This window comes from Erythrolamprus reginae, chromosome 6 (genome assembly GCF_031021105.1).
Source record: "Erythrolamprus reginae isolate rEryReg1 chromosome 6, rEryReg1.hap1, whole genome shotgun sequence".
NCBI classification, from domain to species: Eukaryota; Metazoa; Chordata; class Lepidosauria; order Squamata; family Dipsadidae; genus Erythrolamprus; species Erythrolamprus reginae.
In genome coordinates, this window is record NC_091955.1 from 93810616 (window position 1) to 93882704 (window position 72089).

Sequence of the window (72089 nt, forward strand, 5' to 3'; positions counted from 1 at the left end):
TAGGCTAACAATCCTGGGCCTAGAAAGCCTGGAACTACGGCGCCTAAAACGTGATTTGAGTATTGCCCACAAGATCATATGCTGCAACGTCCTACCGGTCAATGACTACTTCAGCTTCAACCGCAACAACACAAGAGCACACAACAGATTCAAACTTAATACGAACCGCTCCAAACTTGACTGTAAAAAATATGATTTCAACAATCGAGTTATCGAAGCGTGGAACTCATTACCGGACTCAATAGTGTCAACCCCTAACCCCCAACATGTCTCCCTTAGACTCTCCACGATTGACCTCTCCAGGTTCCTAAGAGGCCAGTAAGGGGCATACATGTGCACCAATGTGCCTTTTGTCCCCTGTCCAATTGGCTTTCCTTTCTCTCACTTATCATACATATTTTCTTCCTTTCATATATCTTCTCCTCTAAGTTCACTTTACCCTTATATATATCAAAGCGTGGAACTCATTACCTGACTCAGTAGTGTCAACCCCTACCCCCCAACATTTTCCCCTTAGACTATCCACGATTGACCTCTCCATGTTCCTTAGAGGTCAGTAAGGGGCGTGCATAAGTGCACCAGTGTGCCTTCCGTCCCCTGTCCAATTGTCTCTCCTTATCTCATTTATCTTTTCTTCCTTTCTAATATGTTCACCTATACTTTTATGTCTTTTCTTCTATTCTTTTCTTTACTTATATTATTACATATCTTTCTCTTCAATGTGTATTACGTATTGGACAAAATAAATAAAATAAATAAATAAATAAATAAAATATTACTACATGTCTATTTTTCTTCCTATGTATTTGTGTATTGGACAAAATGAATAAATAAATAAAATAAAATAAATAAAAAATAAAATGTCAATGCTGTAAATTGTAGATCAAGCACAGTTGTGAATTGGGGATATTTGACATTTCCATCTTCATCAAGGAGGCTGCTGTCAAGAGCCAGCTCAAGTTCTTCATCAGTAATCTGCACACCACATGGGAACAAACAGTGGTTAGCTTTAGGCACTCACCAAGTTCACATTTGGGTCATTGCAATCCACAATACTGCAAACATATGGCTGCCATTAGCTCTTTGTTCCTGCTTTGGTCCCTAAACCAAGAGCACCACGTGACTATCAGAGGTTAATCAGGTTTTTGATGGCTTTCTCCAAGAAAGCAATTCTGCCACTAAAATCCCTCTATTGGTGGCATACAGGAAAAAAAAAATAGCGTCCCACCGAGTGATGCGGAATTGTCCTCCATGAAAAGTTATTCATTTATACTAAAACACTGCTATTGCAGAAACTAGTTAACTTTCAAAGGCCTTTCATTTAGACTATTTAGCATGAAAGAGAAATGTAGAGGAGGGGAAAAGTGGCTTTTTGGAGGTTGCAAAGGGCTTCTTGCTGCCTTTTTATACAAAGCATCTTCATAATGGCCATGAGGATATTTAGCATACAGATATTTTAAAACTGTTTAAAACTTAATTCACAGAATGCCGGCATAAGGAGAAATAAACAATACTGAATTAAGCTTTCGTTTACCATTTTTCAGGGTTGGTAAGGGCAGATGACTGGGGGAAATGGGGACTGGTCTTTTGGGGCGGGGATTTGACAAATTCTGACCTGCTAAATTGGGACCTTAAGGAGGTCATCTAGAATCATAGAGACCATCTAGTCCAACCCCCTTCTCAAGCAGATTTCTACAGAATCAGAGAGATGGAAGGGACCACAGAGGTCATCTAGTCCAACCCCCTTCTCAAGTCAGTGACATCTACACATTCCCAAACAAATTAACAAGTGTTGGAAGGGACCCTGGAGAGAGAGAGAGAGAGAGAGAGAGAGAGAGAGAGAGAGAAAAATGCAAAGGGAGTTTGAGAGAGGATCATGTTGCAGTGTGTTCCCCCGGCCAATTTAGCAGGTCAGAATTTGTCAAATGTGTATGGGTGGAGGGACAGGGTGGGACTGGTCCCTTCCAACTCTTGTTAAATGGTGGAGGGCAGGGGTGGCCCCCTACACCCACATCTGGGCCCCCCAAGATTTTGCCTCTTTCGACACTTTATTTTGTCATAAATGCTCCATGCATCGTAAAAATTCCAAAGATTACCATGAGGAACAGGTCATAAAGGGGCCCCAGACAGTAACAGTAACTTCACATCTGTCCTTTGCTAAGAGAATGCTACCTAGCACTCTCTCCCAACCCTCTTTTGAGAGGACTGCTCTGATTGGGTTCCCAAATTAGCTTTTAAAGGATTAGCTTGTTGTGAGGCAAGGAGTTCCACCAGCCAATTTAGCAGCCCAAGAATTTGACCGGAAGACCAATTCTCCTGCTTGTGAAGAGGGTTGGACTAGATGGTCTCTGAGGTCTCCTCCCTCTCTATCATTCTGTTTCATTCTCCTGCTTGAGCTGGGGGTCAGACTAGATGGCCTCCGAGGTCCCCTCCTCTATCATTCTATTTCATTCTCCTTTTTGAGCTGGGGATCACACTAGATGGCCTCTGAGGTCCCCTCCATTCTCCTGCTTGAGCTGGGGGTCAGACTAGATGGCCACCGAGGTCCCTTCCCTCTCTATCATTCTATAAGTCTCCTGAATGAGAAGGGGGGTCAGGTCAGACTAGATGGCCACCGAGGCCCCTTCCATCTCTATCATTCAACTGGTGTGTGTGTGTATGAAAGAGCAAACTGTCCCATTCTTTCCTTCCAAAAGTAGCATTTTGTAACAACTGTTCTGATTGGATGGCGGCGAAGTGTCACATGTGGCCAAAAGGCTGTGGCTGAATGTGGATTTTTGTGACGAAAGGGTTGGGGTCAAGAGCAAAGAGCCTTTGGGCGGGGGAGAGAATGCAGCGGCCGATCAGCTGCTGCGGAGGAAAGAGCTTCATCCAACTGGCGGAGGCAAAAAGTCCCATCCTCCATGCTGAATCAGGCCAAAGCCCATCGAGTCCAGCATTCTGTGTCCCACCATGGCCCACCAATTGTCCAAGGGGATCTTGAGCAGAAAGAGAAGGCAAAACCCTCCCTTTCCCTTGACCCCCAACAAGTGGGACCCAAAGGAATCCTGTCTGCCTCAACCAACATAGAGGCAGCACATAGACATCCGTTCCAATAACCACCGATACACTTGGCATCCATGAATCTGTCTAATCCTGCCTTGAAGCTCTCCAGGCTGACAGCTGTCACGACCTCTTCTTGAAGTGAATTCCATAAACCAACCACCCTCTGGGTGAAGAAATATTTCCCTTGATTTGTCCTCACTTTCTTACCTATGAGCTTTAGGGAGGGTCCCCTCGTCCTAGTATTGTGTGATAGAAAAAAAAAAGTTCTCTATTCACCTTTTCTATCCCCTGTATGATTTTATACGCTTCGATCAAGTCACCCCTTAAACGCCGTCTTTCAAGTGGAAGAGGCCAAGGCATTGCAACCTGGTTTCATAAGCATTCAGTGTAATTAAAACCAGTGTGAAAATATCACATAGTAATAAAGATACCTTTCTCAAGATTCAGAAGACTCAGAGGCCAACACATAGAGGCCCCTGATGTGTTCAGAATGAATGAAACAAGAACCATTTAAGAAACACAAACATTTTGTTCAGGTTAAGTAAGGATGAATCTGGTGGGGGGAAAAAATCACAATTTTTTAAAATGAAATGAAGTGACACAAAGAACAGAGATGTAATGCAACTTTTGGTTTATTTTTTAATCATTCGTTTAAAAGCATTTGGCAGAGAGATTATTGCTGGTTTATATAAAGTTTAGGATATTCAAAGTTTTGGTTCTTTTGCTGGCTGAAGGTTAAATTGGGGGGGGGGAGAAAGCACGGGAAATATCAAGAAAGGTTACAAGGGCATAACTTTGAGTGCAGATTATGAAAAAGAGTTCAGGAAATGAGTCACGGGATCAGCAGGAAATGAGATTATTATTTTTCCCATAGAAGAGAAGCCATCTTGCGGGAAACTCCATCCAATCAATTCATAATATGACCTTCCTCGTAGTGCACAGGCCTTCCATCCTCACAATCAATGAGAATGTGTCTGCGTGAAGTGTTTTCCCTGTATTCTCATGGTGCAGGTGGTGACCTGGAACTGTGCCTTGCTACGCCGGAATATTTTGACACGGCCGTCTGGCAACCTTTTTGGATAATCTTCTCCACCATCCCCCCCACACACAGCTTTGATGTTGTTAGTTGTGTCATGGATGAAGGTGTTCACTTCCTTACAATTGGGCCTGGTCATTCCTTGTCTTTGCATCATTCCATTACAGTAATGTCTTTTCACCTGGCTTCTGGGGTTATCGTAGTGCTTCATCAGGAAGGTGCCATAGTCAGCAGCGAAGCTGCCCAGAATCAGGACAGCATCAGGACTACGAAGAGCCCAAGGCCAAATCCCTTGAACAGCATGATCCGCTCTGCCACAGAAGAAAGGGAGAAAATGCATGAGTTTCCATTTGAAACCAGTGGTTGAAATTCCCAGCACTGAAAGGGACCCTTCTATATTATCTATTACAAAAAATCCTTGACTTTCCATGTTGTCAAAATTAGGGAATTTTCCTCATAAGCTGCTCCAGGGAATATCTAAGGAGGCTACACCCCTTCCAGTGGAAGCAAACAATTGAAAGCTTCCCAAACTATCATATTCAGATAGGAACTACATTAGTTTCTGAACTGACATTATTATTATTATTATTATTATTATTATTACTATTACTATTATTTATTGGATTTGTATGCCGCCCTTCTCCGTAGACTCGGGGCGGCTAACAACAATAATATAAAACATCATGTAAATCCAATACTAAAACTAATACTAAAACAATTAAAAAACCCTTATTTGTAAAACCAAACATACATACAAACAAACATACCATGCATAAATTGTAAAGGCCTAGGGGGAAAGAATATCTCAGTTCCCCCATGCCTGATGGCAGAGGTGGGTTTTAAGGAGCTTACGAAAGGCGAGGAGGGTGGGGGCAATTCTAATCTCTGGGGGGAGTTGGTTCCCGAGGGCTGGGGCCGCCACAGAGTAGGCTCTTCCCCTGGGGCCCACCAAACAACATTGTTTTGTTGACAGGACCCGGAGAAGGCCCACTCTGTGGGACCTAACCGGTCGCTGGGATTCGTGCGGCAGAAGGCGGTCTCGTAGACTTCCCTTGGTGGTCAGCAGAAGGGCTCTATGCACATCTTCGAGTTGGGAGATTTCCAGTTGACGTCATGCTGGAGTGAGCGAGATAATGGGGCACTGCTTGGTTCTCCTGGCTTTTTGCATTGTTGTGGCCATTTATTTATTTATTTATTTATTTATTTATTTATTTATTTATTTATTTATTTATTTATTTATTTATTTATTTATTTATAAGACACACATAAAAAGAAAAACAAGAATTTTTTTTTAAACAAGGTTGGCTCTTTGACCAAAAGATGAGTTATAGTAATCAAAATGTGGCAGCCCCTAAGAGCACATCTTATCAATTCAGGACTATTTAGATGCTTCTATTGGTTCTGAAATCATAGAGGTCAACTTTAGATTCGGCTTTTTCAATCGGCTATTCAAAATTTGGATTTCTGCACCACGCAGAGGATTGGATTTGTATGACATCAATAGGCTTTCAAGGACTTTCTTTGCTAAGGAGCTGTCCACTATGTTGGTACTGAAAGGAACAGCTAAAGCACAACAAGCAAGTCTAATTGCTTCAGAATAGAATAGAGTGGAATGGAATGGAATGGAATGGAATAGAATAGAATAGAATAATGGAATGGAGTGGAATGGAATGGAGTAGACTTGGAAGGGCAAGGGCAAGGGGGAGGCAAAGCAAGGCAAGGCAAGGCAAGGGATGGAGTGGAGTGCATTAGAATGGAATGGAATGGAAGGGAATGGAACACAATGGAGCGGAACGGAACCGAACAGAATGGAATAGAATACTCATGAGAAAGGAGCAAAAAATTAATTTGACAAAACCTATACATTTTTAATCAACTATGAAACAAAGGAGGTGATAGTGAAGAACAACATGATAAGTTGGGCAAAAAAGTTAGGATACCCAATAGAATTAGGCAAATGGGAAAGATTATGGTCTTTCAATTGGCAAATGATAAGGTCAAATGCATTCAAGGAAAACCAATGCAAGATGTTCCATCCCTGGCATGTATCACCGGAAAGAATATAAAAAATGTTCCCGAACTCATCCCCCTAGTGTTGGAAATGTAAAAAAGAAAAGAAAACATTTTATCACCTATGGTGGACTTGTTCAGAAGCAAGAACCTATTGGAACATGGTAGGGATAGGCTGAAAGAAATGATGAAAGAGGAAATTGAAGAAAAACCAGAATTATTTTTATTAGGGATTCTCAATAAAACATATAAAAAGGAAATTAAATATCTGATTATTCATATTCTGACAGCAGTGAGGATAACTTATGCTCTGCTATGGATAAATGAAGACAAATTAAAAGAAGGAATAATAATTTTAAAAACCATGGATTGTGAAGAAATGAACATGCTGGCAAGGAAATTAGAAATTAAATTTTACAATTAGTTAAAAGAAAGAAAGAACAGAGAAAGTGAAATTAGATAGAAAGATAGAAAGGTGGCCAAAATAAAAAGATAAGCCAAAAAGATTAATAACAGACAAAAGTGCCTTTGTTTGAAATTTAAATAAAGGTTAAGAAAATAATTTTTAAAATGTGCATATCTTCATTAGAACTTCTGATAGAAATGGGGATGTAAGTATCCCAAATGTATGTTTTGGGGTTTATTTTTCATGTGTGTATGTTTTAATTTAAAAAAATAAAGAAGAGAAGAGAAGAGAATATAGGAGAAGGAAAACAGAAGATAATAGGGGAGAAGAAGAGAAGAGAAGAGAATATAGGAGAAGGAGAAGAGAAGATAGTAGGGGAGAAGAAGAGAAGAGAAGAGAAGAAAAGAGAAGAGAAGAGAAGAGAACAGAAGAGAAGTTTTATTGGCCAAAAGTGATTTATTGGCCAAAAGTGATTGGACACATAAGCAATTTGTCTTGGTGCTTATGCTCTCAGTGTACATAAAAGAAAAAAATAAGTTTGTCAAGAGTCATATGGTACAACACTTAATGATATTCTGGGTACAAATAAGCAATCAAATCATATAAGATGCAAACAAACAAACTCGTATATCCAGGGCTGAAAGAGTGTAATTCAAGCATTTCCACAAGATGGCTACATTGCATAGTAACTTACCCCACAGAATACTCACAACAGCAATCAGTCTCCTGCTTGTAGACCAGAAGAGGACAGGTAGAGAGAAAAGAGTCACAATACAGATTGAGGCCCCTGCTCCAAGATTTATATTCTGGCTATTTCCTGTTACGTTTCTGGAGAAATGACTTGATTGTTCTTGTGATGGCTTGATAACCCAACAGGATCGACACAGACTTCAGAGGATAATCAGAACTGCAGAAAAGAACAATGGCTGCCAACCTGCCTTCCATTGAAGACCTACTGCACGAGTCAAAAAGAGGGCGTGGAAAATATTTACTGACCCCTCACATCCTGGACACAAATTGTTTCAACTCCTACCCTCAAAACGTCACTACAGAGCACTGCACACCAAGACAACTAGACACAAGAACAGGTTTTTTTTGAATGCCATCACTCTACTAAACAAATAATTCCCTCAACACTGTCAGACTTTCTATTAAATCTGCACTTCTATTCTACTAGTTTTTCTCATCATTCCTATCACCCATTTCCTCCCATGTTGACTGTATGACTGTAACTTGTTGCTTATATCCTAAGATTTTTATTAATATTGCTTCTTCATTGCTTATTTGACCCCTATGACAGTCGTTAAGTGTCGTACCACATGATTCTTGACAAATGTATATTTTTTTTTTTATGTACGCTGAGAGCATATGCACCAAGACAAATTCCTTGTGTGTTCAATCACACTTGGCCAATAAAATTCTATTCTATTCTATTCTATTCTATTCCATTCTAAAGATTTGAGCCATTTCTGTGGAAATGCCTCTGTGTGTAAATAGAAGAAGCCACCAACCCAAAACTAAAAAGTAGTGCACCGATTCTCGACAATTGGCTACTGTTCTGTTCCATTCCAGAGAACCTGGGTAAATGGCCTGGATAAATGTGCCACAGTGGCACTGAAAAAGGGGGAAATCACTGAAAATGAGGGCATTGAAATGCTAAATGGTCAAACCATTAAGTGCCACCAGCCAGAAGCCTACAGATACTTGGGCCTCTTGCAACTGGATAATATCAAATACAGTGGTACCTCGAGATACGAGTTTAATTCGTTCCGGACCTGGGCTCTTAAGTCGAGCAGCTCTTATCTCGAACGACTTTTCCCCATAGGAATTAATGTAAATAATTTTAATTGGTTCCAGCCCTCAAAAAACTCACAAAGTTAGTCTAAATTATGCAGAAAGACATGTTTTTAATGAAGAAATGTACATGTACATATAAATGAATAATGAAGTTTCTTTCACTTAACTTGTAAACTTTCTTAAACTTTTAAATGTACATATGTTCAACTTCTCTGCCACCCAATCCTGTAGGACAGAGGTCCCCAACCCTTTTTGCACCAGGGACCGGCTTTAAGCGATCAAGAGAGGAATGGGTGAATGAATGGACGGAGGGTGGGAAGGAAGGAAGGAAAGAGGGAAGGGACAGGAACAGAGGAAGGAAGCAAGGAAACTTATCAAAGGGGAGAGTAAGAGAGGAATGAGTGAAGGGAGGGAGGGAGGGAAGAAGGTGAGAAGGAGAAAGAAAAGAAGAAATAGAGGAAGGGAAGGTAAAAGAGAGAAAGAAAAAGAGCAAGAAAGAAAGAAAGAAAGAAAGAAAGAAAGAAAGAAAGAAAGAAAGAAAGAAAGAAAGGGGGAAGGGACAGGAACAGAGGAAGGAAGCAAGGAAACTTATGAAAGGGGAGAGTAAGAGAGGAATGAGTGAAGGGAGGGAGGGAGGGAAGAAGGTGGGAAGGAGAAAGAAAAGAAGAAATAGAGGAAGGGAAGGTAAAAGAGAGAAAGAAAAAGAGCAAGAAAGAAAGCTGCAAGCACCCCCCGGAGCCCCCCAGGCCGGCTGCAACCTTTTAAAACACGCGCGCCGCTTCGCAGCTGTCTCCTGAAGCCGAACGCGGAAGTTAGCGTTTGGCTTCAGGAGACAGCTCCTTGGCGCTTGTATCTCGAATTTGGGCTTGTAAGTAGAACAAAAATATCTCTCCCCTCCCAGCTCTTATCTCGAGTTGCTCTTAAGTAGAGCAGCTCTTATGTCGGGGTTCCACTGTATCAGCAAGGCATGTTGCAAGTAGCAAAACTAAGGAAGGCTGACCTTTTCGAGGAACTGGTTCTGGGGCCAAGAGCATGTTAAATGTACGGAATTCAAGACCACAAAGCTAAAAGGCAGCGCATAGATTATCTTAATTTGACACTTGTGCCTTTAAATTTATATTCTGGCTATTTCCTGTTACCTTTCTGGAGAAATGACTTGATTGTTCTTTTGATAGGTTGACTAATGTTTGACCTACAGTGCCATTTCTGTGGCAATGCCACTGTGTGTAAATAGAAGAAGCCACCAACCCAAAGCTAAAAAGTAGCGCATTGATTCTCTACATTTGGCTACTGTTTCATTCCATTCCAGAGAACGGGATAGCAAATATCAGCAAGGCGTGGTGGGAACCAGATCATGTTCAAGGAGCAAACTAAAGAAAAGATGATTGATTATGATAATATATGACTTTAGCAATCGAGTTGTTGAAGCGTGGAACTCATTACCAGACTCCGTGGTGTCAACCCCCAACCTCCAACATTTTTCCCTTAGACTTTCCACGGTTGACTTCTCCAGATACCTTAGAGGTCAGTAAGGGGCGAGCATAAGTGCACTAGTGTGCCTTCCGTCCCCTGTCCAATTGTCTCTCCTATATTTTATATATCTTTTCTCCCATCCATATATCCTTCCTCTGCTCTTCATTGACGTATTCTATTCTCATATCTCTTCTTCTATCCCTTCCCTGAAATTTACTACTACACGTTTTTATTCTCTTTAACTTTCAATTTGTATTGGACAAAATAAATAAATAAATAAATAATAATAATAATAACAACAACAACAACAACAACTGCTGTCACTCATCCTACAGAAAACAAACCTAAGCTACCAAACTGCTAGGAATTCACCAAAAATTTCAAACCTGCTGTATATGGATGACCTGAAGTTGTACGGAAAATCAGAAACTGAGATACAGTCACTAACCAACACTGTGCGAATCTTCAGCAATGACATCAGCATGGAGTTTGGCCTGGATAAATGTGCCACAGTGGCACTGAATAAGGGGGAAATCACTGAAAATGAGGGCATTGAAATGCTAAATGGTCAAACCATCAAGTGCCACCAGCCAGAAGCCTACAGATACTTGGCCATCTTGCAACTGGATAATATCAAGCATGGTCATATGAAAACTGTGATCAGCAAAGTGTACATCCAAGGACCAGAAAAATTTTGAAGAGCAAACTGAATGATGGCAACACTATTAAGGTTATAAATACTTGGGCCATACCTGTCATTAGATACACAGCTGGCATAGTGAACTGGACTCAAGCAGAGCTGGACAACTTGGACAGGAAAACCAGAAAATTAATGACAATCCATCATGCACTACACCCCCGCAATGATGTTGACAGGCTATATTTACCAAGGAAAATAGGTGGCAGAAGACTTTTGCAAGTGAAACAGACAGTGGAAGAAGAGAAGCATGCATTAGCTGACTATGTGAAGGAGAGCAAAGAGTCAGTGTTGACTGAGGTCAACAGTAGGAAGCTTCTCAAGGTGAAGCAAACTAAGGACCAGTACAGAAAAACTGTAACTCAATGTTGTATGGACAGTTGGCGGAACAAAGCATTGTATGACCAGTTCTTGGAAAAGATTGAAGGCAAAGTGGATAAAGAAAAGACCTGGTCATGGCTTACAAGTGGAACACTCAAAAAGGAGACAGAAGGACTGATACTGGCGGCACAAGAACAGGCCATTAGAATGAATGTTGTCAAAGCCAGAATTGAAAAATCAACAGATGATCCAAAGTGCAGAATCTGTAAAGAAACAGATGAAACAATCAATCACATACTCAGCTGCTGCAAAAAGATCGCACAGACTGACTACAAGCATAGACATGATGCTGTGTCACAGATGATCCACTGGAACGTGTGCCAGAACTACCATCTACCAGTGGCAAAGAACTGGTGGGATCATAAGCCCCAAAAAGTGGTCAAAAATGAGGCAGCAAAACTACTGTGGGGCCTCTGACTTCAGACTGACCAAATTTTGAAACATAACACACCAGACATCCTGATTGTGGAGAAAAAGAAAGTATGGATCATCGACATCGCAATCCCAGGAGACAGCAGAATTGAGGAGAAGCAGCTAGAGAAATTAGTGAAATACGAAGATCTAAAAATCGAGCTGCAACGACTCTGGCAAACGATCTCTGTGCCAAAGGATCTCAGCAGACATTTGAAAACCATTGGAATTGACAAAATCTCCATCTGTCAATTGCAAAAGGCCGCTTTGCTGGGATTGGCACACATAATTTGCCGCTACATTATGCAGTCCTAGGTGTCCTATCCTCTCCTAACTTCCTATCCTATCCTATCCTATCCTGTCCTGTCTATGCAGATTCTCATCGTCCAGAACTGAAGAAGCTTCTTGGATTAGAAGCGAAATACCTTAAAAAGGGGGTAACCTTAAAGAAAATATGTCAAGATGGTGATTTTTTTTTAAAAAAAAAATCTATATAACTAACCTCAGAGTTCACCAGAAGCTGAGCTGTAAGAATTCTGTTCACCTACCTGTTTGATTACACCTTGTATATTATATTTCCCATACTGTACTTGGATTGTCAGTCCTATCTTGGAAATGGTTTTTTCCTTGATTTTTTCTCTTTGCAACTTGGCCTGAGATTCACCACACTGGTTTTATTTTTTTAATAGGTCCTTCTCTGGAATTTACAGGATAGATAGCAAATATACATAATCTGTGGGCTGCTTTTCAGATATCGGTTATTGACTTCTACATCTTATCTTGCCATAGAATCAGTTTTAGAGAAATGTCAGCCCACGTCAAATATCTCACAGACTGTTAAATGTTCAAATCAGTTCCTCATAAAGGTCAGCCTTGGTCAGCTATTGCAAAAATGCTTCTGTGTTCATTTCTTTGGAAAGATTACAGGAAATAGCCAGAAGTTCAACTTCAAAAGCTTCTTCAGCTCTGACTGGATGGTGAGGAATGGAAGGTTTTATATTCCTTGCAGGCAGATGGTCAATTGCATCCTTTTAGTGAGCTGTTAAGCCCACCTGGAGGTTTATCTGTGTCCTCATGGTCACCTGAGGGGTGCAAATGGGTATGGAGCCTTCTTGGCACTGTTGAAACTCTACAACACAGTCGTTTCAAGTGTGCCACGAAGGCTCCTCATCTTTTTGCACCACTCAAGTGACCTTGACCTTGAGTATAAATTCCCCACCATCTACCTCTGGTAGCTAGAGGACTACATGCTTAAACCTCTTCGTCTACAGAGACGGGCGGCATACAAATCTAACTAGACCAGTGATGGCTAACATTTTTCTCATTGTGTGCTGAAAGCACTGACCCGTGGGCCCCTGTCTGAAGCAAAGTAGGATTTCCTGCCTTTCTCTAAGTTTGCTCTTTGCAACATGATGGGATACATAGAAACATAGAAACATAGAAGACTGACGGCAGAAAAAGACCTCATGGTCCATCTAGTCTGCCCTTATACTATTTCCTGTATTTTATCTTAGGATGGATCTATGTTTATCCCAGGCATGTTTAAATTCAGTGACTGTGGATTTACCAACCACGTCTGCTGGAAGTTTGTTCCAAGGATCTACTACTCTTTCAGTAAAATAATATTTTCTCTATATAAGGGGATCAGCGCTCTATATAAGGGGATCACAATCTCCCTCTTCCTGCTTGTTATACCTCTAGCTATGCAGCCAAGCATCCTACTTGCTTTTCCTACCGCCCGACCACACTGTGCACCTTGCTAATATTTGCTATCCCATTCTCTGGAACGGAACAGGACAGGAATCAAATGTAGAGAATCAGTCGGCTACCTTTTAGTTTGGGGTTGGTGGCTTCTATTTACACACAGAGGCATTTTATAGTAATGGCACTCTAGGTCAAATCTTTATCAAGCCATCAAAGAATAGTCAAGTCATTTCTCCAGAAACCTAACAGGAAATAGTCAAAATATACAGGTGAAACTCGAAAAATTAGAATATCGAGCAAAAGTTCATGTATTTATTTATTTTATTTATTGTTAGAGTTGAAAGGGACCATGAAGGCCATCGAGTTCAACCCCCTGCCCAAGCAGGAACCCTATACCACACCAGTCAAGTGGCAGTTCAATCTTCCCTTAAAAATGTCCAGAGTGTTGGAGTTCACAACGTCCGCTGGTAGGTTGTTCCATTGGTTGATCGCTCTGACCATCAGGAAGTTATCTCCATGTTGAATCTCTCCTTGGTCAGCTTCCAGCCGTTGTTCCTCGTCCGGCCCTCTGGTGCCCTGAAGAATAAAGTGATCCCCTCCTCTCTGTGACATCCCCTCGTATACTTGTAGACTGCTATTATATCCGCTCTGGCCCTCCTTTTCTCTAGCCTATCCATGCCCAGTTCCCTCAGTCTCTCTTCGTAAGTCTTGGTTTCCAATCCCTTAATCATCTTGGTTGCTCTTTTTTGCACCTTCTCCAGAGTTTCAATATCTCTTTTGAAGTGTGGTGACCAGAACTGAATACAGTACTCCAGGTGTGGTCAGACCAGGGCGTAGTAGAGTGGTATTAAAACTTCCCTGGTCTTGGAGTGTATTCCCCTGTTGATGCAGCTTAGGATTGTGTTGGCTTTTTTAGCTGCTGCTGCACATTGTTGGCTCATGTTTAGTTGATTATCCACCAAGACTCCGAGGTCTCTTTCGCAGTCGCTACTGCTAAGAGGGGTTTCTCCCAGGTTGCATGTGTGTCCAGTAATGCAACATAATTTCAGTAATGCAACATAAAAGGTGAAACATAATATATGAGAGAGACTCAATACATGCAAAGAAAGATAGTTCAAGCCGTGATTTGTCATAATGGTGATGATTACAGGGTACAGCTCATAAAAACCCCAACTCCCCCATCTCAGAAAATTAGAATATTACATGCAATCAATAAAATAAGGATTGTACATACAACAATATTGGACCTCTGAAAAGTATAAGCATGGATATGTACTCTATACCTGGTTTGGGACCCTTTTGCAGCAATTATGCCTCAATGCGGCGTGGCATGGATGCTATCAGCCTGTGGCGCTGCTGAGGTGTTATGGAAGACCAGGATGCTTCAATAATGGCCTTTAGCTCTTCTACATTGTTCGGTTTCATGTTTCTGATCTTTCTCTTGGCAATGCTCCATAGATTCACTATGGGGTTCAGGTCAAGTGAGTTTGCTTGCCAATCAAGCATAGTAATCCAATGGTCATTGAAGCAGGTTTTGATGCTTTGGGCAATGTGGGCATGTACCAAGTCCTGTTGGAAAATTGAAGTCAGCATCCCCACAAAGCTCATCAGCAGACAGACGCATGAAGTGCTCCAAAATCTCCTAGTAGATGGCTGCGTTGACCCTGGACTTATTGAAGCACAGTGGACGAATAACAGGCTGTGGAAACTTTTGCATCTCATTTGGAAACCAAGGACCCAGAGTATGGAGGAAGAATGGAGAGGCACACACTGCAAGATGCTTGAAGTCTAGTGTAAAGTTTCTCTACGCATTATTGCAATAAATGCACTTTTGCATGATTTTTTGAGTTTCACTTGTAAATCTTGGAGCAGGAGCCTCGATATGCATTGTGACTCTTCTCTATCTACCTGACTTCTTCTGGTCTACAAGCAAGAGATTGGTTGTAATAGTGAGTATTTTGCAGGATAAATTACTATGTGATGTTTTGTTATTCGCTGCAGCCATTGTAGAAGCCATCTTGTGGAAATGCTTGAATTACACTCTTTCAACCCTGAATATATGAGTCCCCTGTTGTTTGCATCTTATATGATTTGATTCCTTATTTGTACCCGGACTATCATTAAGTGTTGTACCTTATGATTCTTGACAAACTCATTTTATCTGAGAGCATAAGCACCAAGACAAATTCATTACATGCCCTCTTGCCCAATAAAACTCCTATTCTATTCTATTCTATTCTATTCTATTCTATTCTATTCTATCCTATCCTATCCTATCCTATCCTCTATTCTAGTTTTGGGCAGGTGGCTTCTTCTATTTACACACAGAGGCATTTCTACAAAATTTGGCAATCTAGCTGAAATATTGGTCAAGCCATCAAAAGAACACTTAAGTAATTTCTCCAGAAATGAAACCGGAAATAGCCTGTTACATTTAGAATATAAATCTTGGAGCAGGGGCCTTGATCTGCATTGTGACTCTTCTCTGTCTACCTGACCTCTTCTGGTCTACAAGCAAGAGACTGGTTAAAATTGTGAGTATTCTGCGGGTAAGTTACTTTGTGATGTTTTGTTATTGACTCTGGCTATTGTAGGATACATCTCGTGCAAGTCCTCGGAGAGGGGTGGCATAAAATTCCTATTAATAAAAAATAAATAAATGCTTGAATTACACTCTTTCAAACCTGGATATTTGATTTGCTTGATTATTTGTACTCGGACTATCATTACATGTTGTAGCTTATGATTCTTGATGAACTTATTATTTATTTTATGTACACTGAGAGCAAATGCAGCAAGACAAATTCCTTGTGTGTCCAATAACAATTGGCCAATAAAACTCCTATTCTGTTCTGTTCTGTTCTATTCCTATTCCTATCCTATATCCTATCCTATTATTTTCTGTTCTACTTTACTCTACCCTATCCCATCCAATTCTTCTCTTCTCTTCTCTTCTCTTCTCTTCTTGTCTCTTCTCATCTCTTCTCGTCTATTCTATTCTTGTCTCTTCTCATCTCTTCTATTCTATTCTATTTTATTCTATTCTCATCTCTTCTCGTCTCATCTCTTCTCTTCTCTTCTATTCTATACTATTCTAGTCTCTTCTCATCTCTTCTATTCTCATCTCTTCTATTCTATTCTATTCTATTCTATTCTTCTCTTCTATTCACTACAACTTGACCTTTGGTCAAAAGTAAAAGGATTGTTAAATTAATGATGGTTAATGTAGGCAAATGTTGGCATCGGACAGCATGAAGCCAAATGAATTAAGGCATCCCTTAAACACATTACACCCCAATCATGCTGATAAGCTGCTTGAGTTTTTTTCAAACTTTCAAACTTTGAAAGTGTGCCAAATATTGCAAACAATTGTCCTGGCAGAGAGTTTGGTGCGTGTGCGTTTGTGTGTGTGTAAAAAATGTTTACTTCTTCCCGGGGAGGGGATGTAACAGAAAATAATTGAAACGCACTGCTGGGGAATGCTGGATGGAGAATGTCACCTGGAGATATATTGAGACAATTATCCAGTTTGTCTTGAATGAATACCTTGAAAGACACAACCCACCCACCCATTCCCTGAATGAACCCATCCTCACATTGGCTCTGCTTCTTATTTTCTGTGCCTCTTCACAAACAGCAAACTTCCTTTTTTAAATTTATTTTTTAATTAATTTTAATTACAATATAAGACTCACACAACATAAAACAAGTATTTTCTGAATTGTGCCCACCACCAGACAAACATTCATACCCCACCACCAATCGGGGCTGTTTCTTGTATAAACCATTTTAACCCAAGAGCAAAATATCTATTTACATATTATAAAATGATTCCAATCTGTTTCTTGTAGCTTGGTCTCGGATCCTACTCACCATATATCGTCTTACCTTGTTTCATCGTCCTATCAGTTGTCACAAGTCAGTTTCGTTAACCAAATTCATCCTTTTGTCCATAATCTCAAATTGAATGTGGTCCACCATGTACCGGTACCAATTTTGCATTGTCCATTTTGTCGCATCCTTCCAACCCAAGACTATTACCGCCTGAGCACTTTCTATCGTTGCTTGTTTTATTTCTCTAAATTCTCCCATCTCATTACTTTTGACTAATACTGCCATTTCCTTAGTAATTATCCATCGTATATTTAACATCCTATTAATATCCTCTTGCACTTTTTGCCAAAAATTCTGCACTACCAGGCATTCCCAAAACATATGCATAAACAGTCCTTTATCTTGGCACCCATGCCAACAAATACCCTTAACATTCTGCTGAAAGTATGCGAGTTGAACGGGAGTGTAATACCACTTATGTAATATTTTCCTTCTCATTTCCCTAACTCTTGTATTCTTAGTTTTACTTATATTCTCTACTATATTTTTCATCTCTTGCGCCTCTACCTGTATCTCATTTTGCCACCATTTAGTCAATCCTTGGATCACATCCAAGTCTGACTGCAATAACAACTTATATATATTGCTTGCTTGCGCCTTGGTACCCTCACTTTTTTTAAAAATTATTTTCTCTAACTCTATCTCCTCCCTAAATAGTGCTAAAGAATAATGAATAAAACAGCAACCTTCCCTGACAGCTGTTGGCTTCCCTGTTTGAAGCAGTAAATGGAGCCCCCCCCCTCCCTATTCTCCCTCCTGCTTCTATTCGCCCCTTCCTTCCCCTCAACTTTAAATTTGATCAATATCTTTTTGTAGGTGAGGTGTACAGAATTGAACACAATATTCCAAATGTGGTCTCACCAGCATTCTGTACAGCTGGATCGCAATCTCCCTCTTCCTGCTTGTTATACCTCTAGCTATGCAGCCAAGCCTTCTACTTGCTTTCCCAACTGCCTGACTGAACTGTTCACCCATTTTGAGACTGTCAGAAATTACTACCCCTGAATCCTTCTCTTCTGAAGTTTTTGCTAACACAGAACTGCCAATACAATACTCAGATTGAGGATTCCTTTTCCCCAAGTGCATTATTTTACATTTGGAAACATTAAACTGCAGTTTCCATTGCTAATTCCATTAAAGGTCCCTTCTCCAAATTCTTCTATGAGGTAGCCTGCTCTGACTTTACACCATCCATACATCTTAGATCACACCTGCTGAGACTCAGATCTTCATGGTCACAATGGGTGGAACCAACTATGAGGGCCAGAAGTTCACAATCCACATTTTGAGACTTACAGGCGGTGATTCCTGGCAGACCAGGGTCTCTACCAATTACTCAGTGTAGTACTAGGGAGAGGAGGGGGCTGCAATCCAGAGATGAACAGGTGGGTTTCAAGGATGCGCTGAGTGCTAGGTTCTTCCTTCAGGGGAGGGAAACCCAAAAAGGGGGTGGCCGGGCATTGTTGGAGGACATTCAAAGTTCTTCTCAACTTCTGCTTCTCTCCTCAGGTTTGAAGATGTTTCTCATCACTTGCTTCATCTTTGGTCTCTTGGGCAGCCTTACCTGGGCAGGTAAGTTGTTGACAGCACTCCAATGTTGATGTATCCCACCTCTATCCTGTTTCCCCTATTTGTTTGTTGGTTGCTTGGTTGACTTTTATCCTGCCCCTCTCTGAGAGGCAGAACAAAGTATTCAATGAGAATATTTCATTCATTCAGATCTAGGGTGTGTTCTTTGAGTGTTCCCTTTATTTTTTTTTGAGCAGTATACAGTGATACCTTGTCTTACAAACTTAATTGGTTCCGGGATGAGGTTCTTAAGGTGAAAAGTTTGTAAGACGAAACAATGTTTCCCATGGGAATCAATCGAAAAGCGATTAACGTGTGCAAGCCCAAAATTCACCCTTTTTACCAGCCGAAGCACCCGTTTTTGCGCTGCTGGGATTCCCCTGAGGCTCCCCTCCATGGGGAGCCCCACCTCCAGACTTCTGTGTTTTTGCGATGCTGCAGGGGAATCCCAGCGTCGCAAAAACGGGTGTTTCGTTGGCAATGGAAGTCCGGATGTGGGGTGTCCCAGCAAAGGGAGCATCAGTGAAATCGCAGCATTGCAAAAACACCAAAGTCCTTGAAACCCCACCTCCAGACTTCTGTGTTTTTGCGATGCTGCAATTTCACTGATGCTCCCTTTGCTGGGAAACCCCACCTTCAGACTTCCATTGCCAGCGAAGCGCCCATTTTTGCGCTGCTGGGATTCCCCTGCAGCATCACAAAAACACGAAAGTCCAGAGGTGGGGTTTCCCATGGTCGGGAGCCTTAGGGGAATCCCAGCAGCACAAAAACAGGTGCTTCGCTGGCAACGGAAGTCCAGAGGCGGGGCATCCCAACGGCGGCGGTGGGTTTGTAAGGTGAAAATAGTTTGTAAGAAGAGGCAAAAAAACCTTAAACCCCGGGGTTGTATCTCGAAAAGTTTGTATGATGAGGCGTTTGTAAGATCACTGTATTTTGAAACTCATTTTACATTATGACACTTTCAATGAGAAATATCACACCAATAAAAATCCATCCGAATTCTAGTTGACTCAATCCGTTTAAGTCACTCTTTCCAGCTTTCCTTAATAATAATAAAAACCTTTTTCTTCTCTGGAATCTTTATCAAAGTAACATAGTTATAAACAGCCAGCTCAGGAAGCGCAAACTGCCCAAGGAGCTGCTGATACAGTTCTACAGAGGAATCATTGAGTCTGTCATCTGCACCTCTATCACTGTCTAGTTTGGTGCTGCAACCCAACAAGACCAACACAGACTTCAGAGGATAATCGGAACTGCAGAAAAAACAATTGCTGCCAACCTGCTTTCCATTGAGGACCTGTATGCTGCACAAATCAAAAAGAGGGTGGTGAAAATATTTACTGACCCCTCACATCCTGGACACAAACTGTTCTTACTCCTACCCTCAAAACATCGCTACAGAGCACTGCACACCAAGACAACTAAACACAAGAACAGTTTTTTCCCGAACACCATCACTCTGCTAAACAAATAATTCCCTCAACACTGTCAGACTTTTTACTAAACCTGCACTTCTATTTCTACTAGTTTTTCTCATCCTTCCTATCATCCTTTTCCTCCCTCTTAGGACTGTATGACTGTGACTTGTTGCTTGTATCCTAAGATTTTTATTAATATCGATTGTTTCTTCATTGCTTATTTGACCCCTATGACAATCATTAAGTGTTGTACCCAATGATTCTTGACAAATGTATCTTTTCTTTTATGTACGTTGACAGCATCTGCACCAAAGACAAACTCTTTGTGTGTCCAATCACACTTGGCCAATAAAATTCTATTCTATTCTATTCTTTAGATAAGGATTTCTCAACCTTGTTAGTATCCATGAAGAAAAAGCCATTTTTATTCTGTTTCCTGAGCAGGTTCTCAAGGCCGGACCATTTGTCCTCCTGGCACCTTTGCCCACAAAGAAAGAAGCGAGTGGAATTGCTACAAGTTGTATGAAGAATGGTCCACCTTTGAAGAGGCTGAGGTAGGTCACCTGAAATACCTCACCTGAGGCTACTCACCTGAAATACCTCACCTGAGGAAACTCACCTGAGCAGAAAGAATTCTCTTAATCTGGCCCAGAGTTTCCCCAAACTTCACAACATCACAAAGTTCATGCCATTTTTTTAATTGAACAACACCTGCTGTATGATAAAAGTCTACAGGAAAGAGTAAAATAAAATATTTTAGTCCTTCTGTTGAATTCCCTTGAGTTTAACGGGATTAACATCACGGCTCAATATCAGTGAAATTTGTTAAAGGAAGTCAAACTGGAATGAGACATCCAACTGCTACATTTAAATGGGTTTGGATACTGAGTGGTTTAACAAACTAAGCAACTCGGCTCTTGTCTTTTCCAGCAATCATAGGCGTCTTCACTTTATTTCATTTACAGTTATGTTATGATTATGGCCAATCCTCACAGTCATAGTTCCCTCTAAGCTGAGCAGTGAGCAATCGCTCACTTAAAAATCATCAACTCAGAGTTTTCCAAACCTGCCCAGAAGCCGAGAGGGAAGGAGAGAGAGAGGAAGAGAGAAAGAGAGAGAAACAGATAGAAAAAAGAGAGGAAGGAAAAGAGAAAGAAAAAGAATGGGAGTAAGGAAGAGAGAAAGAAAATCAAAATCTAGTTTGAAACTAGCTCAACTATTTAAGTGGCGTTTTGATATTGATAGAGTTGCCCCATTATGAGCTCACTGTTATAGACCCACAGTACAGGATTTTATTTTGAAATTCTCTGAGGCCAAACAGGGTGGGTTTTTTATTTGTTTGTTTATTTATTTATTTGTTTGTTTGTTTATTTATTATTTCTGTGCCGCCCAGTCCCGAAGGGACTGCCGCTCAGACACTATACTTTTCCGCCCACCCCCCCAAAAAATTAGAGGGAACACTGCTCACAGTTATGACAGTTGCAACTTACCGTATGAGTCCCAGCGACCGGTCAGATCCCACAGAGTCGGCCTTCTCCATGTCCTGTCAACTAGACAATGTCACTTGGCGGGGCCTAGAGGAAGAGCCTTCTCTGTGGGGGCCCCAGCCTTCTGGAATCAGCTCCCTACAGAGGAGCCCCCCACCCCTACCCCCACCCTCTTCACATTCCGTAAGAATCTAAAGCAGTGTTTCTCAACCTGGTTGGGGAATTCTGGGGGTTGAAGTCCACAAATCTTCAAACAGCCCAGGTTGAGAAAACACTGGTCTAAAGACTCATTTATGAACACCCGGCTTGGGGCGATTGGACGTTAGCTCCCTGGCCGACAAATGTTATGTATGATTGTGGTCTGAGTGGGTATGATTTAATTTTAACATTGGGGATTTTAGACTAGTTATTTAGTTTTAATTTAATTGGATTGAAGCTACTGTACCTTATTGTTTCTTTTCATATGCTGTAAGCCTCCTCGAGTCCTCAGAGAGGGGCGGCATAAAAATTCAATTAAGAAATAATAAATAAAAATAAATTTGCTTAGCAATTGTTCACTAAATGACATAGAAACATAGAAACAGAAGATTGACTGCAGAAAAAGACCTCATGGTCCATCTAATCTGCCCTTATACTATTTCCTGTACTTGATCTTAGGATGGATCTATGTTTATCCCGGGCATGTTTAAATTCAGTGACTGTGGATTTACCAACCAAGGATCTACTACTCTTTCAGTCAAATAATATTTTCTCACGTTGCTTCTGATCGTTCCCCCAACTAAACTCAGATTGTGCCCCCTTCTTCTTGGGTTCACTTTCCTATTAAAAACACTTCCTTCCTGAACCTTATTGAACCCTTTAACATATTTAAATGTTTCGATCATGTCCCCCCTTTCCCTTCTGTCCTCCCTTCTAACTAACTTGCTAGTTAAACGAGGGAGCTCAAAAATTCAAGCTATTTTGTTTCCAAGTGACCTCTTGTCTCTAAGAGTGTTTCTTTATTTCCACACACAAATACATCCTTCCCTCTTCTCTCTCTCTCCTACACCTTGTTTGCATATCTCACTTTGTTATAGATATCCCACTGCTGATACCACCTTTATACCTTACTCCTAAGCGTGAGAGTTAACTCCCCCAAATGCTTTCCTCGCATTTGCAGCTCCTCTTAGGAGAACCTCTACTACAGGAACATAGCTGAGAGGACCTAGTCCATCGTTGGCAAACCTATGGCACGGATGCCACAGGTGGTACGTGGAGCCATATCTACAGGCACGCGAGCTGTTATTTTTATTTATTTTATTTATTTATTTTGTCTAATACATAATGTAGGTTTGTGAGGATATAATCATAGTAATATACATCAATAGAGGAACAGAAAAACATTAAGAATAATATGGAAGAAATAATCATTGGGAATAATAGAGTTCATATTCATGAAGTTAGTAAAAAGAAAAACCATAAAAGAGACATTAGGACAGGGGACAGAAGGCAGGCTGGTGCACTTATGCACACCCCTTACTGACCTCTTAGGAATCTGGAGAGGTCAACCGTGGACAGTCTAAGGGTAAAATTTTGGAGGTTAGTGGATGACACTACAAAGTCAGGTAATGTTCCATGCTTCGAGCAATCTATTAGTAAAGTCGTAGTGTTTGCAGTCAAGTATACACGGGGTGGGCAGCAGGCAGGACGGGGTGGAATGCAGTTCCACCGGCAGAAATTAAGGTGCAATCACAGATAGAGCTGATCGGCAGCTGTCACTTCCTGGATTACTGGTCTCGTCTTGGCTCTCCTTTTTTTCTCTGCTGCTGCTGCTGTGTCTGCGCTCTTTGCTTTTTTCCTCTTTCCTCCTTCCTGGCCTCGGACAAGCTTCCCTCTCTCCTGCCCGGCTCACCTCCAGCCTCACGCGGCCACCTCCCACCTGAGGTGCAAGCCGAAGGCGTGGGTGGAAGCGGCGCTGGCAGCATTTTTGCTTCTGGCAGCCCTCGTTCGCCTAGCTACCCAGCCTGATGCAGGGGGGCGACCCAGGAAGGAGAGCGCGGGGAACACAACGCAAATTGTCACCCCAGCGAGCGACACTGGTAAGGTTGTAAGTCGAGGACTTAACAGTTCATTTGAACGATGATGACCGTTCAAGCCACTTCCACCTGGTCACATGGCCAGCAAGCCACTCCTACCCAGTCACATGACCATTAATGCACACCCACAAAATAAGCCACAGCCGCAGTGTAGCAGTAAAACATTTGGCTGCCCATTACTGGGCATACAGTGGTCCCTCGATTTTTGCGGGTTCTAACTTCGCGAAATGGCTATACCACGGTTTTTCAAAAATATCAATGAAAAAATACTTTGTGGGGTTTTCCCCTATACCACGGTTTTTCCCGCCCGATGACATCATACGTCATCACCAAACTTTCGTCCACCTTTAATAAATATTCTTTTTAATAAACTTTAATAAATAAACATGGTGAGTAATTTATTTTATTATTTATTTATTATTTGGATTTGTATGCCGCCCCTCTCCGAAAACTCGGGGCGGCATACAATCTAAATGGTTGCTAAGGGAATGAGAAATTGCAGTTTAGGGGTTTAAAGTGTTAAGGGAAGGCTTGTGATACTGTTCATGGCCAAAAATGGTGTATTTACTTCCGCATCTCTACTTCGCGGAAATTGGACTTTCACGGGCGGTCTCGGAACGCATCCCCCGCGAAAATCGAGGGAACACTGTACATTAAGTTTGAATCTGTTGTGTGCTCGTGTGTTGTTGCTAGTTCAGCTCCACTGTACATGTGTTTGGCGGCTGCTTGATTTTTGGCTCACACAAAGGCTCTGGGGGGATGAGGGAGGGTGCTTTTATCCTCTTCCAGCTCCAGGGAAGCCTTTGGAGCCTGGGGAGGGCGAAACATGAGCCTCCTGGGGCCACCAAAAGTTGGGAAACAGGCTGTTTTCAACCTCCAGCCGGCGGAGGAAGCTGTTTTCGCCCTACCCAGGCATTGAATTATGGGTGTGCGCACTCACTCATGCGTGATAGCATGCATAAACACTTTTTTGGCACCTGAGGAAAAAAAGGTTTGGCATCACTGACCTAATCTGACCAAACTGCAAGATTCTTGGGTTGGTAGACCTGGATAATAGCAGACCTGCAATGGACAACATGGTTTTGGGGGGGATTTTTTGGTGCTAAAATATTTTTGGCTCTTTTCTCTTTGCAGCAAGAGTGTCAGTTCAAATGGCATGGTCATTTAGCATCGATCAACTCGTACAAGGAGGCGAAATCCCTTGCTGCCTATGTCACTAAACAAAATATGGAGAGTTTTTATGTCTGGATTGGGCTCCAACGAGAGGAAAGGTCTAATATAGTGAGTATTTGGGTCCTCCTATTTCTGAGCAATTAGCATCTCTTTCCATAGGGACGTTTCTTGAGTCATCCTTGAAAAGCTCAAGAAACGTGATCTGTTTCCATTCCCTGGGGCTGGTTTTGTCCCAAGTTAAATAGTTAGACAGAAGTGTTGACCACGCGATGGTCTCCACAGATTCTGGATCTGCTAAAGTCGGTGCGAGGCTGTAAATATCGGAGCCGCAATAGTTCAGAAAAATACCCTTTTCTATCGTCCGACGCATCATGAAGATTGCCTGCTTGTAGAAAAATTCTAAATTTAGACATGTACGTTGTCCTGGTTTCTTTCTCACGAATGAAGAATTCTGGTGCTTGAGCCGTGGAGGACTGCATTTCGAGCCGGTTTGAGCGAAGATTCAGGCACCTTCATCGCCACTGTTAAGTCAGTGATGACACTGAGTCTGTTGTAGCTTAACTTGCGTTTATTGTAGAAACATAGAAACATAGAAGACTGACGGCAGAAAAAGATCTCATGGTCCATCTAGTCTGCCCTTATACTATTTCCTGTATTTTATCTTACAATGGATATATGTTTATCCCAGGCATGTTTAAATTCAGTGACTGTGGATTTACCAACCACGTCTGCTGGAAGTTTGTTCCAAGGATCTACTACTCTTTCAGTGAAATAATATTTTCTCACGTTGCTTTTGATCTTTCCGCCAACTAACTTCAGATTGTGTCCCCTTGTTCTTGTGTTCACTTTCCTATTAAAAACACTTCCCTCCTGAACCTTATTTAACCCTTTAACATATTTAAATGTTTCGATCATGTCCCCCCTTTCCCTTCTGTCCTCCAGACTATACAGATTGAGTTCTTGAAGTCTTTCCTGATACGTTTTATGCTTAAGACCTTCCACCATTCTTGTAGCCCGTCTTTGGACCCCTTCAATTTTGCCAATATCTTTTTGTAAGTGAGGTCTCCAGAACTGAACACAGTATTATTCCAAATGTGGTCTCACCAGCGCTCTATATAAGGGGATCACAATCTCCCTCTTCCTGCTTGTTATACCTCTAGCTATGCAGCCAAAGCATCCTACTTGCTTTTCCTACTGCCCGTACAAGAGTTGTAACGATAACCAGTAACCAACAACTACTAAAACCAACAACCCGTGCCGGCAAACTGTTGTTCTATTTATACCTTTCAAAATGGCAGGAACAACTGAGAAGCCGTTTATTTATTTGGCAGCATTCATCTCGTCCAATCAGCGGCTGTTGTTGATTACTTGATCTGATTAACTGTCAGACATAACACACTGCATGTTGTTGTCGAATCTAAACACCATCCCATTGCTGCTTCTGACACAAGGGGACACAAGGACATAGTGTTAGTCTCGGTGCAGCTAGGCTGTGAGACCTTCGACAAACGCAGAGCAGAGTTTAAGGTAAGAGTGTGGATGTGTGATATGGCCAGTAACGACACAGACTTAGTGTGCTAAACAAGTATTATTTACATATATACATATTTACAAGCACAAAGCAGAAATGAACAACAAACCGCAAAGAATGAATGAGCTCTCCACAGTACTAGCGCCCTCTTATGGCGAACCAGCCAAAGTCCTTAAAGGTATATTGCATCTATAAAGGTGCAAACTACAATTGGTAGTTTACATAAATGGCAACCCCAAATACTGGTGAGTATCTTCCCAATGCCAGCATAATGATGATTGGAATCACCAATGGGCTGCTGGGGGGAGCGAGGGGTAGTAGGTTTATGCACTATTTATTGGATACTTAATAGTTGTTTTTTTATTGTCCTTCCTTCTCTAGTGCCTTAGTATGATCCTTAATTACTTTTAAAAATAGGAAATAATAATGATTGTTTATTTCTTAATCATAAAATCAGCAAAGCCCACTCCCCTCTAGCACTGATGATGTCTGCCAGTTGCGGTCTGCATCAAAACAGCCAAGCTCAGAGACCCTCCTCTTCTTCTTTCTCTTCTTCTTCATCCTCCTCCTCCTCCTCTTCCTCCTCCTCCTCTTCATTCTCCTCCTCTTCCTTTTCTTCTGCATCATCATCCTCTTCCTCCTCCCCTCCTGCTCTTCCTCCTTCTTCTTCCTCCTCCTCCTCCACTTCCTCCTCCTCCTCTTATTCCTCCTCCTCTTCCTCTCCTCCTCCTCTTCCTCCTCTTCCTTTCCTCTTCCTCTTCCTCCTCCTCCTCTTCCTCCTCTTTCCTCTGCTCCTCCTCCTTCTCCTCCTTTCCCTCTTCCTTCTCTTCCTCCTCCTCTTCCTCCTCTTCCCTCTGCTCCTCCTCCTTTCCCTCTTCCTTCTCTTCCTCCTCCTCTTCCTCCTCTTCCCTCTGCTCCTCCTCCTTTCCCTCTTCCTTCTCTTCCTCCTCCTCTTCCTCCTCTTCCCTCTGCTCCTCCTTCTCCTCCTTTCCCTCTTCCTTCTCTTCCTCCTCCTCTTCCTCCTCTTTCCTCTGCTCCTCCTCCTTCTCCTCCTTTCCCTCTTCCTTCTCTTCCTCCTCCTCTTCCTCTTCTTCCCTCTGCTCCTCCTCCTTTCCCTCTTCCTTCTCTTCCTCCTCCTCTTCCTCCTCTTCCCTCTGCTCCTCCTCCTTTCCCTCTTCCTCTTCCTTCTCTTCCTCCTCCTCCTCCCACACTTCCTTCTAGCACTGATGATATTTCCCAGTTGGGTCATGAAAAGTTTGCAAGAAAATAACCAAGTTCAGAGAGCATCAAGGACTCCCATAACCCTCCTCTTCCCCCCCCCTCCTCCTTTCCCTTCTATCACTGATAATATTTCCTAGTTGGGTCATAAAAGTTCTGCATGAAAACAACCAGGCTCAGGGAGCTCGAAAGATACAACAGTCATCATCCTCCTGCTCCTGCTCCTGCTCCTACTCCTACTCCCCTCTCATTCCCTTCTAGCGCTGATTATGTTTCCCAGCTGGGTCATGGGTGAGCAGTGTGGTCGGGCGGTAGGAAAAGCAAGTAGGATGCTTGGCTGCATAGCTAGAGGTATAACAAGCAGGAAGAGGGAGATTGTGATCCCCTTATATAGAGCGCTGGTGAGACCCCATTTGGAATACTGTGTTCAGTTCTGGAGACCTCACCTACAAAAAGATATGGATAAAATTGAACGGGTCCAAGGACGGGCTACAAGAATGGTGGAAGGTCTTAAGCATAAAACGTATCAGGAAAGACTTCATGAACTCAATCTGTATAGTCTGGAGGACAGAAGGAAAAGGGGGGACATGATTGAAACATTTAAATATGTTAAAGGGTTAAATAAGGTTCAGGAAGGAAGTGTTTTTAATAGGAAAGTGAACACAAGAACAAGGGGACACAATCTGATGTTAGTTGGGGGAATGATCAAAGGCAACATGAGAAAATATTATTTTACTGAAAGAGTAGTAGATCCTTGGAACAAACTTCCAGCAGACGTGGTTGGTAAATCCACAGTAACTGAATTTAAACATGCCTGGGATAAACATATATCCATTGTAAGATAAAATACAGGAAATAGTGCAAGGGCAGACTAGATGGACCATGAGGTCTTTTTCTGCCGCCAGTCTTCTATGTTTCTATGTTTCTATGGCTTGAAGGCTCAGGTGTCCTTGTAGCTCCAGAGACCTAGCAAGATCGATAGCAGTAGCAAAAGTGCTTGCGTTTATATATCGCTTCATGCACCCAAAGTGTCCAACGGAGTCTCTGTAATAGCTGAGTGGTGCATGCTTGCAGGAAAAACCTATTTAGCAGGACCCTCCCCTTTGAATTAATGTAAGCTACATGCAGAATTGGAAAATCTCTCTCCCTCTCCCCTGCCCCATGTCCCCCAATCACTCGCCACAACATGCTTCATTCTGTATTGCACAGAATACTGGATGGCGCTGGGTTGATGGAAATCGATCCAAGTACAGAAAGTGGGGAGAGACCGAACCCAACGATAGGGCTGGCCAGGAGTATTGTGCCAGTCTCGATTCTCTATATGGTGAGTATGAAAAGCCTTCATTCTTTAGTGCAGTTGGAGTTTGCATCTGGAATTGCAGGCAAGCAAGGGAAGGAAGGGAAGGGAAGAAGGGAAGGAAGAAGGAAAAAAGGGAAGGGAAGGGAAGATATAGATACAGATACTGTGAATAATGCTCAAATTGAAAGAGACTTTCTTGGGGTGGCTGATTTAAAGTACTTATTGGAGGAAAAAAATATTTTCTCTAGCGTACAATACTAGGACGAGGGGGCACTCCCTAAATCTCACAGGAAAGAAAGCTACTACCACAGTGTGGGCGTGGCTTATTTTGTGGGTGTGGCTTGGTGATCATGTGACCAGGAGTGGCTTAAAGGTCATGTGACTGGCCACATCAAGGGTTTGGATTAGGGAGTCTACAGAGAGAGGCGGCATACAAATCCAATAAATTATTATTATTAATTATTAATTACCTCAAAGAGATGCAATTTCCCTCTCTATTTACTATTACTGAACATCCAAAATATACTATTTAATTCTATGTATATATGCTGTATGTGTACATACATAGCACACACAGGCACACAAAAATATACATTATCTACTATATGCTCTAAAATTATACACATTCAACCTCATTTCTTGCGATAGGAAAAACATACCCAGAGCCCAGAAGGGGAAAAAAAGGAAAAAAAATCAATTTTTTTCTACCAGTTCTGTTTACTTGACCGCACCTGTAGGAGCCCATCACTGATGCTACCCCAGGTGTAGCTGAGCTGGAGAGGCAGAGTTAAACGGGCCATCTCTTTAGAGTCTTTGTGTCACCGCATCAGACCTAAATCCAGTCCTTTTGAGATCAGTTGGATCTTATGCAGTGCCAATTTACCTTTGATGGTTAGTTAACTAGATTCTTGTATACTGGAGCTATTTGTACTTTTTTATTTTTTTATTTTTTTATTCATTTTGTCCAATACACAAATACATAGGAAGAAAAATAGACATGTAGTAATATATATAAGGGTAAAAGTGAACTTAGAGGAGAGGATATATGAAAGGAAGAGAATATATAAGATAGGTGAAAGAAAGGAAAGACAATTGGACAGGGGACGAAAGGCACACCAGTGCCCTTATGTACGCCCCTTACTGGCCTCTTAGGAACCTGGAGAGGTCAATCGTGGAGAGTCTAAGGGAGAAGTGTTGGGGGTTAGGGGTTGACACAATTGAGTCCGGTAATGAGTTTCACGCTTCGATAACTCGATTGTTGAAATCATATTTTTTACAGTCAAGTTTGGAGCGGTTTGTATTAAGTTTGAATCTGTTGCGTGCTCTTGTGTTGTTGCAATTGAAGCTGAAGTAGTCATTGACCGGTAGGACGTTGCAGCATATGATCTTGTGGGCAATGCTCAAATCGTGTTTTAGGCACCATAGTTCTAGGCTTTCTAGGCCCAGGATTGTTAGTCTATTTTCATAGGATGTTCTGTTTCAAGTGGAGGAGTGAAGGGCTCTTCTGGTGAAATATCTTTGGACATTTTCAAAGGTGTTGATGTCCGAGATGTGGTATGGGTTCCAGACAGATGAGCAGTAGTCTAGGATGGGTCTGGCAAAAGTTTTGTAGGCTCTTGTGAGTAGACCCATGAGTGGACAGGCAAATGTATTTGAAAGAAAGTAGCCTGCATGTTGGGCTGCAAAGATGACCAACCACCCATGTTTTTTCCTTCCAGGGTTCGTGTCTTGGGCAGATCTACCCTGTAACTGGAAACTTTCTTTTCTCTGCAAATGGAAATCCCGTTAAGCCAAGTCTAGAGTTGGAGTTAGAGGGGCTCCCCATTGCTTGGAAACCTGAGCTGAGATCTTTGTATTCCGCCTTCTTCATGTGTAAAATGTTTTGGGCCAGAAAGACCAGCTGAATGTCATGCAGTTGATTCCTCTAATCTTGCTTTTATTCCCCTCTTTCTGAAGCACTTGCCCCTCCCTTGATAATAAAGTCTATTGCTCTGCACTTGTCTTGTGTTTGGTCTTTGTCTCCCAGGGGGTCCAGGGCCCCTCCCTGAAGAAATCTCGGAGGGAATGGGCACCAAGCTTTCTGAGACAACCCAAGAAAGGGATCTTGGGATCTTGGTGGACAGCTCACTGATGATGTCAACCCAGTGCGCAGTAGCAGTAAAAAAAAAAAGAAGCAAATTCCATGCTTCGCATGATTAGGAATGGAATCGAAAATAAGTCAGTAAGTGTTGTATTGCCTCTGTACAAATCGATGGTGAGACCACACTCGGAGTACTGTGTATAGTTCTTGTTCTGTCGGGCTCTCTGGTAGAATCCTCCCAAAAATTCACAGGTACAAATTTCAGACACACACACGTTTGAAAATTCAAAACAATGTTCTTTATAATGAAAATTCACTTAAACTAAGCCCTCTTTTGGTATAGCAAAGAGCACTGGTCTCCAAACAAACTGGTAATTGGTACAAGTCCCTTATCAGTTCTGTGATACTTAGCTTGCAGCTGTGAGGCAATTCACAGTCCTTCTTCTTTCACAAAGTGAAACACACTTTGCTCTGGTTTAGTTTCAAAGTGGGGAAAAATCAGCACACAAAGGGCAAAGTCAGCAAGGCAGGCATGAAACACAATGATCAGATAATCCTCCACAATGGCCAAACCCACAGGCTGCTCTTTATAGCAGCCTCACTAATGACCACAGCCCCACCCAACCACAGGTGGCCTCATTTTCTTTGATAATAATCTCTCAGTTGTTGTTGCCTATGCATCGCTCTCCGCATGCGTCGCTGTATCATTAACTCTTGTTCTGAATTCAAGGAGGAGAGAGTCATTTGATCTCCTTCTGAGCTGTCTGCCACACTCTCCTCCTCCCTGTCACTCATGTCTTCTTGGTCAGAGGAGCCTTCATCAGCAGATTCCACCGGGGGGCAAAACAGGCCTGCAGCATGTGGATGTCTCCCCCACATCCACAGTCCTTGGGGCAGGAGCTGGGCCAGAGCTAACCACAACAATTCTGGTCACCACACCTCAAGGAGGATATAATGGAACTGGAAAAGGTGCAAAAAAGGGCAAAAAGATCAAAGAAATGGAACCCCTTCCTTATGAAATCAGATTGCAATGCCTTGGTCTCTTCAGCCTTGAAAGATGGCGTTTAAAGGGTGACTTGTATAAAATCCTGCATGGGATAGAAAAGGTGGATAGAGAAAAATTCTTTTCTCTATCACATAATACTAGGACAAGGGGCCACTCCCTAAAGCTCACAGGTAAGAAAGCGAGGACAAATAAAGGGAAATATTTCTTCACTCAGAGGATCCTTGGTTGATGGGATTCACTTCCAGAAGAAGCCGTGACAGCTGTCAACCTGGAGAGCTTCAAGGCAGGATTAGACAGATTCAAGGATGCCAAGTGTATCGGTGGTTATTGAAATGGATGTCCATGTGCCGCCTCTATGTTGGTCGAGGCAGGCAGGATTTCCTTGAGTACCATTTGTTGGGGGTCAGCAGAAAGGGAGGGTTTTGCCTTCACTTTCTACCTTTCTGACATTAATTTTTTTAATTTAAATTTTTTGCCTTCTCTTTCTGCATTTCTGACATTAATACCCTCGAAAATGTCCAGAGATACTTCACCAGAAGAGCTCTTCATTCCTCTATCCGTAACAGAATACCCTACGAAACTAGACTTAAAATCCTGGGTCTAGAAAGCTTAGAACTAAGACGCCTCAAACATGATCTAAGTATTGCCCACAAGATCATATGCTGCAATGTCCTGCCTGTCAATGATTACTTCAGCTTCAACCACAACAACACAAGAGCCCACAACAGATACAAGCTTAATATTAACCGCTCCAAACTTGACTGTAAAAAATACGACTTTAGTAATTGGGTTGTCGAAGCGTGGAATTCACTACCGGACTCTGTAGTATCATCCCCTAACCCCCAACACTTTACCCTTAGACTTTCCACGTTTGACCTCACCAAGTTCCTAAGAGGTCAGTAAGGGGCGTACATAAGTGTACCAAAGTGCCTACCGTCCCCTGTCCTATAGTCTCTCCTATATCTCCTATATCTTCTCTTCTATACCTATATCTTTTCCTGCTATTCTCTCATAATTATATTTCACTCCTTTATTTTCTCCTCTATTCCCCCTTTAATACATTCTACCTGATTATATCCTCTATAACCCTCATTGTGTATTATTGTGTATTTGACAAACAAACAAAGAAATAAATAAAATCCAAGGATAAGTTGATCTCCCTCTTTGTAACTTGGCCTGATATTTTTTTTACTAGGACTTTCTTAACGGGACAAGTATCAAATATAGATAATCTGTGCGCTGCTTTCTAGCTACTTCAGCTTCAACCACAACAACACAAGAGCACACAACAGATTTAGACTTAATATTAACTGCTCCAAACTTGACTGTAAAAAATATGACTTCAGTAACCGAGTTGTTGAAGCGTGGAACTCATTACTGGACTCCATAGTGTCATCTCCAAACCCCAAACACTTTACCCTTGGATTATCCACGGTTGACCTATCCAGATTCCTAAGAGGTCAGTAAGGGGCGAGTACAAGTGCAGTAGAGTGCCTTCCGTCCCCTGTCCTATTGCTCTCCTATATTTCCTATACCTTTCTTCTATTCCTATATCTCTTCTTCTATTCTTTGATTGATATGTTCTATTCCTATATCTTCTTTTCTATTATTTCTTAGATATATATTTTACTATGAGTATCTCCTCTATAACCTTCATCATGTATTTTACTATGTGTGTATATATATATATATATATATATATATATATATATATATATATATATATATATATATACCCACTAAAACCCTCATTGTGTATTGGACAAAATAAATAAATAAAATAAAAATAAAATGTAAATCAGAGGTCTTCAAACTTGGCAACTTTTAGACTTGTAGACTTCAACTCCCAGAATTCTGGATGTTAAAGTCCACAAGTCTAAAGGCTGCCAAGTTTGGGGATTCCTGAAATTTTAAATAATGCACGTAAATAAATGAATGAATGAATGAATGAATGAGTAAGTAAGTAAGTAAGTAAGTAAGTAAATAAATAAGTAAGTAAGTGAATAAAGAAAAAAAGAAAGAAAGAAAGAAAGAAAGAAAGAAAGAAAGAAAGAAAGAAAGAAAGAAAGCTTTGTGGTCTTGACTTCGGCAGCTTTAACATGGTCCTGGCCACAGAATCAGTTCCTCATAAAGGTCAGCCTTGGTCAATTATTGCAAGAACACTTATGAGTTCATTGTTTCTGAAATATTACAGGAAATAGCCAGAAATTCAACTTTGGAGCTGTGGCTTTCATCTTCACTTTGACTCTTCTTTGACTACGTGACTTTTTCTGCCCAGCTGCATTTGTGAATGTTCTTCTGGGTAAAGCAATGTGAGACTTTTAGAGCAGTGTTTCCCAACCCTGGCAACTTATAGTTTATTATTTATTTATTTTATTTATTGTTAGAGTTGAAAGGGACCACGAAGGACATCAAGTTCAACCCTCTTCCCAAGCAGGAACCCTATAGTACACCGGTCAAGTGGCAGTTCAATCTTCTCTTAAAAATGTCCAGAGTGTTGGAGTTCACAACGTCTGCTGGTAGGTTGTTCCATTGGTTGATCGCTCTGACCGTCAGGAAGTTCCTCCTCATCTCCATGTTGAATCTCTCCTTGGTCAGCTTCCAGCCGTTGTTCCTCGTCCGGCCCTCTGGTGCCCTGGAGAATAAAGTGATCCCCTCCTCTCTGTGACATCCCCTCGTATACTTGTAGACTGTTATGATGTCCGCTCTGGCCCTCCTTTTCTCCAGGCTATCCATGCCCAGTTCCCTCAGTCTCTTCGTAAGTCTTCGTTTCCAGTCCCTTAATCATCTTGGTTGCTCTTTTTTGCACCTTCTCCAGAGTTACAATGTCTCTTTTGAAGTGTGGTGACCAGAACTGAATACAGTACAGTATTAGATTTGTATGCCGCCCCTCTCCGAAGACTCGGGGCGGCTCACAACATAATAGTAATACAATACATTACAAATCTAATAATAAAAAATTAAATCCATTTAAGGAGACATTAATAACATAATAAAACCCCTAACTATGCAATCATACACATTCAACCTAATCTATCATACAGTAAGGCCAAAAACATAATAAAAAAGGGGGAAAGATAGTAATTATCCCCACGCCTGGCGACAAAAGTGGGTCTTCAGCACTTTACGGAAGGCGAGGAGGGTGGGGGCTATTCGAATCTCTGAAGGGAGTTGATTCCAGAGAGCCGGGGTCGCCACAGAGAAGGCTCTTCCTCTGGGTCCCGCCAGCCGACATTGTTTGGTCGACGGGACCAGGAGAAGGCCAACTCTGTGGGACCTAATCAGCCGCTGGGATTCGTGTGGCAGGAGGCGGTCTCAGAGATATTCAAGAGGTATCTGGACTTCAACTCCCAGAATTCCCCAGCCAGCATTTCTGAGAATTATGCACGGACTATTTGGTATGACAAGGGACACTTGACCCCAGTTTGCCATCAACCAGACCAGGATAGCAAAACTGCAACCTTCATTGTGGGTGTGGTGCCTGGGAATACGCTCATCAATAACAGAGTCCCAGTCATATCTGGGCTGCAGCTTGTTGTAAACTTTATTTATTTACTTATTTATTTTGTCCAATACACAATAATACACAATGAAGAGTAATAGGGGATACTACAAAATCCCCATTCCCTCCCCACTCCAGGGGAAGGAACCAATGCTGTGGTGCTGTTAAGCTGTGGACCAAAAGGAGACAACTGAATTTCCAACACAATTCTTGACCACTCCTTATATTACATTTTCCATTACAAAGTAACCCATTACTTTGATTTCTATTCCTGTGTTAGAGATGGTTGTTTGCTGTTTTCAATCTTGGTCTGATATCCACCACATCTTGCTGATTTTTATTATCTCCGTCTTTGGATTTTCAATTGACAAGTGCCAAATGTACACAATCTGTGGGTTGTTTTACAACTTGTTGGCTTCCAACACTTTAACATAGTTTTCTTCCTACTTTTACTAACAGAGGCAATTTCGCAGTTACATCAGCCTAGAACGACGGTCTTTCAGGCCATCAAAAACAATAGGCATGTGTTCATTGCTTCAGAAAGGTAACAAGAAATAGCCAGAAATTAAATCTTGCAATAGAAACCTTTTATCTGTACTATGATATGGTTTCATCCTTGTCTGCAAGCAAGAGACTAGTCAGGGTAATTTATTTTTCTTGGTTTTGGTGGTTATTTGTGGTGCCTATAACTTAATGACTCTTCCGATTTTGAGCAAAAATATATTGTACTAGTCTGCAGCAGTATTACAACCAGAGAATAGTGTGTGCCAATCGAGTGTTGTGGTTAGCTCTGGCCCAGCTCCTGCCCCAAGGACTGTGGATGTGGGGGAGACATCCACATGCTGCAGGCCTGTTTTGCCCCCCGGTGGAATCTGCTGATGAAGGCTCCTCTGACCAAGAAGACATGAGTGACAGGGAGGAGGAGAGTGTGGCAGACAGCTCAGAAGGAGATCAAATAACTCTCTTCTCCTTGAATTCAGAACAAGAGTTAATGATACAGCCACGCATGCGGAGAGCGATGCATAGGCAACAACAACTGAGAGATTATTATCAAAGAAAATGAGGCCACCTGTGGTTGGGTGGGGCTGTGGTCATTAGTGAGGCTGCTATAAAGAGCAGCCTGTGGGTTTGGCCATTGTGGAAGATTATCTGATCATTGTGTTTCGTGACTGCTTTACTGACTTTGACCTTTTGTGTGCTGACTTTTCCCCCGCTTTGAAACTAAACCAGGGCAAAGTGTGTTTCACTTTGTGAAAGAAGAAGGACTGTGAATTGCCTCACAGCTGCAAGCTAAGTATCACAGAACTGATAAGGGACTTGTACAAATTACCAGTTTATTTGGAGACGAGTGCTCTTTGCTATACCAAAAGAGGGCTTAGGTTAAGTGAATTTTCATTATAAAGAACATTGTTTTGAATTTTCAAACGTGCGTGTGTCTGAAATTGTACCTGTGCATTTTTGGGAGGAGTCTACCAGAGAGCCCAACAGAACATCGAGAGATGAGAGGTCTGTGTCTATGATATCATAGTTGGCTTTTTTAAAGTTGTAATTGGTTATCTCATCATTAAGGTGGTTTCTGTAAGGACATATATTGAGACAAAAGTCAACCATGCTAGGGTCACTGTTGGAAAAGGGTTCTCTTATTTGCAGTCCATAAATTGAGTGTAAACTGCTGCAGAAGATGAAATCAAAACAATTGTTGAGTCTAGTGTTGTCTGTGATCTAGCTCTACACTGGTAATAGTGTTGTAAAGGATTAAATGTATGGGGGTCAATTGTACATTCGTCTAGGATTCAATTTATATGTGGTAGGTTTAGATCACCAAGAGATATAAGAGAATGTGGGTAGGAGACTGCTCACATTAATAGTGAGATTAGTGGGTTCTCATGTGTGATGTCGTAATCAGGGGCTCTATCACATAGTAGGAAGCGAATTGTGGTATTTAAGGTCAGTTCACAGATGATAGTTTCTGGAAGATCGACTTTGTGTTAAACTTGTTCCTTTTTTAGGTTCGGTGATTTCTTATAGAACATTGCGATCAGATCGATAAACATTGATGGTAATTTGTTTATTATTTTTACTTTCTTAAATATTTTGAAACATGTAATAAATAAAATGTAGACTTTACAATTTTGGGGGGTGGGCAATATAGCCTGTATGGTAAATCACTGAAGTGTATATGAAATTAATTTGTTAATGGAAAAAAAGCATATATACTTGAGACAAATTATAGTCTGGTGTATAATTAATATAATATAAATATAGTGACTTTAATAGAAACATAGAAGACTGACGGCAGAAAAAGACCTCATGGTCCATCTAGTCTGCCCTTATACTATTTTATCTTACAATGGATATATGTTTATCCCAGGCATGTTTAAATTCAGTTACTGTGAATTTACCAACCACGTCTGCTGGAAGTTTGTTCCAAGGATCTACTACTCTTTCAGTAAAATAATATTTTCATTATATAATGCTTATATAATGCTAATATCTGTATATACTATTATTAATTTAATTTTCTTTGGTTTTCCTCTATATTTACTATTGTATTTCTTTTTTTAAAAGTGGAAAATTAATAAAAATATTTAAAAAGAAAAGAAACATTGATAGTCTCTTGCTGTGATTAGGGAGTCAGGGAGGGATGCTGAATTTAGCAGTTTTTAGTATGAGAAGGAGTTTGGATATTTTGTTAACGATGCTTTTTGAATTCATTAGCTTGCATTTAAGATTAGCAGTAGTTGATATTGAGGAAGTAAGGGGCTTTCTCATCCATCCAAAAGTAAGAACCATCTGGTTGGCTTCCATCAGGAGACCAGCTGAACTTGAAGTGCCCTTGGGGAATCCCAACCTCAAGGGTATATCAAGTTCTTCATGGGAAAGGAAGAATTGCCAAATCAAGCAGTGATAGAAAACACCCAGGCGGTAATAGTCTTGGGTTAGATGGATGCGACAAAATGGACAATACAAAATTGGTACCGGTACATGGTGGATCATATTCAGTTTGAGATTATGGACAAGAGGATGAACTCGGCCAATTTGCGGGAACTGATGGGACGATGGGACAAGGTAAGAGGACTAAACAATGTCATTTGACGGGACCCAGGGGAAGAGCCTTCTCTGTGGCGGCCCCGGTCCTCTGGAACCAACTCCCCCCAGAGATCAGAATTGCCCCCACCCCCTTGCCTTTAATAAACTTCTCAAAACCCACCTCTGCCGTCAGGCATGGGGGAATTGAAATATCTTCCCCAGGCCTATATAATTTATGTATGGTGTGTTGTGTGCATATTTTTTAAATTATGGGTTTTTAACTTCGTATTATTAGATTTGTATTGTACATTGTTTCTATCACTGCTGAGAGCCGCCCCGAGTCTACGGAGAGGGGCGGCATACAAATTTAATTAATTAATTAATTAATTAATTAATTAATTAAAATATATGGTTAGTAGAATTCAAGACTAAGCTACAAGGAATAAATTGGAGTCACTTTATAATCTGTAAATAGATAAATTGCTCTTGAGTTAAAATGTCATTTATAAAATATGCCCCCATTCTGGTGGAGGGCTACGAATGCTGTCTGGTGGTGGGCACAAATCACTGAACACTTGTTGCATTTTATTTATTTATTTTATTTATTTATTTTGTCCAATACACAATGAGGGTTATAGTGGGTATATATCTATATACACATAATAAAATACATGATGAAGGTTATAGAGGAGATACTCATAGTAAAATATATCTAAGAAATAATAGAAAAGAAGATAAAGTAATAGAACATATCAATGAAAGAATAGAAGAAGAGATATAGGAATAGAAGATAGGTATAGGAGATATAGGAGAGCAATAGGACAGGGGACGGAAGGCACTCTAGTGCACTTGTACTCACCCCTTACTGACCTCTTAGGAATCTGGATAGGTCAACCATAGATAATCTAAGGATAAAGTGTTGGGGGGTTGGGGATGACACTATGGAGTCCGGTAATGAGTTCCACGCTTCGACAACTCGGTTACTGAAGTCATATTTTTTACAGTCAAGTTTGGAGCAGTTAATATTAAGTTTAAATCTGTTGTGTGCTCTTGTGTTGTTGTGGTTGAAGCTGAAGTAGTTGCCGACAGGCAAGACATTGCAGCATATGATCTTGTGGGCAATACTTAGATCTTGTTTAAGGCGTCTTAGTTCTAAACTTTCTAGGTCCAGGATTGAAAGTCTAGTCTCGTAGGGTCTTCTGTTTCGAGTGGAGGAATGAAGGGCTCTTCTGGTGAAGTATCTCTGGACATTTTCAAGGATGTTAATGTCTGAGATGCGATATGGGTTCCAAACAGATGAGCTGTATTCGAGGATGGGTCTGGCATGTTGTGTGTATGTTTTTATATTTTAAAATAAATTTTAAAAAGTTATTTTTTTAAAAAGGAAAGAATTGCCAAATCGTTATTCTTTCCTTTTCAGGCAGAAGCGTTCCAGTTGAAAGACCAACCAACCAAGCACATGGCCACGAGGCTCTTATGGATCTCCTTCCTGGCTGCCTCTTTCGTCCTGCCTGCAAGTGGAGAGGTGGGGATGAATTTCAAAAACTGCAAACAGTTCTTCTTGGATGGGAAACATCCCAACTTGAAGCCAATGGCTCCAGCCAGAATCTGCCAATTCTACCAGGGCCAGTATCGGTTTGCCACCATGTACGACAGAAAAGGACACATCCCAATATTCTCAGCGTATAAATATCAGCCTGGTGGGTCGGGACGAGAGGATGACTGGAAAATTGAACCGCAGGTAAAAGGTCTTCCTATTTATTTGTTAGAGTTGGAAGGGTATCACATAACCAAGGCAAATTATTATTATTATTATTATTATTATTATTATTATTATTATTATTATTATTAATTTGCTTGTTTGCTTGTTTGCTTGTTTGCTTGTTTGTTTATTTATTTATTTATTTATTTATTTATTTACTTACTTACTTACTTACTTACTTATTTATTTACTTGCTTATTTATTTATTTATTTATTTATTTATTTATTAGATTTGTATGCCGCCCCTCTCCGTAAATTCCTTGTGTGTCCAATCACGCTTGGCCAATAAAATTTTTATTCTATTGTATTCCATTCCATTCCATTCTATTCTATTCTAATCCACTCCCAGCTGATAGAAACATAGAAGACTGACGGCAGAAAAAGACCTCCTTGTCAATCTAGTCTGCCCTTATACTATTTCCTGTATTTTATCTTAGGCTGGATCTATGTTTATCTCTCAGGCATGTTTAAATTCAGTGGTTGTGTGATTTACCAACCACATCTGCTGGAAGTTTGTTCCAAGCATCTACTTCTCTTTCAGTCAAATAATGTTTTCTCACCTCAGATTGTGTCCCCTTGTTCTTGTGTTCACTTTCCTATTAAAAACACTTCCCTCCTGAACCTTAGTTAAACCTTTAACAGATTTCAAAGTTTTGATCATGTCCCCCCTTTCCATTCTGTCCTCCAGACTATACAGATTGAGTTCATTAATAATAATAATAATAATAATAATAATAATAATAATAATAATAATAATAATAATAATTTATTAGATTTGTATGCTGCCCCTCTCCGAAGACTAGGGGCGGCTCACAACAATAATAAAAGCAATGTTACAGTGGAACAAATCTAATATTAAAAGAGAAAAAATATAAAACCCCATCATTTAAAACCAAACAACATATACATAGCAAACATAAAATATAAAAGCCTGGGGGTGGTGTCTCAGTTCCCCCATGCCTGGTGATATAGGTGGTTCTTGAGTAATTTACGAAAGACAAGGAGTGTGGGGGCAGTTCTGATCACTGGAGGGAGTTGATTCCAGAGGGCCGGGGCCGCCACAGAGAAGGCTCTTCCCCTGGGGCCCGCCAAACGACATTGTTTAGCCGACGGGACCCAGAGAAGGCCAACTCTGTGGGACCTTATCGGTCGCTGGGATTCGTGCGGTAGCAGGGGGTTCTGGAGATACTCTGGTCCAATGCCACGTAGGGCTTTAAAGGTCATAACCAACACTTTGAATTGTGACCGGAAACTGACCAGCAGCCAATGCAAGCCACGGAGTGTTATAGAAATGTGGGCGAATCTAGGAAGCCCCACGATGGCTCTCGTGGCCGCGTTCTGCACGATCTGAAGTTTCCGAACACTTTTCAGAGGTAGCCCCATGTAGAGAGCATTGCCGTAATCGAACCTCGAGGTGATGAGGGCATGAGCGACTGTGAGCAATGACTCCCTGTCCAAATAGGGCTGCAACTGGTGCACCAGGCGAACCTGGGCAAACGCCCTCCTAGCCACAGCCGAAAGATGATGTTCCAATGTCAGCTGTGGATCGAGGAGGACGCCCAAGTTGCGAACCCTCTCTGAGGGGGTCAGTAGTTCCCCCCCCCAGGGTAATGGACGGACAGATGGAATTGTCCTTGGGAGGCAAGACCCACAGCCACTCCATCTTGTCTGGGTTGAGTTTGAATTTGTTGACACCCATCCAGGCCCCAACAGCCTTTCCTGATCAGTTTTATGCTTAAGACCTTCCACCATTCTTGTAGCCCGTCTTTGGACCCGTTCAATTTTGTCAATCTCTTTTTGTAGGTGAGGTCTCCAGAACTGAACACCGTATTGATTCATGGTAGATTTAGGATATCTGATTCGGTGCTGTGTGAAAACTAACCAAGACCATTGCTTGTCTTTCCTTATTCCTAGCTTGCCCTACCTCAGGAGTCCAGCCGCAAAAGCATGGAATCGGAAAAGGATTGCAGAATCAACCCCAGCATCCTTGAAAACAGCCAGGCGATTTCCGAAGATTACGAACAGAAAGTTAAAGAATACGACCGAGGACATTTGATACCTGTCTGCCATCAACCTGACAGGCCTAGCAGAGACGCGACCTTCACCTTAACCAACATCGTGCCCCAGTTTTCCGAACTCAATCGAGGGAAATGGAAAGAATATGAAAACAATATGAAGGGACATACTAGAGGGTGCCGTGATACCTATGTTGTTGTAGGTGTGGTGCCAGGGAAAAAAATGCTCAACAAGACAGTGAATATCCCCAGTCATATCTGGTCTGCTGGCTGTTGTGTGTCGCAAAACAATCGCAGAAGATCCTGGGCAGTTGTGGCTAAAAATAGTGAAAATAAGTTACACCCGGAAACTCTGCAGGGTTTGGAACGAATGCTTGGTAAATACTACAGGAAGAAGAGAATCAATCTTTTCAATGGCGCTTGTTATTCGGCGGATACTCCGCAAAACAACCTCACAGAGCAAACACAAGCAGGCTACAAAATTAACAGTTTATTTGGTCAGGGTGTGGAATGAACGCAGGTTCATTATAATTGGCGGGACCCAGGGGAAGAGCCTTCTCTGTGGCGGCCCCAGCCCTTTGGAACCAACTGCCCCCAGAGATTAGAATTGCCCCCACCCTCCTTGCCTTTCCTAAGCTTCTTAAAACCCACCTCTGCCGTCAGGCATGGGGGAACTGAGATATTCTTTCCCCCCTAGGCCTTACAATTTACGCATGGTATGTTTGTATGTATGTTTGGTTTTATAATAAGGTTTTTTTTAGTTATTTTAGTATTGGATTGTTACATGCTGTTTTTTTATCACTGTTGTTAGCCGCCCCGAGTCTGCGGAGAGGGGCGACATACTAATCCAATTAATAATAATAATAATAATAATAATAATAATAATAATAATAATCCTGCTTGGTTCTGTATTGCTCGATGTTGGGAAAATACCTCCAGTTTCTGCCGCATGAATCCCAGCGACCGGTCAGTTCCCACAGAGACGGCCTTCTCCAAGTCTCGTCAACTAGACAATGCCATTTGGCAGAGCCTTGGGGGAGAGCCTTCTCAGTGGGGGCCCCAGCCCTCTGGAATCAGCTCCTCCTGCAGATTAATACTGCCCCCACCCTCCTCGCCTTCCGTAAGAGTCTGAAGAGTCATTTATGCCACCAGGCCTGGGGCCATTAGATCCTTGACCCCTGACCAGTGAATGTGTTGAGAGAATGTTGAGTGAATGGAATGATGGTTTTTTATGCTTTTGGGGGGATTCAGATTCTTAATTAATTAATTGGATTCAAGATTTTGTATACTGTGCATTAAATGTTGTGAGCTGCCCCGAATCCTCGGAGAAGGATGGCATAGAAATCCAATATATAAGTAAATAAATAAATAATAAATCCAGGCTGTTTGCTTTGTTTATGGTTCAGGTTATGGAGCAACCTAAATGTAGAGAGGGTTCACAACTTGGGCATCCTCCTCGATCCACAGCTCACATTAGAGAAACATCTTTCAGTTGTGGCGAGGGGGGCGTTCGCCCAGGTTTGCCTGGTGCACCAGTTGCGACCCTATTTGGACCGGGAGTCCCTGCTCACAGTCACTCAAGTCCTCATCACCTCGAGGCTTGACTACTGTAACGCTCTCTACATGGGGCTACCTTTGAAAAGTGTTCGGAAACTTCAGAACGTGCAGAATGCAGCTGCGAGAGCAATCATGGGCTTTCCCAAATATGTCCATGTTACACCAACATTCCGCAGTCTGCATTGGTTGCCGATCAGTTTCCAGTCACAATTCAAAGTGTTGGTTATGGCCTATAAAGCCCTTCATGGCACCGGACCAGATTATCTCAGGTACCGCCTTCTGCTGCACGAATCCCAGCGACCAGTTAGGTCCCACAGAGTGGGTCTTCTCTGGGTCCCGTCAACTAAACAATGTCGCTTGGCGGGACCCAGGGGAAGAGCCTTCTCTGTGGCGGCCCTGGCCCTCTGGAACCAACTCCCCCCAGAGATTAGAATTGCCCCCAACCTCCTTGCCTTTCATAAGCTGCTTAAAACCCACCTCTGCCACCAGGCATGGGGGAATTGAGATACTCTTTCCCCCTAGGCCTTTACAATTTTATGCATGGTATATGTGTATGTATGTTTGGTTTTTATAATAATGGGTTTTTAACTGTTTTTAGTATTGGATTATTATTATATGCTGTTTTATTACTGTAGTTAGCCGCCCCGAGTCTGCGGAGAGGGGCCGCATACAAATCCAATAAATAAATAAATAAATAAAATAAATAAGGTATTTTGTCGTGAGAAGAGGAGTGCAGGAGCACACAACAGATTTAAACTTACCGGACTCCATAGTGTCATCCCCAAACCCCCAACACTTTACCCTTAGATTATCTACGGTTGACCTATCCAGATTCCTAAGAGGTCAGTAAGGGGCAAGTACAAGTGCACTAGAGTGCCTTCCGTCCCCTGTCCTATTGCTCTCCTATATCTCCTATACCTTTCTTCTATTCCTATATCTCTTCTTCTATTCTTTTATTGATATGTTCTAGTCCTATATCTTCTTTTCTATTATTTCTTAGATATATTTTACTATGAGTATCTCCTCTATAACCTTCATCATGTATTTTACTATGTGTATATAGTTATATATCCACTAAAACACTCATTGTGTATTGGACTAAATAAATAGATAGATAGATAGATAGATAGATAGATAGATAGATAGATAGATAGATAGATAGATAGATAGATAGATAAAAATAAAAAAATAAAAAAAATAAAAAATAAAAAAATAAAAAAATAAAAAAATAAAAACAAACTCTTGTGAAATATTTCTGGACTCTCTCAATTATGCAATGTGGGTTCCATACAGGTTTTGATTTTGAATTCCCAGGAGGAGGAGAAGGAAGGGGAGAGGAAGAGAAGGGGGAGGGGCAAGAGGAAGAGGAGGAGGAGAGGAAGGGTAGAAAGAAGCAACCAGGTTTTGCCAGGGCTTATGCTATTCTCTTAAAACCCCAGGCAACTTCACTGCTGATTCCTTATAAGGCAGTCTGCAGTATGATATTTCCTTCTTGTGCAAACCTGGGAACCTTGTTAACAATGGTTAATGTGGGCAGTGAGGTTCATGTACTGAATCATTTTGCAAACATGGTTTCCAGAGGAAAAACTCAGTCTTTTGTTACTTCCTGACTGCTGTGAAGGTGTGAGCTTGATGTCAATGGGCAAATGGGCTTACCACAAAAAAGAAAGGGTCAACTTATTTTTTGCAAAGCACCAGAAGGCAACGCAAGAAACAATGGACAAAAACTAATCAAAGAGAGAGGCAATTTAGAATTAAGAAGAAATGGTCTGACAGTGAGAACAATTAATCAGTGGAACACCAATAACACAACTACTCTCCAAAAGGACCTGAACTCTGTTTCTGAGTGGTCTAACACATGGCAACTCCATATCGCAACTAGCAAATGCTCTGTCCTACACATTGGGAAGAAGAATCTGAACTCCAAATACGAACTGAATAATCAAATTATCACAGATAATCCCCACTCGGTTAAAGACCTTGGTATACTAATAACAAAAGATTTAAGTGCCAAAGCCCACTGCAACAACATAGCCAAGAAGGCTTCAAGAGTTGTAAACCTAATCCTACGTAGCTTCTGCTCTGGCAATCTCACACTACTTACCAGAGCTCACAAAACTTTTGCCAGACCCATCCTCGAATACAGCTCATCTGTTTGGAACCCATATCGCATCTCAGACATTAACACCCTTGAAAATGTCCAGAGATCCTTCACCAGAAGAGCCCTTCACTCCTCCACTCGAAATAGAATACCCTACGAGACTAGACTTTCAATCCTGGGCCTAGAAAGCCTAGAACTAAGACACCTTAAACAAGATCTAAGTATTGCCCACAAGATCATATGCTGCAACGTCCTGCCTGTCGGCGACTACTTCAGCTTCAACCACAACAACACAAGAACACACAACAGATTTAAACTTAATATTAACCGCTCCAAACTTGACTGTAAAAAATATGACTTCAGTAACCGAGTTGTCGAAGCGTGGAACTCATTACCGGACTCCATAGTGTCATCCCCAAACCCCCAACACTTTACCCTTAGATTATCCACGGTTGACCTATCCAGATTCCTAAGAGGTCAGTAAGGGGCGAGTACAAGTGCACTAGAGTGCCTTCCATCCCCTGTCCAATTGCTCTCCTATATCTCCTATACCTTTCTTCTATTCCTATATCTCTTCTTCTATTCTTTCATTGATATGTTCTATTCCTATAACTTCTCTTCTATTATTTCTTAGATATATTTTATTATGAGTATCTCCTCTATAACCTTCATCATGTATTTTACAATGTGTATATCCACTAAAACCCTCATTGTGTATTGGACAAAATCAATCAATCAAATAAATTTGCCTCTGGAAGTTGTGGGTGCTCAATTACTGGAAGTTTTCAAGAAGAGACTGGACAGCCATTTGTCTGAAATTGTATAGGGTCAGCTGCTTGAATTGGTGTTGGGTTAGAAGACCTCCAAGTCCTATCAAACTCTGTTATTTTGGCAGCAACCTCTGGCAACCGCCCGACAAACCAATAAAAAGAAGGGTATCAGTATCAATTACTTTCTAGATAATTTCATTGATTGGCACAATTCTGGCTGGAGTATAGGATCATGGAACTATTTAGGGACGCACTTATAAAAGGTCTTATAGATCAAAGTCAGGGCTTAGCATTTAGCATTTAGACTTATTTATTTATCTATCTATCTATCTATCTATCTATCATCTATCTATCTATCTATCTATTTATTTATTAGATTTGTATGCCGCCGCTCTCCGTGGACTCGGGGCGGCTCACAACACAATAAAACAATTCATAACAAATCTAATAATATACAATTAAAAATTTAAAATAGTTTAAAAAAACAATTTTTAAGCAAACATACCTACAAACATACAATAAATAAATTATATAGGCCCGGGGGAGACATCTCAATTCCCCCATGCCTGATGACAAAGGTGGGTCTTGAGGAGTTTACGAAAGGCCAGGAGGGTAGGGGCAGTTCTAATCTCTGTGGGGAGCTGGTTCCAGAGAGTCGGGGCCGCCACAGAGAAGGCTCTTTTCCTGGGGCCTGCCAACCGACATTGTTTAGTTGATGGGACCCGGAGTGCCTTCCATCCCCTGTCCTATTGCTCTCCTATATCTCCTGTACCTTTCTTCTATTCCTATATCTCTTCTTCTATTCTTTCATTGATATGTTCTATTACTATATCTTCTTTCTATGTCCTAGAACTCTGCCTTGAGGGACACCACTGTTGACAGGAGCAGGATTTCATATGGCACTTCCTATTTTGACCACTATTTATTTGTTTGTTTGTTTGTTTAGTAATTTAGTAATTTAGTTATTTAGTCCAATACACAATGAGGGTTTTAGTGGGTGTGTATATATATATACAGTATATATATATACATATACTCACCCCTTACTTACTTCTTAGGAATCTGGATAGGTCAACCGTGGATAATCTAAGGGTAAAGTGTTGGGGGTTTGGGGATGACACTATCGAGTCTGGTAATGAGTTCCACGCTTCAACAACTCGGTTGCTGAAGTCATATTTTTTTTCAGTCAAGTTTGGAGCGGTTAATATTAAGTTTAAATCTGTTGTGTGCTCTTGTGTTGTTGTGGTTGAAGCTGAAGTAGTCGCCGACAGGCAGGACGTTGCAGCATATAATCTTGTGGGCAATACTGTACTTAGATCTTGTTTAAGACGTCTTAGTTCTAAACTTTCTAGGCCCAGGATTGAGAGTCTAGTCTAATTTACAACTACGTTGTCTCCAATCTGATTTAAATGTAGTTCATAACATCATATACCAAAATGTCATATACCACCATGCCACTAAGGCTCCTCCAACTGTACCAAGACATAAATTGGGAACCAACGTAAGGCTTGATTTAGATTCACAAATATTTCAGTTTCCTCTGAAAAGCAGTTAAAACTAATTGTGGTTAATGTGGTCAAAGAGATTGAGACATGAAAGCTTGTGGCCAGGGTTCTCAGTAGACCTTCTCAATAGTTCTCAGCAGTGTCTTCCTTCAAAGACTAGTCAAAGAAATTAACCTCAGTGCTTGGGTTTCCTGCCTGGAGACTTCTTTTCTCTGCAGGTTCAAGAAGATTTGACATTCTGGGTAGCACATAAAAAGGACATCAGCAGTCTATCTAGAGAAGAACAATATCCAGGTGTGTTTGAAGAGGAGGAAAGAAGTAGGTAAGTTATGATTTTCTTAATATATCACAACCTGTCCTGGTGTAGGATTTGATAATATTAGATTTTATTTTTTTTTAGAATAAACTTTATTAATTTTCAGTTAAAAAGTCATACAAACTTACAAACATTTAAACACATATTAGGGGTTACAATTACCCCTCTTTTCTTGAAGTCAATTTTTAATACAGAAAAAAGGATAAAATCTTAAATCTTTACATCAAACTAATATTCTAATTGAAAATAAGAACTTTGTTTACATATTCTAATAAACATAAAGTTAAATTGATAAAAAAAGAAGCCAACAACACTAACAACAACGAAAAATATCAATAACATTTAATTATATTCATACCGTTTTAGTTACCTTATTTTCAACTTTATTCTTATCTATCCATAATAATATTAGATTTTTTTGTTACTGCACATGCAAACTACCAGCAAGGTAAATTGGAACCCACCCTTACTCCTGCTTCTTCCTCCTCCTCAGGTGAGTCCTGTCCTGTCCCTTCTCTTCCCTTTCTTCTTTTTCTCTTCCTTTCCCTTCCTTTCCCCCACCCTTCTCTCCTTTACCTGTTTACACCTACTCTTAGAAACATAGAAACATAGAAGACTGAAGGCAGAAAAAGACCTCCTGGTCCATCTAGTCTGCCCTTATACTATTTCCTGTATTTTATCTTAGCATGGATCTACGTTTATCCCAGGCATGTTTAAATTCAGTGACTGTGGATTTACCAACCATGCCTGTTGGAAGTTTGTTCCAAGGATCTACTACTCTTTCAGTCAAATAATATTTTCTCGCGTTGCTTTTGATCTTTCCCCCAACTAACTTCACATTCTGTCCTCTTGTTCTTGTGTTCACTTTCCTAGAAATATAGAAACATAGAAGACTGACGGCAGAAAAAGACCTCAGGGTCCTTCTAGTCTGCCCTTGTACTATTTCCTGTATTTTATCTTAGGCATGTTTCAATTCAGTGACTGTGGATTGACCAACCACGCCTGCTGGAAGTTTGTTCCAAGCATCTACTACTCTTTCAGTCAAATAATATTTTCTCATGTTGCTTTTGATCCAACTAACTTCAGATTGTGTCCTCTTGTTCTTGTGTTCACTTTCCTATTAAAAACACTTCCTTCCTGAACCTTATTTAACCCTTTAACATATTTAAATGTTTCGATTATGTCTCCCCTTTTCCTTCTGTCCTCCAGACTATACAGATGGAGTTCATGAAGTCTTTCCTGATACGTTTTATGCTTAAGACCTTCCACCATTCTTGTAGCCCGTCTTTGGACCCGCTCAATTTTGTCAATATCTTTTGGTAGGTGAGGTTTCCAGAACTGAACACAGTATTCCAAATGTGGTCTCACCAGCACTCTATATAGCGGGATCACAATCTCCCTCTTCCTGCTTGTTATACCTCTAGCTATGCAGCCAAGCATCCTACTTGCTTTTCCTACTGCCAGACCATACTGCTCACCCATTTTGAGACTGTCAGAAATCACGACCCCTAAATCCTTTTCTTCTGAAGTTTTTGCTAACACAGAACTGCCAATACAATACTCAGATTGAGGATTCCTTTTCCCCAAGTGCATTATTTTACATTTGGAAACATTAAACTGCAGTTTCCATTGCTTTGACTCTTCACTCTCTCCTCTCCCCTCCCCTCCCCTCTCCTTCCTTTTTCCTTTCCTTCCCTTTCTTCTTTTTCTCTTCCTTTCCCTTCCTTTACCCCACTCTTCTCCTCTTTACATGTTTACACCTACTCTTCACTGTCTCTCCTCTCTTCCTTTCCTTCCTCTTTTCTTTCCTTCCTTTCCTGTCCCTTCCCCTCCCCTCCCTCCCTTTCTTTCTTTCCTTCTTCTTTTCCATTTCTTTCCTTCTTCCTTTTCATTGCTTCCCTCCTTTCTTTCCTTCCCTGTTTACCATTACTCTTCTCTTCCTGTCCATTTTTATTTTATATTTGTTTGTTTGTTTGTTTGTTTTGTCCAATACACAATAATACACAATGAAGGTAATAGAGGACACCTTCGCGGAAATAGAATTAGAGAAAGAATAGAAGAGAGAGTGTAGGATAAAATAATCAATGAGATAATAGAAGAAAGATATAGGGATAGAAGAGAAGATATATGGGATATAGGAGAGACAATAGGACAGGGGTTAGAAGGCACTCTAGTGCACTTATGCACACCCCTTACTGACCTCTTGGGAATCTGGAGAGGTCAACTGTGGACAGTCTAAGGGTAAAATGTTGGGGGTTAGGGGATGATACTACGGAGCCCGGTAATGAGTTCCACGCTTCAACAATATTACTGAAGTCGTATTTTTTACAGTCAAGTTTGGAGCAGTTAATATTGAGCTTGAATCTGTTATGTGCTCTTGTGTTGTTGTGGTTGAAGCTGAAGTAGTTGTTGACAGACAGGACGTTGCAGCATATAATCTTGTGGGCAATACTTAGATCTTGTTTAAGGCATCTTAGTTCTACGCTTTCTAAGCCCAGGATTGTAAGTCTAGTTTCGTATGGTATTCTGTTACGGGAGGAGGAGTGAAGGGCTCTTCTGGTGAAATATCTCTGGATATTTTCAAGGGTGTTAATGTCTGAGATGCGGTATGGGTTCCAAACAGATGAGCTGTATTCTAGGATGGGTCTAGACTCTAAGTAATCCAGGTGGCTTCCCTCTGAGAAGGTTGATTGATTGATTGATTGATTGATTGATTGATTGATTGAGTTGAAAGGGACCATGAAGGCCATCGAGTTCAACCCCCTGCCCAAGCAGGAACCCTACATTACACCAGTCAAGTGGCAGTTCAATCTTCTCTTAAAAATGTCCAGAGTGTTGGAGTTCACAATGTCCGCTGGTAGGTTGTTCCATTGGTTGATCACTCTTACCGTCAGGAAGTTCCTCCTTATCTCCATGTTGAATCTCTCCTTGGTCAGCTTCCAGCCATTGTTCCTCGTCCGGTCCTCTGGTGCCCTTGAAAATAAAGTGATCCCCTCCTCTCTGTGACATCCCCTTGTATACTTGTAGACTGCTATCATGTCTGCTCTGGCCCTCCTTTTCTCTAGGCTGTCCATGCCCAGTTCCCTCAGTCTCTCTTCGTAAGTCTTGGTTTCCAATCCCTTAATCATCTAGGTTGCTCTTTTTTGCACCTTCTCCAGAGTTTCAATGTCTCTTTTGAAGTGTGGTGACCAGAACTGAACACAGTACTCCAGGTGTGGTCGGACCAGGGCGTAGTAGAGTGGTATTAAGACTTCTCTGGTCTTGGAGTGTATTCCCCTGTTGATGCAGCTTAGGATTGTGTTGGCTTTTTTAGCTGCTGCTGTTGCACATTGCTGGCTCATGTTTAGTTGATTGTCCACCAAGACTCCGAGGTCTCTTTTGCAGTCACTACTGCTAAGAGGGGTTTCTCCCATGTTGTATGTGTGTCCAGGGTTTTTTCTGCCTAGGTGAAGGACTTTGCTCCTGTCGATGTTAAACATCATTTTGTTGGTATGGGCCCAGCATCCTGTGTGCCCCTGGCCAAACCCAACATCCAGGCCATTCCTGCATTCTGCCTGGGAAAGGAACAATGTCTGAATCAGAGCTTTCTCACTGTTTTGCAGGCGGAAAAGTTCCACTAGAAGGACCAGCCATCCAAGCTATGTTGCCACTATGGACCCTCTCCCTGGCTGCCTCTTTCCTCTTGCCAGCAACTGGAGAGGTGGTGACCAATTTCAAAACCTGCACTCAGTTTTTTTTTTATCAAAAGCCCCCAAAATTGTCACTGAGTTCAAAGAATCTGGCCACAATCTGCCAGCACTACAAGGGCAAGTATCGGTTTGCCACAATGTACGACAGAGAGAGGCGCATCCCTATATTCTCAGCATATAAATACCAACCAGGTGGGAGAGGAAGAAGCAAGAACTGGATGATTGAACCACAGGTAAAAATATTAAGCTAAATCTTTATTCCTTCATTCCTTCCTTTTATTATTTTACATCCCATTACATAAAAATGAACTCGATACCCCTCTGCTGTTAATTTCCCTACACTTAACAAACAGTATTTTAGATCAGGTACATATATTACATTTGATACAGTAGCTGAAACAGATAATTGCACATTATTATTATTATTATTATTATTATTATTATTATTATTATTATTAATTGGATTTGTATGCCGCCCCTCTCCATAGACTCGGGGCGGCTAACAACAGTAGTACAAAATAGCACGTAAATCCAATGCTAAAACAGCTTAAAAAAAACTTATTTGTAAAACCAAACATACATACATACATACAAACAAACATACCATGCATAAATTGTAAAGGCTTAGGGGGAAAGAGTATCTCAATTCCCCCATGCCTGACGGCAGAGGTGGGTTTTAAGGAGCTTACGAAAGGCGAGGAGGGTGGGGGCAATTCTAATCTCTGGGGGGAGTTGGTTCCAGAGGGCTGGGGGCTCTTCCCCTGGGCCCCGCCAAACGACATTGTTTTGTTGACGGGACCCGGAGAAGGCCCACTCTGTGGGACCTAACCGGTCGCTGGGATTCGTGCGGCAGAAGGCGGTCTCGTAGATACCCTGGTCCGGTGCCATTAGACTCAGAACCATCAGCTAATGTTATGTGGCTAATTTCTGACATTTTCAAGTCACCAGTTAACAATTTTTCACAGTTAACAATATGCTTAGTGCATTTATATGATCTATAAAGCCCTTCATGGCATCGGACCAGAATATCTCCGGGACTGCCTTCCACCGCACAAATCCCAGTGACCAGTTATGTCCCACAGAGTGGGCCTTCTCTGGGTCCCGTCAACTAAACAATGTTGTTTGGCGGGACCCAGGGAAAGAGTATAGGCTATTCGCGAAGTTCGAACCCGCGAAAATCGAGGGAACACTGTATATACATTCTGTAAACGTTGTATTGTTGTTTTGTCTTTTAATGTTTTTTTAATGTATATAATTAATAAAGTATTTTTCAAAAAAAAAATGCTAACCAAGCACATTCCTTGTCCTTCCTTATTTCTAGCTTGCCCTGCCTAGGGAGCGTACACGAAAAAGCATGGAATCAGAAAAGAATTGTAAAATCGACCGTGAGCTCCTTAGAAACAGCCAGGCTCTTAATGAGGATTACAAACAGACTACTACAGGCATATACAACCGAGGACATTTGCTACCTGTGTCCCATCAAAAGAATCGGGAGAGCAGAGCCGCAACCTCCACCTTAACCAACATCGTGCCCCAGTTTCAACGACTCAATCAAGGAAAATGGGCAGGATATGAAATAAATATGAAGAAAAATACCACAGGTTGCCTTGATACCTATGTCCTTGTGGGAGTGGTGCCCGGGGATAAATTCATTGCTGATGGCAGAGTGAACATACCTAGTCATATGTGGGCTGCAGCTTGTTGTGAGACTAAAGAGAAGCAGAGAAAATCTTGGGGAGTCATTGCAAAAAATAATGAGAATCGCATAGTTTACCATAAACTACAGGAGCTGGAAAAAGAACTTGCTAAATGCTACGGGGGCGTGAAAATTAACCTTTTCAATGGTGATTGCTATTCTGCCAAACAACTTCATATAACAAACACATCCGCAGTACAAACCTAGCAGGTTACCAGGATGACACATGAATAGCAATAGCTCAAAAGATAAGATAAAATAATAGATAAGATAAAATAGATAAAACTAATAGCCACACATTACATGAATGCCTTTAATTACAGTTCGTTCTCGGCTTGCAACAGATCATTCTGCGACCGAAGTGACAATAACGCTGAAGAAGGGGCTACCTGCGCGTAGCTATTAGAATTCTATCTTAAAGGCTTTCTTAATTCTCGCAATAAACTTGCTTATCAGAGATCTCCATTCTCGTGTGACTTTCAGTACATCCATCTTAGAAAAGTTCGCTTTGCACAATACAGTGATCCCCCGTTTATTGCGTCCCCAACCATTGCGAACAGGGTACTTCGCGATTTTTGAGCAATTGCTACCATCTCGATCGTTGCGAAACGCTTTACATGGTACTTCGCGATTTTTGAGCAATTGCTACCATCTCGATCGTTGCGAAACGCTTTACATGGTACTTCGCGATTTTTGAGCAATTGCTACCATCTCGATCGTTGCGAAACGCTTTACATGGTACTTCGCGATTTTTGAGCAATTGCTACCATCTCGATCGTTGCGAAACGCTTTACATGGTACTTCGCGATTTTTGAGCAATTGCTACCATCTCGATCGTTGCGAAACGCTTTACAGGCTACATCGCGATTTTTCAAAAAAAAAAAAAGTTAAAAATACAGTACTTGCCCGGTTTTTCCCGCCCAAACTGACCAAACTGACGTGTGGCATTGCTGGTTGGCCGAAATCTCGGCCAATCAGCTTTGCCATTGCAATGGCAATGGTGATACAGCAAAATTTCAGCCAATCACCATTGTCATTGCTGATGGGCAGAAATCTCGGCCAATCAGTGATTTGCTTTCCTTTCCTTTGCAACTTGCAACTTGTGCAGCCGTTTCTGTCTTGGAACTTTGTGAGCTGTTGGTTGGAGCTGTTTCTTGCATTGGAGCTGTTTCTTCGATCTCTTGCTTGGAGCTCTGTCTTGGATCTGTTTCTTCGATCTCTTGCTTGGAGCTCTTTCTTGGATCTGTTTCTTCGATCTCTTGCTTGGAGCTCTTTCTTGGATCTGTTTCTTCGATCTCTTGCTTGGAGCTCTTTTGTGAAGACTTCGTGGAAGATGGCACCTAAACGTTCCATGCGGAGTGGAGCCGGCGATGCTAAAAAGAGCAGGAAGATGCTGACAATTAAGGAAAAGATTGAACTTTTGGACATGCTGAAAGCGGGACATTCTAATGTAGAGGTTGGTCGGCATTATGGGATCAACGAATCGACTGTGCGATACATTAGGAAAGAGGAGAAGAAGATAAGGCAAAGTTCTCTGATATCATTCAACAAGGGTGCAAAAAGAATAGTGACGCCTAGAAACAAAAGGCTTATGAAGATGGAAGCTGCTTTGTCTGTGTGGGTACAAGACTGCCGCAAAAAGAGCATTGCTTTGGATACCAACACTATAAGAACCAAGGCACAACAATTATACAACCGTCTTGAAGACACAGAAGGAGGCGATGCAGATGAGGGAAACGCAGGTAAGGGCTGAGGTTTTTTATTCTGTCATTACATACTGTATTTAAGTGTTAAGTGTTAAGGGTGGAAGGATGGATGGATGGAAGGAGGGAGGGATGGATGGATGGAGGGAGGGAGGGAGGGGAGGGAGGGAGAGAAGGAGGGAGTGATGGAAGGAGGGATGGATGGATGGAGAGAGGGAGGGATGTTAGGAGGGAGGGAGAGAAGGGAGGGAGAGAAGGAGAGAAGGGAAGGAGGGAGGGAGGGAGAGAAGGAGGGAGTGATGGAAGGATGGAGGGAGGGAGGGAGAGAGGGAGGGATGTTAGGAGGGAGGGAGAGAAAGGAGGGAGGGAGGGAGAGAAGGGAAGGAGGGAGGGAGGGAGAGAAGGAGGGAGTGATGGAAGGATGGATGGAGGGAGGGAGGGATGTTAGGAGGGAGGGAGAGAAGGGAGGGAGAGAAGGAGGGAGTGATGGAAGGATGGATGGAAGGATGGATGGATGGAGGGAGGGAGGGATGTTAGGAGGGAGGGAGGGAGAGAAGGGAGGGAGAGAAGGGAAGGAGGGAGGGAGGGAGAGAAGGAGGGAGTGATGGAAGGATGGATGGATGGAGGGAGGGATGTTAGGAGGGAGGGAGAGAAGGGAGGGAGAGAAGGAGGGAGTGATGGAAGGATGGATGGATGGAGGGAGGGAGGGATGTTAGGAGGGAGGGAGGGAGAGAAGGGAGGGAGGGATGGAAAGACTGTATGCTTTCATTCAAGTCACTTCTCTCTCCCTTTCCTGTCATTCTCTGTAGATGACTCTGAAGACCCCCAGCCATCAACATCTTCTGCTTCTTCAGCCCCAGCCACATTCACAGCAAGCAAAGGGTGGTTTGACAGATTTCAACGGCGCTATGGCCTGAAGAGTGTGTCATTGCATGGAGAAGCTGCCTCAGCAGATACAGGTGCAGCTGAAAACTTTGTCCGGCACACCTTTAGAGATCTAATTGCAGAAGGGGAGTACCATCCAGAACAGGTGTTCAACATGGATGAAACAGGCCTGTTCTGGAAGAGGATGCCTTCACGGACTTTCTTGATGCAAGATGAAGCCAAAGCCCCTGGCTTTAAGGCCATGAAAGATAGAGTGACTTTGGTCATGTGTGGGAATGCAGCAGGCTTTATGCTGAAGCCAGGGCTAATTTATAAGTCACAAAATCCAAGAGCCCTCAAGAACAGAAATAAGAATGCATTGCCAGTGTACTGGATGCATAATCCTAAAGCATGGATTACAAAACCCCTCACGCGGGACTGGTTTCATCACTGCTTCATCCCACAGGTGCAGGTTTATTTGGCTGCCAAAGGACTAGATTTCAAAGTGCTTCTCCTAATGGACAATGCCGGAGGCCATGATGATCTGGCAGATGAACATGATGGGGTGCAAGTCGAATTCTTGCCACCAAACACCACATCGCTTATCCAGCCGATGGATCAAGGTATTATCCGCGCATTTAAGGCACTGTACACGCGCAATTCTCTTGGAAGCATCGTGGCAGCAATGGATGCTGATGCAAACTTCACATTGAAGGCCTACTGGCGTCAGTACACAATTGCATCTTGTCTGACGAACATTCAGAGTGCCTTAGTGGATATGAAGTCGCAGACAATGAATGCCTGCTGGAAGAAATTGTGGCCAGAAGTGGTGCATGATCACAGGGGATTTGCTCCCGAAGAAATCCAAGATGCTGCAGTCCAGAAGTCTGTGAAGCTGGCACAGGCACTGGGTGGAGAAGGCTTCGTTGACATGACACCAGCGGAAGTCAATGGTTTGATAGATGAGCATGGCCTACCGCTGACAGACAAAGATCTGGAGGAGCTGACCAGGTCAGCGAGTGAAGAAGAGGAGGGAGTTGTAGAAGCTGAGGAAGAAGAAGATGTTGGCCTAACGCTAGAGCGGCTTGCAGAAATGAACAGAACTGCTGCACATCTGCAACGCATGGCGGAACTTTGGGATCCCAACATGACTCGCTCTATACACTTTAAGGCCTCCCTTGACAACACCATTGCACCATACAGAGCCTTGTTAGCCAAGCAAAAGAAAACGCGCCAACAACTGCCCATAACTATGTTTCTCACGAAAACCAAGAGGTCTGCCACAACATCACCTGCAGCGTCCATTGTAGACATGGTGATAGAAGAAGATCCCGATTTATCCTAGTTATGCTAACCCCCCCCAAAAAATGTAAAAATGTAAATAAATATTTTTATTGTTTCTATCAGGATGACTAAGTGTTATTCAATGTGTACAGTACAGGTTACAGGTACAGGTAGAGGTACAGTAAGGGGATGGGAAATGGTAATTTGTGGGTTGAAAGTGTTGGGACTGAGTGGCATAGAGAAGAATGAATGAATGACTGAGTGAATGAAATTCAAACACAGGTGAGGGCTGGGGTTTTTTATTCTGTCATTGTTTAAGTGCTTTTTACTAAAGGAAGGAGGGAGGGATGGAAGGAGGACATGAGAGCCAAAAACCAGGTAAAAAATGGACTTTAAAATCAAAAGTGGCAGGTTTACTCACTGAGAGCTAGGAACTTGGCCAGAAGAAACCCTGTTAAAAATGGACTTTAAAATCAAAAGTGGCAGGTTTTACTCACTGAGAGCTAGGAACTTGGCCAGAAGAAACCCTGTTAAAAATGGACTTTAAAATCAAAAGTGGCAGGTTTTACTCACTGAGAGCTAGGAACTTGGCCAGAAGAAACCCTGTTAAAAATGGACTTTAAAATCAAAAGTGGCAGGTTTTACTCACTGAGAGCTAGGAACTTGGCCAGAAGAAACCCTGTTAAAAATGGACTTTAAAATCAAAAGTGGCAGGTTTTACTCACTGAGAGCTAGGAACTTGGCCAGAAGAAACCCTGTTAAAAATGGACTTTAAAATCAAAAGTGGCAGGTTTTACTCACTGAGAGCTAGGAACTTGGCCAGAAGAAACCCTGTTAAAAATGGACTTTAAAATCAAAAGTGGCAGGTTTTACTCACTGAGAGCTAGGAACTTGGCCAGAAGAAACCCTGTTAAAAATGGACTTTAAAATCAAAAGTGGCAGGTTTTACTCACTGAGAGCTAGGAACTTGGCCAGAAGAAACCCTGTTAAAAATGGACTTTAAAATCAAAAGTGGCAGGTTTTACTCACTGAGAGCTAGGAACTTGACCAGAAGAGACCCTGTTAAAAATGGACTTTAAAATCAAAAGTGGCAGGTTTTACTCACTGAGAGCTAGGAACTTGGCCAGAAGAAACCCTGTTAAAAATGGACTTTAAAATCAAAAGTGGCAGGTTTACTCACTGAGAGCTAGGAACTTGGCCAGAAGAAACCCTGTTAAAAATGGACTTTAAAATCAAAAGTGGCAGGTTTACTCACTGAGAGCTAGGAACTTGACCAGAAGAAACCCTGTTAAAAATGGACTTTAAAATCAAAAGTGGCAGGTTTTACTCACTGAGAGCTAGGAACTTGGCCAGAAGAAACCCTGTTAAAAATGGACTTTAAAATCAAAAGTGGCAGGTTTTACTCACTGAGAGCTAGGAACTTGGCCAGAAGAAACCCTGTTAAAAATGGACTTTAAAATCAAAAGTGGCAGGTTTTACTCACTGAGAGCTAGGAACTTGGCCAGAAGAAACCCTGTTAAAAATGGACTTTAAAATCAAAAGTGGCAGGTTTACTCACTGAGAGCTAGGAACTTGACCAGAAGAAACCCTGTTAAAAATGGACTTTAAAATCAAAAGTGGCAGGTTTTACTCACTGAGAGCTAGGAACTTGACCAGAAGAAACCCTGTTAAAAATGGACTTTAAAATCAAAAGTGGCAGGTTTTACTCACTGAGAGCTAGGAACTTGGCCAGAAGAAACCCTGTTAAAAATGGACTTTAAAATCAAAAGTGGCAAGTTTACTCACTGAGAGCTAGGAACTTGAGAGCAGGAAAAAACCATGAAAAATAACCATTGCCAGCCTCCGAACTGCCGTCGCCCCACCGTCTGCGCACGCGCGGACTTAAAATAATTTTAAAAAAAGATCGCGCATGCGCAGACGGTGTTTTTACTTCCGCAGCGCTACTTCGCGAAATTTCGCTCATTGCGGAGGGTCCTGGAACGGAACCCTCGCAATAACCGGGGGATCACTGTATTGTCAATCAGTCAGATATGTGGCAGGGAGAATACAAACACATGCCAGTTTGGGTTTGGGGCAGAGGTGGGATTCACATAATTTACCTACTGGTTTGGCCAACACCGAAAATGTGAGTGTGCACATGGTGAGACCCCATTTGGAATACTGTGTCCAGTTCTGGAGATGTCACCTACAAAGAGAAAAGGATAAAATTGAATGGATCCAAAGACGGGCTATAAAAATGGTGGAAGGTCTTAAGCATAAAACTTATCAGGAAAGACTTGGTGGTCTGAGAGAAATCTTGGCCCCTGGGTGGGAGGGAGGGACACACACACACACTGGGAGAGAGACAGAGAAAGATTGAGAGAGACAGAGAAAGAAAGAAGGAAGGAAGGAAGGAAGGAAGGAAGGAAGGAAGGAAGGAAGGAAGGAAGGAAGGAAGGAAGGCTTATGACCACAATTGAGCCCAAAATTTTGATTGCTAAGCAAAGTGAGCTTCACTACATTTTACAAGTTGGCAACACCCACCTGGTCACTTGACCCCCCCAAACCATGCCCACAGAACTGGTAGGAATTTTTTTAGATTTCACCACTGGTCTGCAGGACTTAAAATTATGAATTAGAGTCCATGGGATTTAAAATTATGACCTTGGTGGACCCTGAGGTCCAAACGTTTGGGGACCCCTGGGTAGTTGCAAGGACGGGCTGACCCCATGGCTCCATGCAAGGTAAGTGCAGGGCCCTCCGGAGGGCCTGTGGAACCTGGGGGAGGCCATTTTCGTTCTTCCAGAAGCTCAAGGAAAGCCTTCAGAGGCTGGAGTGAGCAAAAACGCCCCACCCTCCATGCTATGGTTCAAGAGGCTGAGTAGCCCACACCCCTTGGCCACGTGCTTCCAGAAACCGGACAGAGAACTAGTTGATAAAAATTTTCAATCCCATAGATTCTCCTGCTTGAGGAGGGGGCTGGATTAGAAGACCTCCAAGGTCCCTTCCAGCTCTATTCTATTCTGTTCTGTTCTATTCTATATTTCGATTCCATTCCATTCTATTCTGTATTTCTATTCCATTCCATTCCATTCCATTCTATTCTATTCCATTTCATTCCATCCCATTCTATTCCATTCCATTCCATTTCATTCCATTCCATTCCATTCTATTCCATTCCATTCCATTCTATTCTATTCCATTCCATTCCATTCTATTCTGTTTTTCTATTCCATTCCATTCCATTCTATTCTATTCCATTTCATTCCATTCCATTCCATTCCATTCTATTCTATTCCATTCCATTCTATTCTGTTTTCTATTCCATTCCATTCCATTCTGTATTTCTATTCTATTCCATTCCATTCCATTCTATTCTATTCCATTCCATTCCATTCCATCCCATTCTATTCTATTCTATTCTATTCTGTTTTTCTATTCCATTTCATTCCATTCCATTTCATTCCATTCCATTCCATTCTATTCTATTCTATTCTGTATTTCTATTCTATTCCATTCCATTCTATTCTGTATTTCTATTCTATTCTGTTCCGTTCCGTTCCGTTCCATTCCATTCTATTTATAATGCCTGTTGTATGTGGCTTTTTATATGTTTACTTGGGTATGTTGATGGCTGGTTTATAAGTCATTAGCTGCGTTTGCTTGGGGAATGGAACAACTTGCCACAGCTAGCTCACTGCTGCCAATTCCCCACAGGACAACTCACCGCTGGACAATTGAAAATTTTTTAAAATGTTCCAAATGACAATTGCAGACAGAAGGTGGCAGCATCTCCCCAATCAATGAAACCCACCAGCAAATCTCAACAGTTTTCTGACAGAGGAGGGAAGTTGTTGCAGCATACAAATGTAAGGAGGTGGGTGAGCAGACAAGATACCTGTTTCCCCGATAGTAAGACACCCCCGATTGTAAGACATATCGGGGGTTTCAGGGGGGTCGGCTAATATAAGCCGTACCCCGAAAGTAAGACATATGTCTTACTTTCGGGGAAACACGGGGGTATTGCCGCCTCCCTCTCATCTAGCTGCGCGCCGCTAATCTGCGCGCCGCTAATCTTCGTGCCGTTAATCTGCAAGTAACCCAAATTGATGCCGTCGATTTCCTGATAACCAGCTTGGAAATCTCCATTGTAATCCATGGAAGTGGCAGCAGAAGCCGCAGCTGGAGCCATCCCGCAGGTCAGAAACATGTTTAAAATAAAAGGGAGGTAGGGAGGTCGCCAGTGGGGAGTTTTCCAATATAAGACATACCCCGAAAGTAAGACATAGTGGGGCTTTTGGGGATAAAAAGAAAGTAAGACACTGTCTTACTTTCGGGGAAACACGGTAGGAAACTGGGAAGGGGAGGAGGAGGAGATGGGAGGAAGGAGGAAAGAGATGGAGCCGAGGTGGTGCAGTGGGTAGAGCGCAGTACTGCAGGCCACTAACACTGACAGTAGATCTGCAGGTCAGCAGTTTCAGCAGTTCAAATCTCATCAGCTGCTTAAGGTTGACTCAGCCTTCCGTCCTTCCGAGGTGGGTCAAATGAGGACCCGGATTGTGGGGGCCATAGGCTGGCTCTGTTTTTTAAAAGTGCTATTGCTAACATGTTGTAAGCCGCCCTGAGTCTAAGGAGAAGGGCGGCATAAACCTAACCTCAATACACAAGCACGAAATAAATTTAAACTAAATGTCAACCACTCCAAACTTGACTGAAAAAAAATACGACTTCAGCAACAGAGTCATCAACGCCTGGAATGCACTACCTGATTCTGTGGTTTCTACTCCTAACCCCAAAACCTTTAACCTTAGACTATCTACAGATGACCTCTCCCCCTTTCTAAGAGGTCTGTAAGGGGTGTACATAAGTGCACCACTGTGCCTACCGTCCCTGTCCTATTGTCTTCTTTTGCTACTATTTATCATTACTTATCTAATGTTTTATTTGTACAAATTACCACGCTATAATTGTTTGGTTGAGGGGACCTGGGGAAGGTCAATTCTGTGGGACTTAACCAGTCGCTGGGATTCATACAGCAGAAAGCGGTCCCATAAGTAATCTGGCCCAATGCTATGTAGGGCTTTGTAGGTCATTACCAACCATTTACTTAACAACTGTGGCAAGAAAGGTTGTAAAACTCATCACAGCCCCACTTAACCACTGTCTTGCTTTGCAGTAGAAATTTTTGACTCAATTATAGTCGTACGTTGAGGACAACCCGTACTCAAAGCTCCCTTGGTGGACTTCATAAAGAATATTTTGTTTATTTTGCCATCAGCCTTAAGAGCATGGGATCATAATATTTATATCTGTGCACCGCAGAATCAGATTGTGTGTGAAACACACTGCTTATCAAAACGACTGATTGTCACAGAGAACGAGAAGCAGTTGTTCAGTTTAAAAACAACATTTCCTTTTGGGGGAGGGGATGGGGAGAAATTTGAGATGGGAGAATAAAATTTAGAGGAGAAAATGGCTTCCTGAGGCAACGGAAGATTGTGTGAGGTAAATTCCTCATTGCCATTTTGGGTTTTTTAAAAATATTGCAACAATGTTGCTCTCAGGGTTCTTTTTTACAGAGTCATAATGATGGTTCCCCTGAAGTAATTTGGGATGAGAATGAACTATTGGTGTCTTGGACATTGAAGTAAACAATAGTGGATTGCTACCGGTACTGAAGAGGACAGCGCAAAGCAAAAAAATGGCTGAAATCTCTCTCACGAACACATCCCCTCGTGAGATTTTACTTCCTGTCCATGTGCAGAAGCAAAAACATGCTGTGATGCATGTAAACATATGCAAGAGAACTGAAGCTGTATGCGTAGCGCACCGATGACGAAAGTAATGGCAATCCGCCCCTGGAAGTAAACCAATGCTTGAGTTTCCACTTGGGCTAAACTATAACTGTTCTGTCTGGCTCTCTGGTATACTCCTCCCAAAAATTCACAGGTACAAATTTCAGACACACACACATTTGAAAATTCAAAACAATGTTCTTTATAATGAACATTCACTTAAACCAAGCCCTCTTTTGGTATAGCAAAGAGCACTCGTCTCCAAACAAACTGGTAATTGGTACAAGTCCCTTATCAGTTCTGTGATACTTAGCTTGCAGCTGTGAGGCAATTCACAGTCCTTCTTCTTTCAGAAAGTGAAACACACTTTGCTCTGGTTTAGTTTCAAAGCGGGGAAAAATCAGCACACAAAAGGTCAAAGTCAGTAAAGCAGGCATGAAACACAACGATCAGATAATCCTCCACAATGGCCAAACCCACAGGCTGCTATTTATAGCAGCCTCACTAATGACCACAGCCCCACCCAACCACAGGTGGCCTCATTTTCCTTGATAATAATCTCTCAGTTGTTGCTGCCTATGCATCGCTCTCCGCATGCGTGGCTGTATCATTAACTCTTGTTCCGAATCCAAGGAGGAGCTAGATAATTGATCTCCTTCTGAGCTGTCTGCCCCACTCTCCTCCTCCCTGTCACTCATGTCTTCTTGGTCAGAGGAGCCTTTATCATCAGATTCCACCGGGGGGCAAAACAGGCCTGCAGCATGTGGATGTCTCCCCCACATCCACAGCCCTTGGGGCAGGAGCTGGGCCAGACCTAACCACAACAATATATATACAGTGTATGTATGTATGTATGTATGTATGTATGTATGTATGTATGTATGTATGTATGTATGATTATTATATTAAGATGTCTTAGTTAAATTTCAGTATAATGTAAAAAATATATCAGAGAAAACAAGTTACTAATAAGGAAAGAGGTTTCTTTAGTTGTACTTACCTTATTCATCAGTGTTTCTCAGTTCGGCTAAGCAATTACTACAGGTTTTCACGGTAATGTAGCTCAAGAGAGGTGAGAAATAACAAAGGAAAAATAGAGCTCAGTAGTGATGAGAAAGAACAAGGAATTAAGGCACACACCACAGTCTGCAATGAATCATTGCTTTCATTTTCTTACAATAACCTTCTTCTGGATTTTTTTTTAAAGTAAAAATGAAGTACAAGGTTGTGGAGGAATGTTTTACAGGTAGACCTCGACTTAACAACCATTCATTCAGTGGCCATTTGAAACTACAGTGGCACTGAAAAATGTAACTTATGACCATTTTCCACATTTGCGACTGTGGCAGTGTCCCTATCAATAGAATAGAATTTTATTGGTCAAGTGTGATTGGACACACAAGGAATTTGTCTTTGGTGCAGATGCTCTCAGTGTACATAAAAGAAAAAGATACATTTGACAAGAATCATGGGGTACAACGCTTAATGATTGTCACAGGGGTCAAATAAGCAATGAAGAAACAATCAATATTAATAAAAATCTTAGGATACAAGCAACAAGTTACAGTCATACAGTCCTAAGTGGGAGGAAAAGGATGATAGGAAGGATGAGAAAAACTAGTAGAAATAGAAGTGCAGATTTAGTAAATAGTTTGACAGTGTTGAGGGAATTATTTGTTTAGCAGAGTGATGGCGTTTGGGAAAAAACTGTTCTTGTGTCTAGTTGTCTTGGTGTGTAGTGCTCTGTAGCGACGTTTTGAGGGTAGGAGTTGAAACAGTTTATGTCCAGGATGCGAGAGGTCAGTAAATATTTTTCCCACTCTCTTTTTGACATGTGCAGTCTACAGGTCCTCAATGGGAGGCATCCACCATTTTTGTAGCCTGTCTTTGAACCCGTTCAATTTTATCAATATCTTTTTGTAGGTGAGGTCTCCAGAACTGACCACAGTATTCCAAATGTGGTCTCACCAGCATTCTATATAGCGGGATCATAATCTCCCTCTTCCTGCTTGTTATACCTCTAGCTATGCAGCCAAGCATTCTACTTACTTACTTACTTACTTACTTACTTACTTACTTACTTACTTACTTACTTACTTACTTATTAGATTTGTATGCCGCCCCTCTCCGTCTGACTGCACTGTTCACCCATTTTGAGACTGTCAGAAATCACTACCCCTAAATCCTTCTCTTCTGAAGTTTTTGCTAACACCGAACTGCCAATACAATACTCAGATTGAGGATTCCTTTTCCCCAAGTGCATTATTTTACATTTGGAAACATTAAACTGCAGTTTCCATTGCTTTGACCACTTATCTAGTAAAGATAAATCATTTGCCATATTACAGATGCCTCCAGGAATATCAACCCTTTTGCACACTTTAGAGTCATCGGCAAATAGGCAAACCTTCCCTACCAAACCTTCCCCTATGTCACTCACAAAGATATTAAAAAATGTGTTTAAGTGACACCTTAATTTATTTGGCTTCATACTGTCCGCTGCCAACATTTTTAGACACAGTAAACATAGCGGTCTTTCCTCGTCTCCCACCATAAGCGCTACATACACTACGTCCTATTTCCTTGTCTTAGCTTTCAGGAAACTTACATTTGTCTCACTATCTCCATCTCTCTCCTCCTTTCTTTTAATCCCTGTTAAATATTTTTCCATGGTGTCTCTTAAGGGTTTGTTACCTGCACTTCATGTCTCCTGCTCTGTGCTTTCTGCTATTGTTCGGTGCAAAAAACACCTACTTCTTGCAGCAAAAAAAGCACTTTCCCAGGGGTCATGCCCCCCCCAGCACTATTCCACACTTGCCCTACTATTTGAGAAGCACTGGACTAGAAGATCTCCAAGACCCCTTCCAACTATGTTATTTTGTCCATAGCATCTTGTAATGTTCCATATATCTAGCCCTTCATGGCACCAGACCAGACTATCTCAGGGACCGCCTTCTGCTGCACGAATCCCAGCGACCAGTTAGGTCCCACAGAGTGGATCTTCTCCGGGTCCCATCAACTAAACAATGTTGCTTGGCGGGACCCAGGGGAAGAGCCTTCTCTGTGGTGGCCCCGGCCCTCTGGAACCAACTCCCCCCAGAGATTAGAATTGCCCCCACCCTCCTTGCCTTTCGTAAGCTTCTTAAAACCCACCTCTGCCATCAGGCATGGGGGATTTGAGATCCTCTTTCCCCCTAGGCCTTTACAATTCTATGCATGGTATGTATGTATGTATGTTTGGTTTTTATATTAATGGGTTTTTAATCGTTTTAGTATTGGATTACTATTGTACACTGTTTTATTGTTGCTGTTAGCCGCCCCGAGTCTCCGGAGAGGGGCGGCATACAAATCCAATAAATAAAATAAATAATAAATAATAAATAAATTTCTGAACATTAACAAAAAAGCAGTTGCTATGATCGCATAACTCTTTTTAACAAAGGAAACTAGCAGATGGTGACTTAAAATAATGGTGCCTCGTATCCTGACACCATTGCTGGTTCTCCACAGATGGTGAACCACAAACTACCGTTCTTATCACTTTGTAATACAATGTTTTGTAATTGTTTGGTTTCTATGAAAACAGCATACCTTCTTCCGTGAAATTACATAATGGTGTGAATCAATGTCGGCGTACATGAAAACCACTTAAAACACAAAACCTAGAAGTACAAGGACTTGTTTGGGAAGATTTCTTCATTGGACAGCATCTGGAGGAAGATCAGAATGAAAACCTCTAGGAAGATTATTGACCCCCTCAGAGAGGGTCCGCAACTTGGGCGTCCTCCTCGATAGAAACATAGAAACATAGAAGATTGATGGCAGAAAAACACCTAATGGTCCATCTAGTCTTAGGATGGATATATGTTTATCCCAGGCATATTTAAATTCAGTGACTGTGGATTGACCAACCACGTCTGCTGGAAGTTTGTTCCAAGGATCTACTACTCTTTCAGTCAAATAATATTTTCTCCCGTTGCTTTTGATCTTTCCCCCAACTAACTTCAGATTGTGTCCCCTTGTTCCTGGGTTCACTTTCCTATTAAAAACACTTCCCTCCTGGACCTTATTTAACCCTTTAACATATTTAAATGTTTCAATCATGTTCCCCCTTTTCCTTCTGTCCTCCAGACTATACAGATGGAGTTCATGAAGTCTTTCCTGATACGTTTTATGCTTAAGACCTTCCACCATTCTTGTAGCCTGTCTTTGGACCCGTTCAATTTTGTCAATATCTTCTGTCAATATCGATCCACAGCTAACATTAGAGCTCCAGGACCGCCTTCTGCCACACAAATCCCAGTGACCGATTAGGTCCCACAGAGTTCTCCGGGTCCCGTTGACTAACCAATGCTGTCTAGCGGGACCCAGGGGAACAGCCTTCTCTGTGGTGGCCCTGGCCCTCTGGAATCAACTCCCCCCAGAGATCAGGACTGCCCCCACCCTCCTTGCCTTTCCTAAGCTCCTGAAAACCCACCTATGTCGCCAGGCATGGGGAAATTAATATACCTCTCAGCTATTACGATTTATGTGTGGTTTATGCGGGTTTTATGAATTCTCCAGCCAGCTATGAAGACCTGTGTTCTAGAGAATATTATAGCCATTTGGAAAGGAGGGGGAGGCAGAAACCTAGATCACATAGAATTCATTCCAGATCTTATCTCCTTATACTTTTCCTACACATTTTTTTTTGTAGCAGAATCGCCGGCTTTGGGGTTTTTAAACGCTTTCGGGAAGAACGCAGAGGCTTCCCAAAGAGGACGCCCTGCATTTTCTTTCAACATCTTTCGGTGCAAATTAGGTGCTTTGGGGCGGAGCTCCATTTTTGCTACCCCACTGCGTTCCCCCCTGTCCGGGCAGTAGCCCACCCCTGATCCTAAATTACAATAATAATCTCATGGCACAACGAATTGAAAATGAAATGCAAAAGATAAAGGCAGAAAGATCACTATTTGCCTACTGTAACCCTTGGGATGCCATTTTTTTTCTTCTTTGTCATTGGCACCGCACGTAAATGAATTGACCAAAGGAAGTTGGTTTGCAGCTTCAGTTAGATGCCTCGTGATGTTAGAAGGAGTTGGTACAACAGGTAGTAAAAATGATCCATTCCATAGGTCCGGTTTTACAACCACATGGGCAAAAACCCACTTCCTTCCATTGTGGCTCAGCTCAAACAACCTTGTTTGAAAATGTGACTTCCTAAATGAGTAGGGTTTATACCGTTTTCAATTTCAGCTCCTTGCAGAGTGGGTGGGCGGATGAAAAAAGGACTTTAGAGCTGGCAAGATACCATCAAACCGCCTTCTGCTCTGGATCTCCAGAAGAGGGATCTACAGACTCTGAATTTGTCAGCTCAGACTCCCTTCCAAATTGATCTGAAGTTCGACTCGAGAAAACATGACCTCCTTATTTCTTGAGTTTCGGCTCCTTCTGTTATGCAGCATTTTCCCATATAGGGAAATGGCTGGAAAAGGTAAGTTAACTTGTCTTATCTGAAAATGTATTTGTTCAATTTGTATCCCTAGGGACTCTAGGCGGTTAGATACGTAAATATGTAAGGGAAGGCAAAATATTCTAGCAATTCCATTTTCCATGGATGGATTTGTCTTTGAATGTGCCCATGAATGAAATCAAAATTCTGAAACAAAGAATTTAAGAATAGATAGAAAGATAGATAGATAGATAGATAGATAGATAGATAGATGATAGATAGATAGATAGATAGATAGATAGATAGATAGATAGATAGATAGATGATATGGAGATGGAGATAGAGATTTATCTATCTATCTATCTATCTATCTATCTATCGATCGATCGATCAATCGACCGACTGACCTACCTACCTACCTAACTACCTAACTACCTACCTATCTATTTATCCAATACACAGTACATATTTAAGAGAATAGACATGTAGTAATATATATGAAGAAAAGGATAGAAGAAAAGATATAAAAATAGAGGAGAAGATATATGAAAGGAAGAAAAGATATATGAGATTAAAGAGAGACAATTGGACAGGGGACGAAAGGCACATTGGTGCACTTATGTACGCCCCTTACTGACCTCTTAGGAACCTGGAGAGGTCAATCGTGGATAGTCTAAGGGAAAAATGTTGGGGTTAGGGGATGAGTTCCACGCTTTGACAACTCGATTGCTAAAGTCATATTTTTTACAGTCAAGTTTGGAGTGGTTAATATTAACTGAATTTAAACATGCCTGGGATAAACATATATCCATCCTAAGATAAAATACAGGAAATAGTATAAGGGCAGACTAGATGGACCATGAGGTCTTTTTCTGCCGTCAATCTTCTATGTTTCTATTGAACTGTTTCTCAATGGTCTACAAACTTGGCAACATTAAGATGTATGGACTTCAACTCCCAGAATTTTTTTAAAAAAACTCTATCCTTTCCAACCAACAGCCTTGGGAATGATCTTTCATTCCCAATTTCATGAATTTTGGCAGAACAAGCAGAAATGGGGAACACAACCCAAGCAAACATTCCCTTAGTGGCAGAAAGAGAAAAACCACATCAGATTAAGGGCAAGCCTCTAGCAGCCTCCCACAGACAGGAAAAGTAGATTTCCAGAGTTTTTTTTATTAACCGGAAATAAAGCAAAAGGTGAATTAAATTACAAAATAAAAGATAAGAACTTACCTAGTTGTGTTTCCACCTGGAAATTTCTTCTGGGGTTTTTGTTTTTAACCTTTCTTTTTCGCTGCACCTTTCTTATTTCCTCTTTAACTTTTCTATCTCATCATGAAATAATAATAATAATAATAATAATAATTATTATTATTATTATTGTTGTTGTTGTTGTTGTTGTTGTTGTGGTGGTGGTGGTGGTGGTTAGCTCTGGCCCAGCTCCTGCCCCAAGGAATGTGGAGGTGGATGCAGGGGAAACATCAACATGTTATAGACCTGTTTTATTGCCGACAGAGTCAGGTAGTGAAGTTTCCTCGGAAGAAGAAGGTGGGGGTGGCTTGGAAGAGGGGGGTTTGGCAGACAGCTCAGGAAGCCAATCTCCATTATCTTTGGTAGATTCGGATGATGAATTGCTAGACCCACGCTTGCGTAGAGTTAGACATAGGAGAGAACAACTGAAGAACTATTACAGGCAATAGAGAATCCATCTGTGGTTGGGTGAGGCTCATATAATTATAGCAGCTGTTATATTGGCAGCGTGCGGGCTTAGCAGCATGGAGTTTATCTGATCGTAGTTGTTGGGAGTCATGGAGTTTGAGAAAAGAAATCCTTGTAAGTTTTTGCCACGTCTGGAACAAACAGTATTTGTGCTGAACTGCACAGTACTGCTTTATTGCTGATTTATTGCTTGCCTTGCTATTGGACTGTAATCCATTACTGCCTTGTTTATACAAAAAATCCCTTTGAATTCTAAAAGGGAGTTTTGCTTCTCTTTTGTTGCGATAAAAAAACATTTACTGAAATTCTACTGCGTGTGTGTGTCTGTTTTGAACCAATTTCCTTTTCATTGGAGGCTTGTCCTAGGAGCTGGCAGAACAATAATAGTAATAATAATAATCAGCATTCGAAAACAATAAACATTGACAAAATCACAATCTGTCAGTTGCAAAAGGACACCATACTTGGATCTGCGCGCATCATATGAAAATACATCACACAGTCCTAGACGCTTGGGAAGTGTTTGACTTGTGATATTGTGATACGAAATCCAGCATATCAATCTCTTTTGCGGTGTACTACTGTTTTTTGTGAATAATAATAATAATAATAATAATAATAATAATAATAATAACAAACACACAACAACAACAAACAACAACAACAACAAAGAATTCAATGGAAGGTGTATTCTTAAGATCATTAAGAAGTCAGGAAACCTACAAGGCTTGTGATAGGAGTCTCACAAGGCATCCCCCCCCCATTTTTGTCCGCAGCAATGACTTTGAGTGAAAGGGAAAGGGGTGAAAGTAAGACCTGGTTGAAAGTAAAACCTGGCTGACATAATTGCAAGTTACAGAGCCGTCAAGCAGCTGCTTCAAAGAACTGTTTGAACTCTTGAGAGAAATGTGGCTGACTTTGATGGAAAGTGAGAATTGATTGCGCAAATGTCTGGGTTTCACTTGAAGGTTGGGGGTTTTTCCCCCTTCATCTTACCATCTTTTGACTATATCACATGTTTTTGCTGAATTTTTAAAATTAAGGGAGACTAGGATAGTACTATTTCGGCCTTGTTCTGGCCTCATTCGCTAGCCATACCCTTACTGGGATTTGATCCTGTAGCTTCTACCTTATAAGGCAGAGAATTAACCTCTAGGCCACAGGATCTGATCCCTTTCAGCTTTGTACCAGGGAGGGGCTATATGTTTTTTCTGTATATTGAAGGAATATATATATACAGTATATATATATTCAGTTAGAGCCAACCAGCAGAAATAATTATAAATGAGAAAAGAGCCTGTTACATTTACATTTAAAAACAAACAAACAAACAAACAAACAAACAAACAAACAAACAAACAGGTCTATAGCTTTTCAGAAATATGAGCTTTATTTTTTAATATGGGGAAAAGTTAAATTTTTTTAAAAAATGATCTAGAGGAAAATACCAGTCTGGCTTTCTACAATGGAAGCATCGATACATCCAAATATTGTCAACTTATTGTATCCTACAAAGACATCTTAAACAAAATATTGTATCCTACAAAGACATCTTAAACAAGGAAGGGGAACTTAAAAACCAGACAAGAATTAAAGAACCGAGGGGTGAATTGAGCATGGTGCCCACATTTGCAAATGCAATCAAGATATGAGAAAG

At 41.7% G+C, this 72089-nt stretch overlaps 2 protein-coding genes across 3 annotated transcripts; both read left to right on the top strand.

The window, feature by feature from the left end:
- Positions 1 to 15415: 15415 nt before the first annotated feature.
- LOC139169082 (C-type lectin lectoxin-Phi1-like) lies at positions 15416 to 30621 on the top strand. Of its 2 annotated transcripts, none has more exons than XM_070754889.1 (6): positions 15416 to 15494; positions 18364 to 18426; positions 20286 to 20395; positions 24538 to 24684; positions 28535 to 28649; positions 30344 to 30621. In XM_070754889.1, the coding sequence occupies exons 2-6, from the start codon at positions 18372 to 18374 to the stop codon at positions 30412 to 30414; spliced, it is 498 nt and encodes a 165-aa protein (XP_070610990.1). In that variant the 5' UTR covers positions 15416 to 15494; positions 18364 to 18371; the 3' UTR covers positions 30415 to 30621. The 2 variants fall into 2 exon arrangements, with proteins under 2 accessions (XP_070610990.1, XP_070610988.1); XM_070754887.1 differs by having other exon boundaries at positions 15429 to 15509.
- A 17599-nt stretch (positions 30622 to 48220) lies between these two features.
- On the top strand, positions 48221 to 54069 carry LOC139169084 (endonuclease domain-containing 1 protein-like). The gene is made up of 3 exons (XM_070754890.1): positions 48221 to 48275; positions 51872 to 52191; positions 53280 to 54069. Exons 2-3 carry the CDS (start codon positions 51910 to 51912, stop codon positions 53859 to 53861), a joined length of 864 nt encoding a protein of 287 aa, XP_070610991.1. The 5' UTR covers positions 48221 to 48275; positions 51872 to 51909; the 3' UTR covers positions 53862 to 54069.
- The last annotated feature ends 18020 nt before the right edge of the window (positions 54070 to 72089 follow it).

Coding starts and splice junctions, on each gene's coding strand:
- LOC139169084 (XM_070754890.1), top strand. CDS start 51,910: ATGTTGCCACTATGGACCCTCTCCCTGGCTGCCTCTTTCCTCTTGCCA. Junction 52,192..53,279: donor ACTGGATGATTGAACCACAG/GTAAAAATATTA, acceptor CCTTATTTCTAG/CTTGCCCTGCCTAGGGAGCG.
- LOC139169082 (XM_070754889.1), top strand. CDS start 18,372: ATGTTTCTCATCACTTGCTTCATCTTTGGTCTCTTGGGCAGCCTTACC. Junction 20,396..24,537: donor CCACCTTTGAAGAGGCTGAG/GTAGGTCACCTG, acceptor TTCTCTTTGCAG/CAAGAGTGTCAGTTCAAATG. Junction 28,650..30,343: donor CAGTCTCGATTCTCTATATG/GTGAGTATGAAA, acceptor TTTTCCTTCCAG/GGTTCGTGTCTTGGGCAGAT.